The 72,089-nt window shown below is 34.7% G+C and overlaps 1 protein-coding gene across 1 annotated transcript; it reads left to right on the forward strand.

The window, feature by feature from the left end:
* Positions 1-27,321: 27,321 nt before the first annotated feature.
* Positions 27,322-38,644, forward strand: LOC140862497 (uncharacterized). Its single transcript, XM_073265527.1, has 6 exons — positions 27,322-27,742; positions 27,863-28,657; positions 28,800-28,891; positions 36,823-37,454; positions 37,561-37,842; positions 37,936-38,644. Exons 1-6 carry the CDS (start codon positions 27,322-27,324, stop codon positions 38,642-38,644), a joined length of 2,931 nt encoding a protein of 976 aa, XP_073121628.1.
* Positions 38,645-72,089: the final 33,445 nt, after the last annotated feature.

The raw sequence follows: 72,089 nt of genomic DNA on the forward strand, positions 1-72,089 counted from the left end.
CAATTTCGGACTAGACTTTAGCATATCAACTGCATAGATAAAAAATCCCTCTGCTCCCTTCTGTAACAAATCAGTCATAGCAATAACAGATATCAAAGGAATTCTGGCTCGTGATCCCTTACCATAGAACTTCCATTCATCAGTCATATCAGGTTGGAACTTCACGATCTTCTGAAAACAGTCAACTATTGTTTTGTACTTGGTTAACATATCAATACCGATTATACAATCAAAATCAGATAAACCAAGAATGATACAGTCAAGCTCAACTTCATTACCTTCGTACTGTAGTACACAGTTTCTAACAGACTTCACTGATACTATACCTTTTCCCAACGGAGAAGATATAGACACTACAGTTGCTAATGACTCAATAGGCAATGAATACAACGTAACAAATTGTTCAGATATGAAGGTATGCGACGCACCAGTATCGAATAAGACATAGGCAGGATAACCAGAAAAAAAATAGTTACCTGCAATCACATCGTCCGGTGCTTCTTGTGCTTTCTCTTCTGTAAATGCAAACACTCGTGCTTGTTGCCCTTGAAGAAGTTCTTCTTTCCACTACTGCTACCTCCAGCTTCAAATCGAGGTGGCGGTGGAATCTGTGACTGTTCTTGCGGCTGTCTCACTGGCTGTGGCACAAACTGTGCTCCTCTTTGTCTCAGTATCCCTGCTTCTGCACCCTTTGCTTGATTCAGAGCATCAGCAAAGGTATTCGGTCTTCCAGAATTCACAAGTGTAAACACATCAGGATTCAAGCCATTGATAAATTGATCGGCTTGAGCTTCATCACTAACAGCAATATGTGGAGCAAACTTCAACAAGCTAATGAACTTTGCAACATATCCCTCGATATTTAACTGTCCCTGTTGCAAACTCGTAAACTCTGCTCCTTTGTCCTTGCGATAAGACACAGGAAAAAAACGCTGATAGAAAGCAGTTCAAAGAACAGACCAGGTAATAACAGTACCTTGGTTTTCCAATGCTTTCTTCGTCGCTATCCACCAACTCTTGGCAAGGCCATGAAGTTGATGAATAACCAGTCTCACACGACGATCATCTGAATAATCAATAGATTCAAATAACTGCTCAATATCTTCCAGCCAGTTCTCACATTCTACAGCATTCTCTGTTCCTTGCAACTTCGGTGGTTTGAATGACTGAAATCGTTTCAGAAGTTTCTCCATCGGATTAGCATCACTGAACTCATCAGTAGGAGTACTACCCTGTCCATGTTCAGACACTGTCACTGGGACCTGTGCAGCATTCGTCTGTTCAGGCTGATTCGTAGCTAACATCTGTCTAACTCTCGGTGCTGGTCGGGGAGGCATATCTGATAATCAAACAGATTAGTGTACAGTTCAATCTCAATTACAACAAGTCTGTTGCAGTCCACATTGCCTTCATAAAAGATCGAGTTTCGATTCATCCTCATAATACATGCTAGTACTTCAATCAAATAACCTGATAGCATGTAATTCAAACCATTGTATAGCATATTCTTCGCAAATTATTACAGCATCATGTGGCAATTTAATATCTGTAATCAATCAATCATATACCATACAATTATGAAAGCAATAAATAAATCAGAATAGAAGACTCTATCTACCCCGCTCATCTAATCTCAGTCCAAGAAAACTTATGCTCTGATACCACCTGTTGTGGGGACCTCGGGTTGCTAATCTCATTTTAGGGCAATTAATAAACAATTAACATTCATTAAACATCAATTAAGAAACCAAGAGCCAAGTAATTTTTTTTTTAAATTCAGTGTCTCGCTCGATCGGTGAAAAACACCCGATCGAGCGAGCACAATTGCTCAACTCTCGGATGGAACACAATTTGGCCTCGCTCGATCCATCAACTTCTGCGGATCGAGCGAGCCAAAAACTAAAATCTTCTGTTTGCAAAATTACAAGGCTCGCTCGATCCATCAACTTCTGCGGATCGAGCGGCCTCCAAATTCCAGAAATTCTGCAGAACTAGTTTTGCTGTCATGGCTTGCATCTTGGCACAATTCAAAATCAATCAAAGATAATAACATGATATAACTTCTATAAACATACATATACTCATAAATCAAGTCTTGAGCATAATAAACTAGCTTTTACAACTTCAACTAGATCACAAACTACTCAAAACATAAGATTACACAACTTGTTTCAAAGTTCATCCAACATATCATGTTAAGTGTTCTATCATGATTGCCATACTTCTAAGTACATCTACAACCCGAGTCCTTACGTGCTAGACTCTCTCCCAGCTGTCAATGACGTCGATGACTAGCTCCTGCCCCATCTGTTGTCATGCACACATACAAAACAAGACAACAGCCGGATAAACTCCGGTGAGAAACAATTCTCAGTATAACCAACATATAGAAAGCGTTAAATAAATCATATCGACCCTATTAAAACTCGACTCAACAAATAGAGTAAATTAACGCTTCGAATAAGAATTGATTCATATAACTTCGTGCCATCAAGATTCGTAAACGATCTTGACATGGATATCCATCTAACGAGTTCGTAAACGACTCGCAAATAAGGTTAACCGCAACCTTGGCATAGAATCGATTCAATATAGCATCATATCAACTCGAATATAAAGATCCACTACCTGAGATGGATCGACAACATCACAATCAAATCAAAAACATAAAAAAGTATGTGGTTTTTTACGGGCCAACTCAAGATTAGTCGTTCTTGAGTTTCAAAGTCCCTACTTCGCGATGTCGTTATTATACCTTCGTTTATCTCGATTCTGAACTCTTCAAATCTGAAAGATACAATCATAACACATATATCAAACTTCATTTCAATCTATTGTATCAAAAACAAGTCGAAAACATCATAAGATCATCAATCAATCGCATTTCAAACCTCAATACACTTTCTTCGGTTCAAAGTCGTTGTCTCGAGTCGTTGGCCTTTCAAACTCAACTGAAACTGAAGAATAAAATTCTATAACATTCACATCATCAAGATAAGTGTTTCAGCTTAGCTATCGAATATCAAAAAAGTCCAAAAACTCGATTAAACGACGTAGCGATTGAAAATCGGTAACCGACGTAATCCCGAAATCATTTCTAACTTCAAAACCTATTATACGTGTATTCAATTCAACAACCAACTGATATATCATTCCAAACCTCATCTCAGTAGCCATAACAATTGATATACATGCTGGAATCAAAGTTGAATACAAATAACACAAACTCATCAATCCGGTTTCGATATAGAATCGCATAAACGTCGATAAACATAATCGAAAACTCAACATCCGATATCTGTCAACTTTCGAGCTTCAAACCATACTGAAAGATATAAACACTTACACTAGATCGAAGCCCTCTTCGTAAGGATTCCAAAACAATTTACGGAATCAAAATCGGATAACCGGTGCAAAAGTTATAAGGATTTGAAGATCGGAAAATCAAAAAAAAAGAAAGATCGCGGCTTGCTCTGTTCAACTTCCTCTCAATTTTCTGAATTGCTTAACATATCACACGTAGATATGCTGAGTAATATATTTCAAATCTGATAACTTTCAATTAAAATTGCACTTTAGTCCCTCAACTCTTCAATAATTGCAATTTGGTCCTCGACCCTTATTTTAATTCAATTTCAATCCTAAATAATTTAAGAACATTAGAATTTAAATCAAAACTCTAAATATTCCCAAATTAAATATACTCGGATTAAAATTAAATAAATTTGAATTAATATTAATTAATCCCGGGCCTTACATATGGCCACGCCGGAACGGTGGCTGGCGGTGGCAAGAAGAGAAGAAGAAGAAGAAGAAGAAGAAGAAGAAGAAGAAAGGCGATCGATAGAGGGAAAAGAGAAGGAGCCGATGGACTTAAGAGAATGGGAGAGAGAAACGTGAGTTGTGTGTGTGTGTGTGTGTGTGTGTGTGTTCTTGGGTTTAATTTGTGTGATAGATGTGTATATGTGTATGTATAGGTGGGTGTGAGTATGATTTTTTTTAAAATGCTACTACCTTTAAAAAGTGTCACTCAACTTTAGCAACTTAGGGTCATAAATTTAATTGCACCTATAAAATTCACAAGCTTGAAAATCCTAATTTAAAATATTGAATTAGATTTTGCTAGTCCGGGTTTAAAAATGCTAATTTTCGAAAAATTTTAAAAACAAGCTCTAGAATGCGGAAAAATTGATTTTCGACACCCGGAAAATTCTAAAATCACCCTACATATAATTTTCCTCAATTATTACTGAAATTTACTTTTGAAATAAAATTTTAGGAATTAACCGCCGAAGTCCACCATCGCCGACAACCGGAACTGGAAGTCATTGAATTCAAGAATTTCATGAACAATTAACTAAAAAAATATTTGAGCAACTAATTATTTAAAGAATTTAAACAATAAATTAGAAATTAGAATTAACACTTTAAATATTTTGATGTCACAGCAACAATTAAAATATGTAAATAACAAGAAGAATGATTTAAATTATTTTAAACAAACTAGACAAACGTTTAAAAGCAGTTTAAATAAAAACACAAGCGGAAGTAAAAAACTTTTAAAATGATTTGGACAATTAAAAAGGATTTAAATAAATAATCTAAGAATTTAAAATAATTTAAAATAACTAGCCGTTAAACTTAGGTTATTTAAAATAAATAAGTTGGACACTCAAAAATATTTAAACAAATAAGCTAAACAATTAAAATTATTTAAAAGAATAAACTAAAAAATTAATTAAAGTCATTTAAATATGCAATATTAAACCATTAAAATATTAAAACAATTAAGTTGTACAATAAAAACTATTTTGACAAATAAACTTAAATAATTAAAAACATTAATTAAATAGTTAGTACAATAAAAATCATTTGAATAAATAATAAAATATTTTATTAACACATAATTCACATAAAAAAATTTAAATCAATTAAACCTAAAAATAATAATCTTAATATTTATTAAATTTAATGCACGTGATTTAGTAGATTGGGTTTTAGGTACTACAATTCCTCCCCCCCATTAAATGAAATTTCGTCCTCAAAATTCAAGACTTACTAACTAGATTCTAATACCTTAGACCAGATTAACATTAAATTTTCTAACTTTGCACCCACAAGAGTTGGCCTAAATCAGCTTTCGCTGCGCATTCTGATGTTTATTGATATCTATATCATCAAAGATTTGACTAACTCTTATTGCAATATAAAACTTACAATTCTTACATATTCCCAAGTGGTCTTATCCTCAAGGAAATTCTATCACTCCTCAAATTTACTTTCGATCTAAATTTACAAACTTAAAAACGTCATCTTACCGCAACTGATAAGTTCTACAACCTACAAATTCTTAGACCTTTATGTTATTGCACAACCTACATATTGTTAACCTTATATCCTACGTCGGGATTCCAAGCAATAGAGCCCATATAACCAATAAATAATTTATGTCTACCTCGACCATAACTTAAAAACTTTCTAATAACGAAGCTATGCTTAACGTCTATTTATCAATTAAACTTAACTCATATAATATACAACTCGAGCTCTTAAGAAATTCAAAAGTCCTCAAAATTCTTAGCAACTAACACTAAATTTTTCTAAATAGGATAGTAAGGGACTCTACATTCCTACCTCATTAGACCTCAAGAAATGAGATGAGTCTAACTCATATAATATACAACTCGAGCTCTTAAGAAATTCACAAGTCCTCAAAATTCTTAGCAACTAACACTAAATTTTTCTAAATAGGATAGTAAGGGACTCTACATTCCTACCTCATTAGACCTCAAGAAATGAGATGAGTCTGACAACTATTTATTAGCAGTGCTATGCTTAATGATCCTGAACTATGCTCAATCCCTTATTAGTTACTGCAACTCACAACGCTTCTAAGGATGCTTAAAATTCTCCTACGCAATGACTCTAGTTCAGCTAACTTACAAGCAGGACAAATGACTCTCCTCAACTTAGGATTGATTGACTCATTTCTATAAATTAATCTAATCTAATCCTTGATAAGAAAATGTAACCATAATATCCGTTGTTGTTCAGTCCCAAGGTATTAACCGATGACATATAGAATCCAAATAGGTGACTAAATAGATCTCAATTATCCATTCACCAATTTATACGTTCATCTCTAGCATCTTTGATTCTATCAAAAATTCAATTCTTAATTAAAATTTTCCAACAGATTTATCCACTTTTCTCTATCTCATATGCAACGACTAAATAATCCATATTTATCCTTGAAGCCAAAACATAACACGAGTTATCATCCATTTATTGGATTAGATCGTCTCTAAGTACCAAATAGTTCTCACGTATCACCTGAAGACATATCTCAAATCTCTAGTTCAACTCGAAAGCAGGTCTGAAAATCCAAAAATTCACAAATTATGATATGTACAACCTTTATTCATATTTTTAGAACTTAATATATAATTAGACACCTCGAAGAGTTAGTAATCCGAGCGTAAATGCTTTCCCAGTGTTCCTCTAGTACCTTAGTATTTCGCTGATGACTAAATATACAACTTATCCCGAAAACTACTTGAATATTCTATTCATCATCCTATACTCATATTTGGTGCATTAGTCTTACCGGTTTACATTCAAAAAATCTTAGAATTCAAATGTAAAGTACCCAAAAGTCTCAAGGAACAACTCTATTTCCTATCTCGTAACTGTTCACCCATTCAGCTTACCAAAATCATCTGTGATCCTATTTAAAATTGAAACAACTCATTCAATTAATTTACTACCTAGCAGCCTACTCGCTAGAACTAGATAGAATTTAGTAGTCGTCATTCCCCGGATCACATCAATAACTTAGGATTTTATCTTAGTACTAATACTAAATTCCAATAGTCTAAACACTTACTATGCGGTTAAGAGTCCATTCTATACACAAGAAATAGAAATGATAATTGAAACTATGATCCACTCAAATAAATCACCATGATGGATCCTGAAGGAAACAAACATACGAGTAATGCTTCTTAATACGAAATGAAATGATACTAGCATTACAAACATACGAGCTGAAAATAAAAATATAGATAAGTGAAAACAACTCACTCATAATTAAATTCTAGGGATGGGTGAATAATAATGGAGGCTCCAAGAATAATGATTATGAGCCAACAAGATAGAAAATCTTATGATCACTCATCCATGGGTAATGAAATTATGCTCAAACAATTAAAGCACAATTAACTCAATCGGTGTGGCTTCAATCGGGAGAAGTCCACACAGGTCAATATTCAGAGAAACGACGGTCTCAAGGCATACTCAGGGGTCAACCACACAACGCAATTAGATCACCAATAAAATACCAAATGAAACTTAATCACATCAACATGTGGCTTCTAGAACCAAAGAAAAATTTAATGAAGTGTGAAATACGAACAAAGTCCTGTTAAAAGTTCAACCAATGCCAAAGTAGCAGAATACAACATTGGTTGAGGTTATACAAATCCATAAATGCACGAAGGATGCGTAAAGAGATTTTGGATATTCGAAAATATATGTTGCAATGGATATGTGCACAAAAGAGGAAAAAAAGGAAATAATATTCGAAGTAGTAGTTCATATAATCAAAAGCTTCATTAGTAACCGATTCACTATTTCCCAAAATCATATTTTCCCAAATAACAAAATAAAACTCAAACTATCCATAATAATATAAAACCAAATTCGTATCCCAAGTCTTCACACGAGTTTTGATTCATTAACTTAACAGACTAAAACATACGCCTTATCAATTTCTTAAACAAACTATTCGCTTAGTGGTATTTGGCTAAAATCCATTATGAGAAAATAAATTACAATAAGGACCCACCAATTAGTATCTCCTAATGCGCAAGTTTGATATCTTCCAACAAACTCCTACAATCTCATCAAAATTACTAACACTATCTAATAACTCAAACAACATCCACATACTACTTAAAACTGGAAGGAATATTGGTACCCCAACTCCGTTTAACTTGAAACCGCATGCTATAAAAATAAACAGTCAAATGGTACATTTTAAACTACTAAAAGAAATTTTTAAACGAAAATAAACACTAAAACACACTTCAATAAATTAAATACCTGGTTTTGAAAATATTTTTTTAAAAAAGAACGACATCAAAACATTTAAAGTATCAATTCAAGTATGACTAACATATAAAATTCCTTAAAACTTACAGACTTTGAAGCAAGATTTCTCGAGTTTCTTGAACCGGCAGTAGACACAACCCAACCAGAACCATGCTCTGATACCAATTGAAATGTCCCTTACTTCTATTTTAAATTAATTAATAATGAAAATTTGGATTTTAAAAATTTTCGGCATGACCTATCTACTTATTTTCAAACCCTCCTTTCACAGACAACAACTAAAAATACGACCAACAATACGAAATAAACTTGACTGATAAAGGAACGAGAACCAGAGAAAAAGATTCGACATTACGAACATCAAAAGATCAAGCAATTACATATTCACATGCCCACAAATAATTCTATAAATCCTTACAATAACATTTAACCAAACAACAAAATGAAAGAATTTAAACTTTTTAAAGTGAACTTCTGCGGAAGACTAGCATAGGTCGGAGGGATGTTCCGTGCTCGCATCGTAGTCCACTCGATAGTCTTGTCCCTCGATCTCAACGATAAATTAACTTGCACCAAGTAGATGTAGTGATCCTAGGGGCCCAGCAAGAATATGGAGGAATAACGAGTACTACATAAATACATGCACACGCAGAATAAAAGTAGCTGATACTAAAAATATTTTTGTTTTGTGCCCTTACTTTAAACAAAATAGACTTCTAAAAATGAGAGAACTTGAAAGTAACATATGCATGGCTAAGTCTAACATAATCACTGTATCTGCATAAACTGTACTGAAACATAAACATATAAGTTTTGGTGAACTTAGATCCTTGAGTTGTGACTCTGTGGTTTCGATCTCCATCATGGCTGCAGTGCACTATGCCGCAAGGAAGTCATGATATCTCCCAAACTCGTCTTGCCCATACTTGGTAAGGGAAGCTAGGATTTCTCCCAACTCGTCCAAACCCATACTTGGTAAGGGAAATCAGGATTTCTCCCAACTCGTCCAAACCCATAAATTTGGTAAGGGAAGTCAGAACGTCTCCCAACTCGTCCAAATTCATATTTTTCTATTGTCACTGTAACGCCCCGAATTTATCTTAATTGAGATTATTTGAGATAATCAGAGTTTCCATAGTTTAAGAGCCGGCTTGATTTTGATCAGGGTCTATTTTGCAAAATTCAGATTTTTCAGGGACTAAATGCAAAATTGGGATTTGTTAGATATTTATAGGAGCTTTGACTAATTTTTCTTCACTTCATCTTCCTCCTTCACGCCTAGACTCCATTGAAGGGCTCAAATGTGACTTTGAGCTTCCAGAATTCTTCCCGAGCTCGATCCGTCAATTGGAATTGATTTCTGAAGGCAGATTAGCGATCACGACAGCGAGAGCTCCGTTATATCGTAAGTATTTCTCCGATCATATTCGTTATATTTTTCAGATGTCGTTAGAATCAATTGAGTTGAGAGTATGTTGTTCTTGGCAGAGTTCTGATCGTTTATTATCTATCGGTTTTGAAATAGAGCGACGTTCGGATTTATTATGATTTTTGGAAGTTTATTCGAAAGTTTGAGTTTTGTGATTTGTTGGAATCCGATTGTTATGGTTGAATGTTGGTTGATTTGAGTTTATTGGATTGATATTATTCTGTCTGCGATTTCAGTTTGATTAGAATATAACCGTTATGCCGCCGGTTTGAGTTTTGGGCTATAGTTTGATTTGAGCCATTTTCAGTCATGTTTGAATGTCGATAGTGATCTCGGGCCTTTATTAATTCTTTTCCAGATTCATTTGAAGGTCGTGAGTTGCGAGATTTCAGAATTTGAATTGTTTTAGAGATTGTAGCAGGTATAGTATCAATTCTCTTATTATCGATCAAGGAAGTTTGATTGAATCTTGAATGAGTATATTGTTGTTGTTTCCAAGTTGGAGCATCGACGTTTGAAAGAGGTATAAGATGATTTAGACTGGAATGGAACGAGTGACTCGAATCTGACTTGATTCGAGTGTTCCGAAAAAATCACATACTTGCATGTTAATTGATTTACTTGAATGAGTTATGATTTTCAATGCATTCATATTGAGCCAATGGATTTATTTCATTTTGAGTTAGACGTTCTGAGAACTATAGTAGGGGGCATTGGCAGGCGATTTACTGCAATGACCGACTTAATTCTATATAGTTGCTTCAGAGTCTAGAGGATTGAAATATGCACTATCCACCTCGAGGGGAGAGTCGGTGTGATTTGTGTGATATTTAATCCTCGGGATCCCAATAGAGGAAAAGAGCAGAGAACCCTTACCTTGTGATTATCCAGACTTGATAATCCCAGATTTAAAATACATGCATTGCATTTTATGCATTTGAATTGAGTTTAGACATCCTTTTGGAATTGCTTGTCTTGTATATATATATATATATATATATATATATATATCATGTTTTGATATATTAATTGATATGCATATTTGTCTCTTTTACTGGAAATTGTATTCTCACCAGATTATCCGACTATTTTCTTGTATTTGTATGTGTTCTTGGCAACAGGTGGGGCAGGACCAAGTCAGAGATCGCATGACTAGGTGGTCGAGTGGATAGAAGTGAGGCATTGGTGTTTAGGAGTCGATTTTTGTATTCGAACTCGTTGTATTTTCGTGAGTTGTAATAGCTAGAACTGATGCATGTTCTACTTTTGAGAAATTGTATAACTCTAGAACTACCATGTATTGTATTGTGCATGTTGGACGAGCTCATGTTGAATTTGATTAGATTTGGTTTGTTGAATTGGAGTTGGGGAACCTGCTCTGTTTCTGATGCTTTTTTGGGCAGAGGGCGCGCTCGATCGCACGAGTTCGTAGGATCGAGCGCGTCCCTTAAATTTTTTGAGGCAGTGACATTGCAAGAATTGGTGCGCTCGATCCCACGAGTTTATCGGATCGATCGATCGAGCGCAGCCCCTTTTTTTTAAAAAAAAATATTTTCTTTTAATCTTGGATCTTGTATTCTTAAATTGTTGTTTTATTCCAGATTAGAATATTAGAACAGAGGTCTCACATTAAGTGATATAAATCGATAAGATCTTGGACTGAATTTAGAAGTGAGCGGGGTAGATTGAGTCCGCATGAATTGATTTCTCGCATGTGAATGAGTTATTTAAATTGATTTATTTAAATACCATGCGAGCATGCTTTATTAATTGAGAGCTATTTGAGTTACATGATTATGTAATTTAAATTTATAAAGCATGATTTACTTGAGATATAACTATTTTGTTATCAACTGGTATCCAAATTCTGAGAGGTTGCAAGGGCACCGAATTGCAGCGATTGAGATATCCTGTGTCCTAACCTTTGATTATCATATGGGTCCTTGTCGAGTTATTAACAGGAACCCGCCGCCAGTTACTCCTCCGAATGAGCAAGCTAGTACAGAATTCAATCAGTTGGATGCCACAGCGATGCCGATGTAAACCTTGCTGAAGAGGTTTCAGTCATTTAACCCTCCTTTGTTGCTGGGTACAGAGAATCCTGTTGACTGCGAGAGCTGGTTGGATGACGTTGATCAGTTGTTCGATTCCTTTGACTATTCTGATGACCGCAGAACGAGGTTGGTCATTCATCAGCTTCGTGGTGTTGCTAAAAACTGGTGGATCACGACGAAGAGATCCACGGAGAACCGAGGTACATCTATTAACTGGAATCTATTTAAGTCTGAGTTTTATAAGCGGTTTTTCTCAGTTTCATACCGAAAGGACAAAGGAGCCAAATTTGCAAATCTGAGGCAGGGGAATTTGAATATTGAGGAGTATGTGGCCAAGTTTGATAGTTTGCTGAGATTTGCACCGCACATTGCCAACAACAAAGAAGCAAAAGCTGATCAGTTCATTAATGGTTTGAACCCTGATATCTTCACGTTGGTAAACACTGCTAGGCCTGATAATTTTGCGGATGCCATGAATCATGCAAAAGGAGCTGAAGCAGGTTTGTGGAGACAGAGAGGAGGTCAGTTTATGCCGCAACAGCAGCAAGGACAGTTCCAGGCACAACCTTCTCAATACCATAACCAACCGTCCCAATACCAGAATCAATCTTTTCTGTTTCAAAATCAACCACCGAGATCTGAAGGTGGAAGCAGTGGAAGTAATAAGAAGGATTACTATCATTCGAAGGGGAAGCAGTTTAAGAAGCACAGAAGCAGTTCTTCGAGCTCTAGTGGCTCGAGGCAGTTCGGATCGGGACAGAGTTCGGGTCAATCAGGCATGTCTTGTGCCAATTGCGGAGGTCGTCACTCCAGTGATCAGTGTAGAGGTATTTTTGGAAGCTGCTATCTCTGTAATCAAGCGGGGCACTTTGCCAGAGCGTGTCCTCAGAGGGGCTTTGAGCAGGCTCAGAGTGGAAGTTTCTCGAGACAGACAACTCAGCCTCAGTAGCAAGCACCTATTGTCCACTCTTTCCAACCTCAGCAGCAGAATAGACAGGAAGGTAATCAGTATGCAAACCATCCTCCCAGACAGAAGGCACGAGTTTTTGCTCTGTCTGAGGATCTGCAGACTCAGGCTGCACCCGATAATGACAGATCAGGTAACGTTTGATTTTGGGTTTTCTATTCTTATTGGACTGTTAGATACTGGTGAGTCTCTTGCCTTCTTATTGAAGAATCTGTTAATGTTTATCGTGCCTATAAAATTTTGTTGAATCGTTCGAATTGACGAATACTCCTGTAGTGTTGTTAATTTTTCTATTAACCGGATCTTTCAGAATAGTAGTTGAAGTTAGGAATTCTTATCGATGATTTACTTGTCTTTCGGAATGAGAATTGTGCTGATCATTCAGAGCTTTTGAGAATCGTATTTAATTTTGGGTGCCGAACAGTGGTAAGTTATTTGTCGACGTCTGAATTCTGTTTGGATCAAGTTGTATTCCTCGATTTTATGATTTGGTAATGGAATTTCTGTCGATCAGCGCTCCAGTATACTGATTTTTGATACTGATGATCTTTCAGTACTTGGCATTTTTCTTATCGAGATTTTGGGATGTATTCTTATTCTGAAGAATCACGCTCTAGTCTGAGGCATCAAGGCAACTGAAGATGCTCGAGACTCAATGTCTGTTTCTGGACTTGAGCTCGCAGCGATCTTATTGATTGGGAGATTTGTTATCTATTGTCTTATGAGGAAATTTCCGCGTTCTTTTCTAATCTTAAGAGTTGGCGTATTTATTTCGCAGACGGAACCGATTATGAGGACAGAGAAGAAGATTAGATTATATGAAATTCTGACTGCGAATCTTTTATCTGAAGAATTGAATGCAACAGCTGATGTTTTGAATCGAAGGATTTGATCTTATTTTATCTACTATCTGTTTATGGTTGTTTGATTGATGAAATCTGCTACCGTATTCCGTACCGAATGACTTTTAGTCAGGATTAGAATATTGATATTTTGTCAGAGGTCGTCAGGTGTCATGTTTTGCCGAAGTCTGTCAGTTTAGACAGAGATCCTCGTTGCATTCGTTCTTTCGGCATAGACTTCGAAGAGACTTTTGTTGTTTGATTACAACTTATTTTAGTTCAATATCCTCAGAACGACGGACAGCCAGATCAGATGAGTCGACTTTTGATTGTCGGACTTGAAGGAGTAATTTGAGAGACACAGTTTGCATTGGAACCGTGTTTGATTTCGAGGACGAAATTTTTTCTTAGAAGGGAAGAATTGTAACACCCCGAATTTATCTTAATTGAGCTTATTTGAGATAATCAGAGTTTCCAGAGTTTAAGAGCCGACTTGATTTTGATCAGAGTCTATTTTGCAAAATTAAAATTTTTCAGGGACTAAATTTCAAAATTAGGATTTATTAGATATTTATAGGAGCTTTGACTTATTTTTTCTTCACTTCATCTTCCTCCTTCACGCCTAGACTCCATTGAAGGGCTCAAACGTGACTTCGAGCTTCCAGAATTCTTCCCGAGCTCGATCCGTCCGTTGGAATTTATTTCTGAAGGCAGATTAGCGATCACGACAGCAAGAACTCCGTTATATCGTAAGTATTTCTCCGATCATATTTGTTCTATTTTTCGGATGTCGTTAGAATCGATTGAGTTGCGAGTATGTTGTTCTTGGCAGAGTTCTGATCGTTTATTATCTGTCGGTTTTGAAATAGAGCGACGTTCGAAATTGTTATGATTTTCGGAAGTTTATTCGAAAGTTTGAGTTTTGTGATTTGTTGGAATCAGATTGTTATGGTTGAATTTTGGTTGATTTGAGTTTATTGGATTGATATTATGCTATCTGCGATTTTGATTAGATTAGAATATAGTCGTTATGCCGCCAGTTTGAGTTTTGGGCTATAGTTTGATTTGAATTAATTTGAGCCATTTTCAGTCATGTTTGAATGTCGATAGTGATCTCGGGCCTTTATTGCAGATTCATTTGAAGGTCGTGAGTTGCGAGATTTTAGAATTTGAACCATTTTAGAGATTGTAGCAGGTATAGTATCGATTCTCTTATTATCGATCGAGGAAGTTTGATTGAATCTTGAATGAGTATATTGTTGTTGTTTCCAGGTTGGAGCATCGATGTTTGAAAGAGGTATAAGATGATTTAGACTGGAATGGAACGAGTGACTCGAATCCGACTTGATTCGAGTGTTCCGGAAAAATAACATACTTGCATGTTAATTGATTTACTTAAATGAGTTATGATTTTCATTGCATTCATATTGAGCCAATGGATTTATTTCATTTTGAGTTAGACGTTATGAGAACTATAGTAGGGGGCATTGGCAGGCGATTTACTACAATGACCGACTTAACTCTATATAGTTGCTTCAGATTCTAGAGGATTGAAATATGCACTATCCACCTCGAGGGGAGAGTCGGTGTGATTTGTGTGATATTTCATCATCGGGATCCCAATAGAGGAAAAGAGCAGAGAACCCTTACCTTGTGATTATCCAGACTTGATAATCCCAGATTTTAAAGACATGCATTGCATTTTATGCATTTGAATTGAGTTTAGACATGCTTTTGGAATTGCTTGTCTTGTATATATATATATCATGTTTTGATATATTAATTGATATGCATGTTTGTCTCTTTTACTGAGAATTGTATTCTCACCGGATTATCCGATTGTTGTCTTGTCTTTGTATGTGTGCTTGGCAACAGGTGGGGCAGGACCAAATCAGAGATTGCATGGCTAGGTGGTCCAGTGGATAGAAGTGAGGCCTTGGTGTTTAAAATTCGATTTTTGTATTCGAACTCGTTGTATTTTTGTGAGTTGTAATAGCTAGAACTGATGCATGTTATACTTTTGAGGAATTGTATAACTCTAGAACTACCATGTATTGTATTGTGCATGTTGGACGAGCTCATGTTGAATTTTATTAGATTTGGTTTGTTGAATTGGAATTGGGGAACCTGCTCTGTTTCTGATGTTTTTCTGGGCAGATGGCACGCTCGATCGCAAGAGTTTGTAGGATCGAGCGCAGCCCTTAAATTTGTTGAGGCAGTGGCATTTCAAGAATTGGTGTGCTCGATCCCAAGAGTTTATCGGATCGTTCGCAGCTCTTGAGATGTCTCCGGCAGTACTTGAGGCTTGGATGGTGCGCTCGATCGCGCGAGTTCATGCGATCAAGCGCAGCCCCTTTTTTTAAAAAAAAAATCTTTGCTTTTAATCTTGGATCTTGTATTCTTAAATTGTTGTTTTATTATAGATTAGAATATTAGAACAGAGGTCTCACAGTCACAAACATCTCACTTTATTCAAAAAAAATATTTTTCTTTCATTCCTGATTCATGGACTTAGCATGTATATGTAGATGTAACGTGCTTGTAAATATTTAATCGATGATCATGCAAGAGACTCAAATATAGATGACCGGGATGGTGATTTAGGAGACAAAACAAAGGGTAGGAGTCTAGACTATAAATTGCGCTTAGGACAATTCGAGCGGTTCACCCGTAAAACTTAAAACTCACTCGATTCTTATCCAAAAAGGATTCCGCTTTGAAACCACGACTCCCACACCCTTAGAACTAAATCAAGAAGTCATTCTTGGGGTAAGATTCATATGCAATCATTTTATAAAAATTCATTTCCGAACAGCAACCTCATTCAAATTCCAGAATTCTGCACCTATCCAATCAAATGCCTAGAACTCGACCAATTCATAACCGAATTAATTCCCGCTTGAACCGACATATTCCTAACATTCTAAACTAATTCCAGACCTGACCCTTAACCAAATTCCACTTTTAACCCTGTCTTATTCATAAATTTCCGGACAGCCCCAACACTCTTAAAAATTATGCTCAAGTCTCAATTATAAACTCTTCCAAAAACTTAGCCATATGTCTCCCAAGTTCCAAGCCACAAAACTAGGGTCGTGACCAATACTTGGACTCATCTCAAACCCCTAAGAACTCACCCCAACCAGCTCAACTTAACTCGATATGACAGCCCTTAAAAACCCCCAAAACCGAGCCCATCTACTAGCAAATTCGAAGAGCTTCCCAACTCCAACTTACAAGACAACTTCAACCCCATCCTAAGCACTACCATGTGAGCTATATTCTCACCCATGGTAGCTTCTAACTCACCATCCAAGCACCAAGAACAACACATCAACAGTTTCGAACCAAGCCATGTAAGACATATCATTTCTGAAATTTTTGAAAAAGTTCAAGGGCATCAAGAGAGGCATATTCAAACTCCCAACTCAACTAATTTTCAACAATAACATATGACAATAAACCAACATAAGCATAAACATGGCAATATAAAAGCTGGTGTTTTCAAAATATTCACCTAAATTTTAGAAAAAATTGAAATGCATAAAAACAAGACAACCACATGACATAATAATCTACTTTGGGCCAAATGAAACCATAATATTGCCTTAGCTACAAAAAAAATCGAAGAATCAAGAGCTTGAGTGAGCTGAAAATCGGCCAAGAGGAGAGCAAGGAGTTTTGAACAACTTGCTTGGAGGTATGGCCACGCCGGAACGGTAGCTGGCAGCGGCGGCGTGCTGGACGGCGGCGGCAAGGTGAGAAGAAGAAGAAGAAGAAGAAGAAGAAGAAGAAGAAGAAGAAGAAATCCGATCTATAGAGGGAAAAGAGAAGGAGCTGATGGACTTGAGAGAATGGGAGAGAAAAACGTGAGTTTATTGTTTGTGTGTGTGTGTGTGTGTGTTCTTGGGTTTAATTTGTGTGATAGATGTGTATATGTGTATGTATAGGTGGGTGTGAGTATGATTTTTAAAAAAATGCTACTACCTTTAAAAAGTGTCATTCAACTTTAGCAACTTAGGGTAATAAATTTAATTGCACTTATAAAATTCACAAGCTTGAAAATCCTAATTTAAAATATAAATTAGATTTTACTAGTCCGGGTTTAAAAATGTTAATTTTCAAAAAAGTTTAAAAATAGTCTCTAGAATGCGGAAAAAGTGATTTTCGACACCCAAAAAATCTAAAATCACCCTACATAATTTTCCTCAATTCTTACTGAAATTTACTCTTGAAATAAAATTTTAGGAAATAACCGCCAAAGTCCACCATCGCCGACAACAGGAACTGGAATTCATTGAATTCAATAATTTCTTGAACAATTAACTAAAAAAAAATATTTGCGCAACTAATTCTTTATAGAATTTAAACAATAACTTAGAAATTAGAATTAGCACTTTAAATATTCTGATGCCACATCAACGAGTAAAATATTTAAATAACAAGCAGAATGATTAAAATTATTTTAAACAAATTAGACAAACGTTTAAAAGCAGTTTAAATAAATACACAAGCAGAACTAAAAACTTTTAAAATGATTTGGACAATTAAAAAGAATTTAAATAAATAATCTAAGTATTAAAAATAACTAGCCTCTAAACTTAGGTTACTTAAAATAAATAAGTTGGACACTCAAAAATATTTAAACAATTAATAAGTTAAACAATTAAAATCATTTAAAAGTATAAACTAAACAATTAATTAAAGTCATTTAAATATGCAAGCTTAAACCATTAAAATATTAAAACAATTAAGTTGTACAATAAAAATCATTTTGAGAAATAAACTTACACAATTAAAAACATTAATTAAATAGTTAGTAAAATAAAAATATTTGAATAAATAATAAAATATTTTATTAACACATAATTCACATAAAAAAAATTTAAATCAATTAAACCTAAAAATAATAATCTTAATTTTTATTAAATTTAATGCACGCGATTTAGTAGATTGAGTTTTAGGTACTACAGATTGTTTTCTATGTATCATTCCAACCAACTCCACTTTTGGATAGTAACGTTACCAACGAACTATAGGTTTTCTTCCACACATGAATATTAGAATTTATATGAGGATTCTCACGTAAACTAGTATCTGGTATTGCTGCCTGCATCGCATTCTCCAAAATATTCAGGTAACCAGCTCTGAATCCATTTTCACTTTCCAACCCTTCGTGATAACTTCGTTCAATGATTGTATCAACACTTCCTCTTTGTGGCCACTCCAAGATCGTCTTGTCTTGTCCTCTTTAGTGAAGCGCCCACTATTAGTCCCTGAATGTGTGGCACTATCCATGGTGGAACCAAAACTGCAAGATTTTTCCTGAAATTGAAGAAGATTAACTTTCATATATTGGTAATTCAAAAACTTTAACAAATAAATAAACACGAGTAACGCGAAAAAAAGTGCAACGCGATACAATAATACAAATAAACTTAGCTAACGGTAGTTGTTCCACATTGACATTGCGAATTCATCTCTCCAATTGTCACACTCATTCGATGACTGAAAAGTACTTATGTAATCATGTTGTGTCTCATGCATTGGGATACCAAAATTCTCCTCATTTTCCTCCAACGACTCGTCAGGCATTTGTGTATGGATAAAATTGGGTAAGAGAATACAAGCAAGGATGATACCATTATGAACGTCCAATGGATAGAACGACGAATTATAGACCATCTCTTTTTCATCAAACCAAATGCTCCCTCGATAATGTTTCTTGCTTGAGAGTTTCTCCAATTAAATAGCTCACGGTAATCTTTTGGTGCAGCTGCACGGTTGTCCCAAGCATCTCTATGATACCTTACTCATCTGTATGAAGTCAAGAATCCCTCGATATTAGCATATCCATTGTCACACCGATAGTAACAACCAAAAATTTTATTTAATTAAATGTTTTTATTGCATTAAACAAAAAATTTTGTAGAACACGTATCAGTGAAATTGGGAAAAATTAAACAACAGATTTGTTCAAACTATATTACCTCGTGGAACCTTGTAGTGATTATCTCGAGTTAATGAATCTCTTAACACTCTTGCATCAGTCACAGATCCATCCCACCCAGTAAGAGCGTAAATGAATTTCATATTGTCGTCACAAATAGCCAACACGTTAACCGTAATGTTTCCTTTTCTATTCATGTATTTAGGCTTCTTTTTAGCAGGTACATGTATACCAATATGTGTGTCATCCAATGCACCTAGGCAGCCCTTCATAGAGTAATGCAATTAAACTATTTAACAGTTAAAATTTTATGACTTTGAATTTCATTTCATTGTGTAAACAGATACAAAATGTCGAAGCCATACCTCAAACCATTTCCAAGTCTCATTGTCATAGTTTCCATCGACTAGGGTAGGCTTCACGAGAAGTATCAGGTGTAACTTCAACATGGAACAAAGTACTTCATGAAAGTGAGCACTTATTGTTTGTACACTACACATGTAATAATGACTCGTGATTCGTGACACGATTTTTCTTATGATGTGTCAATATGGACAAAGACATTGCTATCTTCTCTTCTACTCGGACGTATCTTGAATTTGTTAGTCCTACAAAGTTAACTAAAAGATTGCACAAACTTCCAAAAGCATTCTGATTCATCTCAAGTTTACCACACATTGAACGTCCCCATCTTCAATAATCATATTCAAATGGCTCAATTGAGCATTGATTCTTTTTTACATGGTGTACGACACTGATGTGATACGAGTGGAACGACGCCGCTTCACACACTTTGTCGTATGTAGGCAAACTAGAAGACACAACAACAACAGATTTTGGAACAACAATTGTTGAACCAGAACAACTAGTAGAAGTTTTCTATGTTTTGTGTCCATCGTGCCACCACACACAATAAACGACAACACATACAAATTTTTTCGGAATGTATATTACGAGTAATACATGAGCACAACCACAATTCATCCATGCATAAACATATTTCAGATAATTTTTGATCAACTTCAGTTTTTTTTATGTGAATCTCTGGTACGAGAAATGAAATCATGTGATTACATTTCGTAATCTGTATTATTGTTTATCATGCTAGTACCTCTGAAACAGAATAAGTAGAACAAAGCATTTGCATCATTAATGAGAACAAACTTATGAACAATATCGCTTTACAATTTCTTTTTGCTCATTCAGAACATGGCTACCAATGTCGTACATAAATAAAGGCCCGACGACTAATCTTGATGATCATAAAAGAAGCTTCGAAGTTCATTTTCACCTTTCTTCATTTTTATTCACCTGTGTGGAACACATTTTCAAAATTAAAACCCGCATTTTACAACACATTTTTCAGTTTCAAATAATTTATAAACCCGCACGAAATCTGCATCGCAATACTCAACAGTTCAAATGGTTCACATTCCAGAGCACAAATAGCGTGCAGATACGAGACATAGGAAAAGATTCTCAAAAAAAATCTCCTCTAAATTAATGGGTAACAAAATACTTCCTATGAATGTGGTTACAAGATTTTACCGTCAATAGTTGGATTTCAAACGAAAACAGTGGTGACATCTAGTTCTTTAATTGATTTATTAATAGACCTTATCTTTGCCTACTGAAACTCCTAACAAGCAAAACAATTAATAAATCAATAAGGATTCTGGGAAGACTCTTTCCACGGATTACAACTTCTTCATAATTTTAAAAAGAGACAACAATGAATAATGACGAAAATCAGTAGCGCAAGCAATCTTCTAGATTGAATTGGAATGAAATTTCTTGTGCATGCTGAAATTTTAAGACTTCTGATCATAATCTTTGTGTTTCTTGAGTCTTTTTGAAGATGATAAAGCTTTTCAAATTAAGGGAGGGAGAGAGATTTGTATTATCTTTGTTAGGATCGAAATATGTGTAGAGAAAAAGGGTGAATAAATGCTTAATATTTTTCAAAACTTGTCTTACAGTTAAGCTAATTTACCAGCTCGATTGTCAGAATTTTGCTTAACAAAATTTTCTTGTGAGAACTGATCTGATCGGGCGGAAATTTTTTCACATACTAATTGAACTGGATAGCTTAAGACAGACAAAATTGAAATTGTGCAGAAAATAAAAATAAAGAACACAAGATTTTATGGAAGTTCGAAGTTAAAACTTCTACGTCTCCCGTTCTTATGTTTTTATAAAGATTTTCACTAGAAGAATTTTATTTATAAAATGACTTACACAAATCCGATCCAATCAACCCTTGAGAAAAACTCCTAGTAACACACTCTCAATTAAGATCAATGATCTTAGAATCTTTGAATGCGTGAGGAGAGACTGCAACTGCATGCATCATAGAGTATTTATAGTGGTTCTTTTCCAACGTTCAAAAATTTAGACGGTTTCAAATATAGCCGATACTTAAGAACAACATGCCACGTGTCCTCGTCCTCTTTCCAAAAATAATACTAAAGGTAGTGGAACAATTTGAATGTTGTCGAGTACAAATCCTAAAGTCTTTATATCCACCAATTTAATTTGGCTTTACCTCTAACAACTTAGATTGAATTAGTTTGATGTTCAGACGACTTGATTGATCTGGTATGCTCTATCTGATCTGGTTTGGTTGTCTATGTACTGGTTTGGTATATTCATCTGGTTTGGTTATTGGAATATTGTTCTTAATAGCCAAAATAGATCTTCAATCGTCAACAAATGTTTTTCTTTGATTCAGATCAAATTGTATTCTTGATTTTGTTTAACTTGTTTAACTGATATGCTCAATGTTTGATTGTTGCATAAATATCATCACCAAAATTAATATTATACTTTATCAATCTTGATGTCATATTTAATGAGAGTTTTTAACGTTAAAAAAAAGATCTTTTTAAAAGTGTACTTATATAATAATCAGTCTTTATTATTTGTCTCATTTCAAAAATGATAACGGATAGTAAATAAATTTTTATGATCCAATAAATGAATTGTACTAAAAAAAATAAGAACGATCTCATAAACAGGGACATTCTTTGGCATATGGTACGTATGATATATGTATCGTTATCTAATGATATTTAGAAAGCTTTCTTCTGGAATCTTGCACTACAAGAAATTTGACTTTTCGCAGCGTTGCATTAACAGCGCAGAATAAAAACACGTTGCTAATATTATTATTTGTAGAATACTCATAAAAGTGTGCTGTTGATGTTATTAAATTGTATACATACGACAGCTTATATTAATTACATGCTGCCAATAATTTTAAGTTAAGATATAGAGCATCTTACATTAATTGCATGCTGCCAATAGATTTAGATTATTTTCTGCAGCGTAAAAAAACAAGCTTTTAAAAATCTACCCAAATCTCGTTAGATTTAGATTATTGTCTACAGTGTGAAAAAGCAAGCTATTAAAACCTACCCAAATTTCATTCACTCTATTCACAACTCGGTGCCTTATTTTTTCGGATTCCCTCTTCTAATTATTTTCTTTCCCTCTAAACAATATCACCACTTTGCGCCTCACTCGATCTGTCCCAGAATCAAAATTCTCTTGCGCCTCAGTCCGTCTTTGCCTAAATATGAAGTCGCGATAGTAGAAGAACCCCAAGTCCAAGAATCCGCTGAATGCCCAAATTTGCAGCCGTAAGTGATCGCTCCTCTGTCACTGTGAGTTTTGCCTTTGCCCCTTTCAATCGTTTGTGAGTTTTTTTTTTCTCTTTTTCTGCAAATCGGTTGTCAAATCGGGTGTGAGTTCCTATTTATTGGTTGTAGTATGTTGTTGTCTCCTTCGATAACCGTCAATGAGTTTTATCACTAGTGTTCAAGTTTTGGTGTAAATTTCAGTTTGTGATAGTCGGATATGTGATAGATTTCACTGGTTCATAGTGATATATGTTGTTCATGCGTAGTGTTCATGGATCGATGAGATACTGGTATAAGAATATTACTTTTATGTTATATTCAATTTTTTGTTGAAACACTTGTTCAGATCAATTAAGAATTGATACCCGGTGCAGCGGAAGTTTAAAATTTTTTATTTTTTCGATATGGAACAATTCCATATCATGGGTATCAAAACTTTACGATTAAATTATGTTGCAAGTAAAATAATAATAATCACAATTAATAATATTTTACCTCTTCAAGCAACGGCTTGATTATGGACACCAACAGAATTTAATCTGCTCTTCTTGTATATCCCGGGAACCGATGGCTTCACGATCAATCTCCGGAATAAGGTCCACGAACAGAAAACAGAAACCCTCTGATTGATTGCACTAGAAATCAATCAGAAGTTTATCGTAGAGAATAAACAGATTTGATCTGTTAATTCGGAATGTAATTTTTCACAAAAATCACAGACCGAATTTTCTCAAAAAGGGACAGAGGATTTTCGAAAATCCCCTTGAATTATTTTATGTGAATTTCGAAAATTGCTAGAATGAATTGTGTCAATTTTCGAACACTACACATGTATTTATAGATAATTTCTAGACTAGATTAAGTTATAATTGTATTAGGACTCTAACTCCTTAGGGCCCACAATCCATAACTTAAGCCCAATAAGCCAAGCCCGTTGTTATAGAAATTAATATAAAATTCATCATGACTCCGATTGATAAACAGATTTCACCAATGTGTACAGAAACCATTTCTGCACCTTTTATAGTCAAGATAATTTTTCTGAATCCGAATTCAGTGATTTCCAAAAATTCCCATCCCTATGTCATTTTAGGAAATTCCACTCCCTTTTAGTTAAGAAGTCCAACTTCTCTTTCATTAAATTTAACTCTTTAAATTTAACTATCTCAACGGGGTTTAGTAATCCATTACTTGTGTGACCCTCAATGGTTCAGGGATACAGCTAGCCGTGGGCTCACAACTCCTTGTGACTCGGAACAACAATTTCTGACTTGCCCAACGAATCATGGTAAGAGCATCTAGCAACATCGCCCCATGATTCCCTAGGTATCACTGATAGTACCTGCAAGAACCAGTAGATTTTGGTTAGCGTACAGTATGGTTTCTTCATCCATATATCCTGATCGAATCAACAAACATTGGTGCATCGAGAGTCGTTCGAGATTCGATAACTATGCATTACATCTTGGAGATCAAATAGTGACATCTCATGTGTTACTAGGAAAACCGAGTAACCTAAAACACATCATGTACTCTGGCCAGAGATTCGTCACACTAATATCTCCTTAGATCGCATAGGATATCCACACTCGCAAGTATGTGGTGAATCCTTGACAACAAAGCATCGACTCCTATATGTGTCGTAACTGTACCCAATCCCAACACATGATGACCCCAATAGAGTCGGTAAACGAGTCAAAGTACAGTACTAGCATATAGAGTCTCAATGATGTTTCAAGTAGTAAGGACTAATGGTGTACAACCAAAACCGCGGACTTTATCCACTCGATAAGTGATAACCACTTGGAAAGTCCGAATAGGGTAGTTCGATCATTCATCATATGAATATCCATTTGCATGCTTTGAACATCTCCATGTCCATTACCAATGAAACATGGTACTTGGCATCACAAATGCTAGTCTCAATCTTGAGCGATCCTTATCCTTATTAGCGGACGGCTCAATTGACTAGGAACTGTTTAGAATATACAGTGACTATAAGATGTGTTTCATAATAGTGATCTCTCTTTATTCACTATCTCATCTTACTTACACTATAGTATATTCAAGGTCTTTATCAAAACAACAATAGTATATCACAATATAACAATATAAAGAAAGACAAAGATAATGTCATTAATGAATGTAAATTATATTAAACAAAGATTGTTTATACATAGAGTCACAAAAGCCCTTAGCCATAAGTTGGCTAACCGGGCACCCACTCTTTCATTTTTTGGTTTTAATTTGACCGTGTGAGACTTGTAAGTTTATGGTGCATGCCAATTAATCTGTTTCTAATTGTTTAACTCATACTGGAAAAAGTACTTAATTCATTAATTACTACGAGATTCACACAATTTTTTAAATGATTCAAAGCTAGAAGTGTTGTGTCCAGCTTTGAGAATGACGTGTTACTCGACACAAACTTCAGCTTTCTGTACATGAAGTATGATTTAGAATCTTATGAAAAGCCATATGATGGTCATCTATCCTGCACAATGTGACTTTTGTTTCATTGCTGACAGAAGCAGCATTTCTGTCTTGTTGGCCCTCCAAAAATAGAAAATGGTTTAGTTATGTCTAACTCTACATATGAAGAAGTTTATCTTTAAAACATTGATATTGGGCATGACATGATGTATGCCAAAGATATTTTGTATTAGCTATCTAAAGAAGTTTTGGTCTAAACAGTTTCAAAAAATTGTTAGTTTACCATTGCAGCATTCAAGTTGTGCTTTGCCATAATCCTAGGGAGTTTTTTAATCTATTACATAGTGTTACAAATGCAAACTTCAGTTTTATCTATTTGGAAAAATTCATCTTTATAAACCTGTGGTTTTTAATTTTCCATCCCAGAGTATGAGGACGATTATGAATATTCATTTGTTGTGAACTTACCATGAAACAGAAATCTATACTTTGGGGTAGATCAAATCTGTGCGGCAGCTTTTGTTATCCTTTTAACACTTAGATATGATTAATCGCATGTGTCTCCTTGCTGAATACTTCATATGTATCCAATCTAAATTTTTTTTCTAGTTGAGTAAATGTTTACTGTAATTGGAAATTTGAAAAAGATGTCCGGTATTGGTTTGTATGATGGATGGTAAAATAATCAAAATTTCTGACTTTCTCTGCTAGCTTTTGATTTTAGTGTGACTTTAATTGCAAGATTCATTAGCTTACATATAGATGATTGGATAAACATCAGAGTGTGTTTCTTCTCATGGAAAGTTCTATGATGAAGTAACCATGATTAAAAACTCAAAACATTCGTAATTAATTAAGATGTTGAAGGAAAAAAAATTTAATTTGCAATTCTTTTCCTTGTTCAACCAGCTAAGGTCAGAAGTCAACGCTCACAACATTGACCCGATCTTTTTCAAAAGTATGACATTATATTATATACAGATGAGGAATATTATTTATAAATTAATATATATATATATATTAATTTGATAATTTATTGGGTGCAGGGGCTTGAGGATTCCTAGGGATTTTACAACATATCAGGTGAGGACCTTCTATTCGAAATGTTCCTTGGTGATAAATAAGTGCTATTGCATAGTTCTGAGTGTATATTTCACTTGTGCGAATACATGCTAGATTTTTTCGTGAGTAAATGCATGATTTAGTATATTCAGTTTTAATTTTATAGTGCCGTGTTCTTTCCTGATTTTTTTTGCCTTAAACATTTAGTTGCAAATGCGATGTTCAGTCCTGCTTTGTAAATCTAAGGCTCTTGCTAAATCTGGTCATTATTCATTTAGTAGTCGTGTGTTCTGTTTTTTTTTTTATATATAGAAAGATAAATCATTGTGTCACTTAAGTGTTTCTTCCCCTATTTTTTTTACTATACTTTTTGCTTGCTTTTTGTGTAGTTATTTGATATTGTTCAAATAATTTTTAAGTGAAAATTTATGGAGAGATTTAAATAATATAATTGCTTATATTTAAGCCAAATTCATTGGTAAACACTCTGCATTCTATGTTGCTCATGAGACTCAAATGGATTATTTTATGAAAAAATTTTAGAGTTATGAAACTATTTTTCTAAAAAATTGTTGCCTTTAATTTTTTACTTCCCTACACTTTTTTAACAAGTAAAACTTTGAACAGAACCACTCAATAGTCAAATTTCTTAACCATATAATATGGTGAAATCTTTCAAATTTTTTATAAATAATAATATTTTAGTGTATTGATTCAAAACTTTACACAGTGAGAATTAGGTAATTTGAATTGTTTTCAAATTTTTATTTGATTATTTATTATTTAGTTGTCCATATTTAGTCATCATCTCCGGGTTTGGGTCATTACGAAATGGATAAGGAATGGATGAATCTACCTTCAAGGCTTGTACCAGAGTATGAAGAAGGAGTTAAAAAATTTATTGCACAAGCTAGGATCTATGCCAAAACATGTGAAGTTATCTTATGTCCTTGCAAGAAATGTAAAAATAAGAAGTATATGAAATTTGACCAAGTGTATGATCATTTAATCATTAAGGGGATCGATCCTTCTTACACTACATGGGTCTTTCATGGTGAAATATATAGCTCACAACTTCAAAGGGAAGGTAGTTCAAATGGAGTTCAAGTAGAAGAAGATAAAACTAGAGATGCATATAACTTATTCAGAGATTCCTTCGTGCCGAATGAAGATGTTGGACACACTATGGCTGAGGCAGGAGATTATGAGTTTCATGATTTATTAGAAGATGCAGAAACTCCTCTTTTCCCTGGTTGTACAACTTATACAAAGTTGTCAGCAATTGTCTCACTATAAAATTACAAGTCTACTAATGGCCATACTGACCAGAGTTTCAATGAGCTCCTTAAGATCTTAGGTGACATGCTTCCAGATAAACACACGCTTCCAGAATCTGTTTACTCAACAAGAAAGTTTTTAAAACCATTTGATCTAGGATATGAGAAAATTCATGCTTGTCCAAACGATTGTTGTTTATTCAGAAATGAGCTTAAAGATTTGGACTCATGTCCAAAGTGTGGTTCCTCTAGATGGAAGGCGGACAAAGTCACCGCCAAAATTCATAAAGGAGTTCCTGAAAAAGTTCTACGATATTTTCCAGTGATACCAAGATTGAAAAGGATGTTTAAATTAAAAGAAATGGCTGAAGACTTGATTTGGCACGCTGACCACAAAAGTCAAGATCATATGATGCGACATCCAGTTGATTCAGTAGCTTGGGATACAATAAATCATAAGTGGCCAGATTTTGCATCGGATCCTAGAAATCTCCGGCTTGGTCTTGCGACAGATGGATTCAATCCTTTTGGTGACCTTAGTTCTAGATATAGTTGTTGGCCGGTTATTTTGGTAAATTACAACCTTCCTCCATTGGCGTGCATGGCGAAGGAAAATCTTATGTTGACATTACTGATTCCTGGCCCAAAGCAACCAGGAAATGATATAGATGTATACCTAGAGCCCCTTGTGGAAGATTTGAAGAAGTTGTGGGACACGGGTGTGGAGGCATATGATGCATTTAGCAAGTCAATGTTCAACTTGAAGGCTATTTTGATGTGGACAATCAATGATTTTCCAGCTTATGGAAATCTATCAGGATGTACCACAAAAGGCAGATTTTCTTGCCCAATATGTGGTGAAGATGTATGCTCTATGTGGCTTAAGTACAGTAAGAAGTTTGCATATATGGGTCATACGAGATATCTTGCTCACGGTCATCCATTTCGTCAGAAAAAAAAAGTGGTTTAATGGAAAAAAAGAGAGTAAAGAAAAACCTAAACTTTTGAATGGGTTGGAAATTCTGACGGCAGTAAAAGACATTGAAAGTGATTGGGGGAAAAAGCAGAAAATAAAGACAATTAATGATACAAGGAAAAGGAAGAAGCTAGATAGCTCAGAGAAGGTACAGAAACCAGTTCAAATGTGGAAGAAAAAATCAATCTTTTTCGATTTTTCATATTGGAGTGTAAGTTATTTTGCACCATCTTCATTATATTACATTTATAAATAGGATTAATTGTCAATCACTCCCTAAAACACTTTATAACTTATTTATATTTCCCTACATAAATAAAACTTACTTTCAACTCCCTGGAGAGAGAAACTTTTGTTTCTAAATACCAATTTTACCCTTATCTCTTAAAAAAAATAAAAAAAATAAAAAAAAATGAGAGAATGGATAATAAAAACAAAACTAATCCAAATAGTATATATATAAAAATTCAAATTAAAATCAAAGAACATAAACCATATCATATACATGCTTATGTTGATACAGGAGCAAGTATGTGTTTAGGAAGCAAGCATATACTTCCAAATCATTATTTGAAGAAATATGATAAAGGATTAAAAGTTCGAATAGGAGATGGATCAATAATCATGCTTAATACAGTAGCAGAAAAATTAAAAATAGAAATAGAAGAAACAAAATTTGTAATACCCATTATATATCAAATAGAACCAGGAATGGACATTATAATAGGAAATAACTTTTTAAGAGAATATCTTCCCTTTACACAATTTGAAGATCACATAACTTTAAACAAAGGATCATCAATGATTTACATTCCCAAAATACGAACAGCATTTCGCGTAGGAAATGAAGGATTTACAAAGAATTTTCATAAACGAAATACAAATCCAATAGAACTAAAAATAGAAAATATTTTAACGATTAATCCTGAAAAATAAATCATGAGGAAATTTCATGATATATGTTCTGAAAATCCTCAGGACAAAATTAAGAAAAGAAAACAATTCATTGCTTCAATAAAACTCAAAGACCCTAATATCACAATCCGTGAAGCACCAAGAAGATGTAACATGGATGATGCAAAAATATTTGAAAAAGAAGTTCAAGAATTATTAAAACTTAAGATAATCATCCCTAGTAAAAGTCCACACTCTTCACCAGCCTTTTATGTCAGTAAGAAAGATACTGATAAGAAAAGAATGGTAATTGATTATCGAAAGATGAATAAAGCAACAATTATGGATGGATATTATATCCCAAATAAGAATGATTTACTATCTTATATAGGAGAAATGAAATATTTTTCCAGTTTAGATTGTAAATCAGGATTCTGGCAAATTCAACTAGAACCAAAAACACAATTACTTACAGCATTCAGTTGTCCAAAAGGACAGTATCAATGGACTGTATTACCTTTTGGACTTAAACAAGCACCAGGTATCTTTCAAAGATATATGGATGAATCTTTTAAATCATATATAGATTTTTGTTGCGTTTATATAGATGACATATTAATTTATTCAAAAACACTAGATCAACATTATAAAGATCTCATGACAATTTTAGATATTTGTCATAAAGATGGAATTATAATTTCTGAAAAGAAAGCACAATTATTCAAAACAAAAATAAATTATTTAGGATTACAAATAGAAGATGGAAAACATTGTTTACAACCGCATATACTTAAGAAAATTCATGATTTTCCTAGTGAAATCAAGGATAAAGATCAATTAAGAAGATTTTTAGGATTATTAACTTATTCTGGAAATTACATTAAGAAACTTGCAGAAATCAGAAAACCTCTTCAGGTAAAACTTAAACAGGACTATAAGTGGAAATGGTCGAAAGAAGATACTAATTACATAGACACTATTAAAAAGAAAATAATTAGTAATCTTCCTGAATTATATTTTCCTTCAAATAAAGATATAATAATAATTGAGACAGACGCTTCAGATGAATACTGGGGAGCATGTTTAAAAGCTTATACTGGAGAAAAAAATTTAGAAGAACTTACTAAAACAGCTACTAGAAATAATGAAGAATTATGCAACTATACATCAGGAACTTTTCAAGGTGCACAATTAAATTATCATTCGAATGAAAAAGAATTATTAGCTTTAATATTCACAATTAGAACTTATGAAATTTATCTTATTTCTAAACCGTTTTTAGTAAGAACAGATAATATGAATTTAACATATTTCAAAACAAGGAAAATATCAAGAAATGCAGGGAGAAATGCGGCAAGGCTAATTAGATGGCAATTGGAATTGAACCATTATCAGTTCGAGATCCAACATGTCAAAGGAACGGATAATTCATTACCCGACGCATTAACCAGAGAACTTCATCCAAACTATACTATCCGTAGTAACGGAATAATAAAGGAGATCCTAAGTGATCCAGAAAATGACTGTGAGTCATCCGAACATGCCTCAGAAAGCATGGGGAATATAAATTGATGAAATGAGATTTATATTCAGAAACATGAATTATTTTATGACTTTCAGTCATCTGAACATGCCTCAGAAAGCATGGGGAATATAAATTGATGAAATGAGATTTATATTCTGAAACATAAATTACTCTTTGAGTAAAATAATCAATTTAATATTGATTCAATTCTTGCAAAAGAATTTATAAATGCAATTATACGCATAATAAAATTATCCGAATTACTCACGAAAAGAGTTATTTTACTAACCATTATATATATAAATATGTTTTCTTGTGCAGAGTATAATCAAGATGGAGCAACTAAGTCAATTAAAAGAACAATTGATTGAATTGCAGGAAGAAATTCAAATTCTTCAACTAAAAGAAAGGAATTTGAGTAGAAAAATTCAAAGGACAGAAGAAAAGATGATAACTTCATCATCATCATCCTCACCAAGAACACCAATCAAAATGGCAACTCCATTTGACAAAATAATGGAGATAAAAGAGAAACAGTCAGTGGTCACAGCCAACACTGACAAAGAAAAAGAAAAGAAAAAAGAACCGGTGGACACAGCCAGCACCGAGAAAAATAAAAAAGAAGAAAGGATGTTTAAAAGTGCCCTTGAAAAGAAAGAAATAAAGATGGTCAATCTGCGACCACAAAAACCAATTTTTGAGAAAACAAATTTTTCAGAAAAACTCAAGACTGAATTCTTAGAAACACTAAACGATTTGAGAATAGCCAAACCATCTGCAGAATCTTGGCTACAAACTTGTGACACACAGAGCATATCAAGAGCAAGAACACTGCAAGGTGCTCCAGCGCATGAAGTCGCAAGATTCTTTTCAAATGGATTATTAAGTGGATTGGAAGTCAGTCCCAACAATCAAGAAATAGAACTATTTTCATATCAGTTGAGAAATAGTATCATCCAGTTCAAGAAAGAAGTCTTTAAGGACGATCCAGTATTAACATTGAGTATTCACTCAACCCTTCCAGATTGGGATGATAACAAATTCTATCAACCAATGGTATATATTCAATGTCGAAAACAAAAGGACAAGTTCTTATTCGAAGGATCAAATGAAGAGAAACCAGTAATGAATATCTCAACACTTCCTGAGATAAGAATAAAGACATTGATTGATATGATCTCAAAGACAGGAAAGATTGATGGAAACTCAAAGGTTAAAATAAATTTTGCAACCAGTAAAATTTTATTAACCACTGGACACAAGGAGACAATCCAAAAGAAAGAACAAGCCATGTTAGCTCAATTCGAAGCTCCAATCTATGAAGCAAGAGTTGACATGATCCGAGAAACCCAACAAATGTTATGTCAAAAACTAAGAACAATGATATCCACTCACAAATGTGGACATTGCCAACCCATTCAGACAGAAGAAGCAGATGTCAAAGAGGACAAACCAGCTGTCAAAGAAGACAAACCAATAAAGAAATGGTCCGAATGCACCAGTGATTCAGAGAGTGACACAATGTAAAAACAAATGAAATCGTGGACCACACCACATGTTAAAGGCATCCACTCAGATGTAAAATGAGCTGTTTCCATTATGTAGTGTCGGGTGGTCCCCCTCTTTTCTTTTATTTTTAATTATGTATGCGTTTCTCCACGCCTATAAAAGAAGATATTTTGTGCTGTAAAATAATAAGTGAAGTTTGAGTATCTCTCTCTTCTTAAAATTTCTTACAATCTGGTTCATACAAGACGTGTGAAAACTATCAGAAACTAAGAAACATAAAATCAAAAACAAAATAAGCCTTATGGCTAATAACTAAACAAGCAGGGCGTAAGGAGGATAAGGTTGGAAACCAATCATTGAATATTCATGGTTAAGAGTAAACCTGGAGATCCATAGAGCAAGTACCAGTTGATCAAGTGATCGTTAAGGGAAAGCAAGGATTTGGCCTCTGCTCAAAACCAAGATTCATTCAAACAAGGTAACCTTCCTAAACCTCCTGCAGCCCTTAATTCAAAGAAATAGTCAAAATACATTAATCATGTCATCATCCTTTATAAGAAATGGAAGATTAATAATAAAAAACTGGTTCGAAATAGAAGATGATCATGAATATGATACATTTCGTGAATATCGTTTAAATACTTCTGATTTAACCATATTTGAATCAATTTATCAACTAAAATTTTTATTAATAATCCATGAATGGAACCAAACTAATATGAAAACATTTATCTGTTATAAATGAATCAGATCTGAAAATCCATGAATCAGATCTGTGAATCCATGAATAAGAAAATTCATAAGAATTTGAAGAATTCCGCAACCTGGTATCAGAGCTTAAATAAAGCAAATTATTAATGTCTGGATTAACTTTAGATATTGAGATTAAAAATTTATTTGATAAAATAATCTTACTAAAAGATTTACGTCAAATAGATCAATTATGGAATAAAATAAAAGATCTCCAAACCTTTTATTTAAAAAATCATAAAAAAGAACATTTTTCAAGCAACTGGAAAATGATAATTCAAATTTCTGAAAATGATGAAATTGAAGACATAACAATATGTTATGAATAAGAACAAACTTTGTTATCGAAATCCGATCAACAAAAACAAAATAATAAAAGTAACAATTTTTACTAAATGGAAAATGTATGATAATACAAAAATGAATATATTTAATTTATATTCTCAAAATATAAATTTTGATATAGAAAATTGTGAAAACAATTTGAAACATCTTAAAAATTGTCAATCTTCAATTGATAGTTTCGAAGATTTTCAGAATTTATTAGAACAGATAGATTCCACAAAAATACTTTTAATAGCCTTAAGAAAATTAAGAAGTTCTATCATCTGTTAAAATGACAGAAGTAACAATTCCAAATCAAAACAACCTGGTCGATGAATCTGAAAAATCTGAAGAAAACCAAGAGTATAATTTGAATATTATATTCAATCAAAGCAAGTTTGCTGAAATACAGAAAACAGGGTTTTCTAATTCAAAAACAAATCTAATAGACCAACCAAGAATACTAAGTAAGATTTCAAATTTTATTAATCCCAAGAAAAATTTAATTTATTATTCGATTCGTACAAAAAAACGATCTTGTAAAATAAATAACAAATCAAGGTCTAATACTCTGAAGTTATTAACAACTCAAGATATTAATACCATCATGGAAAAAGCCAGTGAAAAAGAACGATCTGAACTGAAATATGTTCATATCGGAGGAACTGAAATAATAATATCAGCTCACTACCGAGAAGGAATAGATACACCAATTGAAATAACAGTTCATGACAAAAGAATACGTAATTTCGAGGATTCTATCCTTGGAAAAATTGAAGGAAATTTATGTTACAAAAAGATGAAATTTTGTATTTATCCACAATACAATATATCTTTTTTTGATAAAAACATAAATGACGTTTTAACATTAGATTATTACTTTTATAGAAATAATTTTATGTTAACAGGAAACCATCCGATCAATATAAACTATGTTGTCAGTTTAGCAATAAGTAATAATTCTCAAACAGGAATAATTTCAACAAAACCAACTATTTCTGTTGAAAGAATGTTTGAAAATATTACAAGAATTGAACACCCTCGAAAAGCATTTATTGAAGAAATAAATCCCTATAAAAGATGGTGTTCAGATGACCTCCAAATCACAAAACAGTCTGTACCAAGAAGATCATTATCATTTGCTAGAAATGATGAAGATATTCTTGATAAGATTGGAACCATGAATCAAAATATTCTTAAAATTAAACAAGCTATTGTTAATGAGTCAACCTCATCGCAATGACGTCCTTAATAAAATTAGAAAAAGATCTAGGAGATTTAGAAAATAATATTAATAAGATCAATCTATCAATACAAGAATTAGAGAAGAATTTCAAAGAATATATTGATTTAGCAACGACTAGATTAATAATTGAAAAAGAAAGACATAGTAATGAAATATTAAACTATCTTAAGAAAGTTCTTCCAATAGATAAAGGAAAAAGAAAAATGGAAGAAGAACCACCATTCAAAATTGAATCATGGTATAGAAATCCCCTTAGTTATGGCAAACATAAATATGGAGATGTTTAGTGAAACCGACTCATCTGATTTTGAACAAATAGGAGTAAATACAGAAGAATTATATCATTCACATCAGGACTCAGAACAATACAGAGATATGGATATTTCAGAATCAGAATCTGAAGATGATTCTAGACCACGATTAAATCTACGAACGAATGTAGAAGGTAGTCATGGAAGAGATGATGAAGAATTTAAATATAACAGAGACCAATACTCTGGATCTTATAAAGATGTTAGAGATATTCTTAGAGAATCAAAAACATCAGGATTTGTGAAACAAAATATCTTAGATTTAGGATATTCAACAGCCAAAGAAAGAAAATCAAAGATAGATCATTGGGCAAATGAACTATCAGTACAAATTCAACTAACACCATTATTAGACAAAAGTGAGAATATTCAAGTTTTAACTCATGGGAGATAAAAATGACACTGGTAGGAGCATTAAGAACTTGGGCTGAAAACCTAGTAATTACTAATCTACCACAAGGAATGACAGGACATCGATATTTCGAACTATTTGTTGATGCCTTGTACCAAGAATTTTTAGGAGTTTCTAATAATGATGCTAATTTGGTAGCTAAGAATATAGAACAAAATAGAGCAATCTTTATATTAGATAATATTAAATTATGCAATTTATGTTACTTAGAAGAATTTATTTGTGATTATGAAACAAACTATTATCAATTAATAGATGCTGATAAAAAGGAACATTATAAACTAAGTATCTTTAATAAGATACCTAATATACCTATACACAGTAAAGATGAATTCTTAACTAGTCCTTATGCTAAAAATTTAGGATGAGCTATTAAATTCATCAAAGACATAATAACAAAGAAATGTCATGAATAATACTAAATAAAAGAATCTCTAAATCCTACAAACAAAACAATAAACTTTGTTGTGACAAAATGGAATTCACAGTAAAAGAATAAGGTTGCAAAACAAACATGTTACACAAATATTTAAAACGACAGAAACAGAATAAATTTAACAAACCTTATAAATCTTTTAATAAGAAATTTATTCCCTATAAGAAAAAGAAATTTAAAAAGAATTTCTTCAGAAAACCTTATAAAAGAAAATTTTATAAAAAGTTTGATAACAAAAAACCACCTTGCCCAAAGGGTAAAGGAAAGAATTGCACATGTTGGTTGTGCAACAAAGAAGAACATTATGCAAATGAATGTACAAAACGAAACGAAAAGAAAAATAAAATTAAACTTTTTGAAAAAATATATACTATTGAATTCTATCCCGTAGAAACAATTGAATTTTCATCTGATGATGAAAATATTTATTATCTTGATGAATCAAGTGAATCAGATTTTGAATCCGATTCCACATTTGATAATTCAAGAAATAATAATGATTAAAATAACGACAAGGGCATTTTCGGAAAGACAAATATAGGGAGTAAATTGAAAGTTATGTTTGATTTAGGGAGTTATCTACAAGTTGCCCTTATAAATATGTTATTTCTTTTCATGAATTGTTATTAATCTTGAACTAAGAGGATGAAATGTGTTTATGGTTACTTGCAGGGGCTGATGCTACATCATAACTTAGATGTCATGCATGTTGAAAAGAACGTCTGCGAGAATATCATAGGAACATTGTTAAACGTGAAGAAAAAATCAAAAGATGGTATTAATGCTCGCAAAGACTTGATGGACTTACAAATTAGAAAAGAATTACATCCTCAAGAAAAAGGAGAAAATACATATCACTTGCCTGCTGCACCGTACACATTGTCAAAAAAAGAGATGGATGTATTTTGCTCGAGGTTGAAGAAAATAAAGTTACCAGATGGATACAGTTCAAATATTGGTAATTGTGTTTCTTTAGCAGACCATAAGCTTATTGGGCTGAAATCTCATGATTGTCATGTTCTAATGCAACAATTGCTATCTGTAGCATTAAGAAATATTTTACCAAAAGGTCCACGTAATACTCTACTTATGCTGAGTGCATTTTACAATGAATTATGTCAAAGAGTGTTAGACAAGAACCGTTTAGAGCAACTCGAGGAGAGTATTGCTGAAACTCTATGCATGTTGGAAAGGTACTTTCCACCAGCTTTCTTTACCATATCGGTTCATTTGACAATTCATTTAGCAAGAGAGGCTCGCTTGTGTGGGCCAGTTCACTTCCGTTGGATGTATCCATTTGAAAGGTAATAAAAATAAATATTAATTTATCTTTTTGACAAACTTTATATTATGAAACGAATTAGATTTTTCTATCAGTACTTGTTTAATGGTAATTTTTTTGTGGTTTAGATTTATGAAAACACTTAAAGGGTATGTGAAGAACCGAGCAAGGCCAGAGGGTTGCATAGCTGAGTGTTACCTCGCAGATGAACGAATGCGCTTTTGTAGTGCTTATATAAAAAACGCTGCTAGTATTGGTGTCCGTTCTAATCGGAATGAGGATTTGGAAAATGGATTAGTCGAAGGTCGCCCAATTTCTCAGGGAAAAGAAAAGATTTTAGAAGACAATGTGTTGCAAGCTGCACATCGATATGTGTTGTTTAATACTGCAGAAGTTGAATCTTACTTACAGTGAGTATAGTTAATTTCATACTCTATTACACTTGATATATTACATAATTTGTATATTCTAACATCTCCTTTTAAAATATTTAAATTAAATAGGATGCACATTGAGGAGCTTAAACAAACAGATCATCGTCTTGTAAACAATGAAACTTTGTTACAGAAGCAGCATATGGAAACATTTGCTCACTGGTTATCAAAACATGTTTGTGGTAACTCCTCAGGCCGAATTCAATGGCTAGACAATGGTCCAAGAAAGCATGTTACATCTTATACAGGTTATATTATAAATGGACATCGGTTCCACACAATTGATATTGAAAGGTCGACACAAGACAGTGGTGTTTCAATTGTAGCCGACACTATTTGTCAATCTGGTGGTAATGATTCTTCGCACACAATAGGAAGACTATCCTACTATGGGGTTATAAGAGATATTATTTTACTGGACTACTATTCTTTTCAAGTGCCTGTTTTTAGGTGTGATTGGGCCAATCCCAGCACTGGTATAAAAATGGAGGATGGTTTTACACTGGTCAACTTACACCAAGGAATAAGAACTTTTGAAAGTGATCCTTTCATTCTAGCATCACAAGCAAAGCAAGTATTCTATTCTAGGGACAATGATGAATCAAATTGGTATGTGTTGTTAAAAGCACCGCCTCGAGGTACTAACATGGATGTGTTGGAAGAGGATGCATATACGTCATCAACACCTCTTGATGTGTCTCAACTTGAGATTAACATTACTGAGAAAGAACCTTACTCAAGGAATGAGTGTGAGGGAATTGATGTGACTGAGACATGATTGGGATTTTTAGTTTTAGAAATTTTATTTAATTATTTGGATTGATAAATGTTCTTCTCAAGTTTTTTTTTTGCAATATATTTTTTTGCATGTTTTATTTTCAGCGATGTTTCTTGTCATATTACATGTTTGATCAGGTTTTTACATAGCATTCAAAAGATGAGAAAAATTGGGAAAAAACGCAACAAAGCATCTGTAGATCAAATTCAGGTGACATTGTATTTTATTTTAAATCTTTGTTTATTTTAATAAATTAAACTTGCATATTTCAACATCTTCTTTTGCTATTTTACAGGAAAATATAGCTGATAGTTTATCAAAAAGGAACTCGGACACTCCGCCTAATTTATCACATGATTTAAATGGTAAAGAACCAATTGAGGAAACAATAAAGAAAAAGGGACGAGGTCCATCAAAGTTGAAAGTGGGTATTGGCCAACAGAAATGCAAAGAGCTAAAGCGTAATGAGTTCGGACAACCGGTTGGAGATAATTCAGTTAAGTACGCTTCTTTTCTAGGTTGCATGATAAAAGAATTTGTGCCTTACACATTAGATGGATGGAATAATATAGAAGAAGAAGTGAAGAAAAAGATGTGGAGTTGTCTTCAGGTAATATCTTCAATAAATGAATTTTTCACTTTTAATTCTATAAGCAAATCTAGACATATTTTCTTTACTTTTTTTTATGTACAGATGCATTTTAAAGTTGAGGATTGGGAAAAAAAAGTAGTATTTCAAAAGTTAGCCAAATTGTTGTGTGATAGAAAGTCTAAGCTTCAAATACTTGTACGAGAGGTTGATGCAGGTCGAGGGGCTTCAAGAGATCTCAGTATTTTGAAGCCTGAATATATGGACCAAAATCAATGGGAATTATTTATAAAGAAGACACTGTCACCTACCTTTCAAGTAAGCATTTATTTTTTATAAAAAGAACTAGAAGAATTGTCTTGTTTTTTTTTTTTTTTGGATTCTTGCTACTGCTAGAATTTCTGATGTATAAACTACAACTTGATGGTCTTCTACACATTTGATGTATTCAACCCAAATATTTGAGAATAAGTCTTAGATGGTGATGATGATGGGCATGTTGGTATTTGTGATCAGAATATGTGCGCATGGAAAAAAATATCGTACAGGTATCATGGCATTTTTAGCTATGCAAATTTTTTTTAACTAATTGATATGTTGTATTATGAACCGTAGGTCTGTAGCATGTTTTTCTCATTTTTTTCATTGTTAAAGTTTGTAAATCTTGAACATGGATAGTTGGTACTTCAACTCTCTGCTCTGCGCATTTTGTGCAGTCAACCTATAAGCTTTTGAAAATATTTTAATTAACTAAATCATAAAAATTGTTGATGTTTTGTATTAATGTAAATCTATGTTTTTAAAGCATAATCTCTTTAATTATCCTTGTTGCTTGTCAATTTTTTTTATTGAATCATGCATATTCAGTTTTGTGCATTTTTTTATATAGGATTTGATGTGTGATAATAATTTACTACATTTGTGGTAGAATTCTCTTTCTTTGTAAATGGACTTTTGTTAAATGATATGAAGTAGCTGCTGAAAAATATTACCTAAAGCTGCTGGAACAGGGGCAGATCTCTGTATTGTGAGTTATGACTGAATTTGATGGTTGACCGGACATCTAATGTCTGTATTTTGTTGTGGTGATGTTTCAACATTAATATTTAAGGGAAGGGATTGTCACTTGATATTAAGAAGCTGATTTTGCATAGATAAGGATGGATCAGGAGCAGCAAGATTTTATATATCCGTCTAGTAGTTCTCTAGTTGTGTGTTTGTTAACTTTTCTTGTGTTTGTTGTTGTTTTGGTGGAGAAATTATTATCTGATATGGACTTTAAATAAATTTGGTATGTACCTCCATTTAACTACTTTCTGCATTATTTGCATTTTTCATTGAGAAGCATCTACTTTCTTTGTGCAGTGTCTTATCTTTTGTTTCAGAACTTATTTCTTTGTCTAGCTTCATATACTATGCAATTTTCAGATTTCAATTTAATTGTATGTTTTTCTAATCTTTATATTAATGTCTTGGTTTCTTTGTTTGTTAAATATCAGGAAAAGAGTGCCAAATTTAGAGCAATGAGAGTAAAAAAAGATCACATTCACACAATGAGCCGAAGAGGTTATGCTCGTCTGGCTCACATCATGGTAAATATTATTTAATTTTATTATGTAATTAATGATAAATATTTTGAATTTTGTGTATGATGATTATATATATATATTTCTATATTTAAGGAAAAAGAAAGTTCAACAGATACAAAAATTACAAGATCTCGAGTATGGATTGAAGGTCACAAGAAAAAAAATGGAGAACCTTGTAGTCAAGCTGCTGGAGAGAAAATGGTAAAAAAAATTACTTTTTTCGCATAATGTCAAAATAAAATATGAAAAACCTGAATTTTTTGTTTTCTCATAAATTATCTTTGTTATTTGCAGAAAGAAATAGAACAATGCCCACTAGAATCTCAAAACACGTCAAACATTGCTAAAGATGCAATTAGCATCGTGTTTGGTAAGGAAGCTCGAGGTCGGGTGCGAGGAATGGGCTTTGGAGTTACACCATCTTTGGTTGGAGCTTCTATACAATAAAATGGAAATGTCAAACAACTTCAAGGTATGGTGAATAATCTTCAACATGAGATGCAAGAAATGAGGCAAGGAATGAAAGAAGAAATGATGCAAGAAATGAGGTCCATGTTTTTACAAAACATGGGCCAACTAAATCATCAAGAACAGGTTAGTAATCAAACAACATATATAATATATATGGTATATACACTTAAATTCTTGGATTATCATGATGACATTGTTTGAAATTTTTTTTTTTGTAAAATTAGGTTTCTAGTGGCGGCGTTGTTAGCGGTGTTGGGAATGAATTTGGTAGCAGTAGTGATATCAACAATATTGGTGCAAAAAAAAATGGTGATTTTGATGATGTTAACAAACATCTAGCTACTGTTCAGGTAACAAACATCTAAACCACTAAGTTGTTGCGATATATTAATATTAGGCATGGTAAAATTAATAAATTTTTATTTTTTTATTTATAGTCAAATTTGAAAAATGCGAGTCGTGGAGAAATTCGTGATAATACTAAATGTAAGCTACTGCATTGGTGTGTTGAAGGATTAACTGTTGCAGAAGGTATAATTGCATCTACAGATCCAAATGCAAAAGTGCATCATGTTGCTCTTGGTGGATCTTGTTGGAAAGTTTGGGTTGATAGAGTTTTTGAGGAGAAGGTGGACTTGATTCGACCAAACGACGAAATGCGTTTTCTTGAGGATGCAATAGGAAGTACAGTAGCATGGCTATCAAAATTTATTGTCTTGTGTGATTGATATACATTTATGAGGGATTTTGTGTCTTGTTTTTTATGTTAAGACTTCTATATATGTTGGTAGGATGGACAAATAAGTTAGTTTTAGCAACTTTATATATATTAGTGCTAAGTTTGCACATAATTTGTGCAAAAGTCTTATTTTTATGGTTTTCATGAATGAAATATGAATATTTTTATTTAGTTTTTATTTTTATCGGTTGAATTTTTTGTTACATTTGAATCATAGAACGATATTAATGATCAATATGCTTGCACAATTATTTTTTCATTGTTGCTGTAAAAAATAAATCACAGCGCACATTGTAGGCTGTGGAAAGCTATGGATATGTTTTCGAAGCGTGCGCTTGCACGCTGTCCATAATTTTTTTACGACATGCATTGCGAGCTGTTAATACTTCTTTCCGCAGCATGCAATATGTGTTGTTGATATTTTACTTTCCGAAGCTTGCATAGAACGCTGTGGCTGTTACATCCGCAGCGCATAATACACGCTGCGATTTGTCATTTTTGCAGCGCGTAATGTACGCTGCGGATGTAATTATCTGCAGCGTACATTTTGCGCTGCGAAAATGACAAATCGCAGCGTGTATTATGCGCTGCGGATGTAACTATCGGCAGCGTACATTCTGCGCTGCCAATAAACGTCTATTATCAACAGCTTTGATTTGTGAAGCATGCATTGTGCGCTGCGGAAAGCAATTTTTGTTGTAGTGTTGGGATAATTGTCAAAAGACTAAGAAACATGTAATGCTGTTGTTACTAAAGTTGGCTATCTTGAACCACTAAGAAACATGTAATGCTGTTTTTCAAGAGTCGACTGATTTACTTCCTATATTCAACATAGTTTTACGAGCATGACTTTTCTACTGATTTTTTTATGTGTAAAATCTCGATACTGATTTTCTCATGAGTAAAAGTCTACTGATTATCTTAAAGGGAAGTCTATCACCAAAAATTGATTAATTCGACATAGTTTAAAATGCTTAGAGATTAATTTATATCAAATTAAAGAAACTATCATTCAGACGTAACTTGGTTCAATCTAACTGTTGAAATTAAATAAATTTATATATCCTACCAAAATTCAAATTATATTTACTAAAGAATAATTTAATTATTATTCCATAATATAGAAATTGTGATTATATGTTAAAAATATAATTATTATAATAGTTAGTTAATATTACTATATTATTACAGTATATATAGACCATCTAATTTTTAATTATTGATGAAATTTGATTTGAAATTATCATTATATCTTAGCTTAATTTTCAACACAACCAAAATTATTAGGCAAATTAGTCATTTTATATGGCTTTTTATTTTTTAGAAATATTTTGTTATTTACCAAAATGATACTCACTTGTGCCATTTAATTTTTTTTATTAACAAAAATGTCATCCACTTTATAACAATTGATATATCTATTGAGTTTTTATGAATATTTGTTTAGAAAAACACTATATATTTTGTATTTTTTAAATTTTATAATTTATTTTGTTTTGTTTTCATTAAAAAAATACACTGCACAAATACGTCACGCATGCATCGGAAGACTAGTGTTAAGAAAAGTGTAAGGTACGTTTTGAAAATTAATTAGAATTTAAGAGGGTAATCTTGACAATTATTTAGATTTTGTTTTTTGAAAAAAAAAAGAAGTAAAGAAAGTAAGTTGGAATGTGATTAAAAAATTATGAAGTGTAAATGACACCCTTTTAAATTTAAATGTTTTAATCAATCGATCATTTAATCAACATTCATAAATATTTTGTCTGTATAACTATTGTTTAATTTTTTCTAATCTTATTGATAATTAAATTTTGATTTTTAACTTAATTTTAATTTATCAGTAATTATCATATCTTATTGGTTTTTAATTTTTTAATTACCAAGTATTTTTTTCTTTAATTCAAACTTTTGAACATTTAATTTATCACGTTAGTCCTGAAAATAACATACAAATTAAATTACACAACTCCTGTGAGACGATATCACATGTCAATTTTGTAAGACGCATTTATGTTTAACCTGACTATGAAAAATATTATTTTTATGCTAATATTTTACTTTTCATTGTATATATGAATTGATCTGTCTTACAAAAAACCTGATTAGCATGAAACAATATTCATGCATATGTACGCATCGTGTGCAGGAATGTGTATGGTTAGATATTAATTTTGAATTTTTTTAGAAAAAAATAAGTTATAAATAAGTTCAGCAAATATAACCACTCAATTTCGGATTATTCTACGCTACAGATGTCGTATTAATCCCCATATGATGTGGTCAAATATTATCCATTGAAATTGAATTATTAACACATATGTCAACTTCTATAAAAATATGAATGACCTACATGATCTAATCAGGGTCGTTTCCAGAAAATTGGAGGTCCTATGCTAATTTAAGTTCTATATAAAATTTTTATTAAATATAAAAATATTGTATACGAACTAGTAAAAAAATGAACATAATGATCACCAATTAATTTATAATTTAATAAATCTAGCATTGCAATTCTTTATTTTTCTCTTTGAACTTCTAGATTAAAATTTTATTTTTTTCGTCATAATTCACAATAAAATCTAACAGGACAAATACAAAAAATAATTTAAATAATAACAAAAATTGATTGTTGATATGAGATTTAATATAAACACAATATAAAACGTATTTTAGATCGTAATAAAATATTAAAAATTGATTTTATTTACTGTCAAATTTATTAAGAAATAATAAATACAATAATTTCATATAATAATCAAAATTTCAAATTCTTCCTACTAAAAATAATGATATATATAAACAATTGTATTGAAAGATAAAAAAAAATAAAACTAAAAAAAATGTATAATACAAAAATAGTAAGAATGATCAAACTAAGTAAACATAAATAATATATTTTTGTTACAAAAATATATAACAAAAAAAAATACAAATTATAATTTAAATACTAAAATATGTAAGAAATTAAAATCCCGAAGACCAAAGTCCAAAAAAAAAATAATTAAAAATCAAATAAAAACACAAACCGCGACATACAAACATACAAGAAAAAATCAAATTCAATAACAACGACACGATCGACCCACTTTGAGTAATCTTACTCACTTGAAAGAAGAAATTTAACGAAAAAGAGATTTGTATCGTAAAAATAGAGGTTTTTTTTTGTTAGCAAATAAAATAAATGACCAAAATCACAAAAATTAGCAAATTTTCATATTTTCTACAAAATATTTAAAGGCACATGATCTATAAAAAATTTAAAATAGAAAAAATAAATTATACATATATAGTTTTTTAAAAAAAAAAATTGAGGCCTCACCCTAGGGAAGACCCTGGACAGTTTGCCTAGGTGGCCTCCCCCTAGAGCCGGCACTGGATCTAATAATATTGAAATAGAGAAAAAAATACTCTAAATATATATAGACTAACCCCTCAATTTTTTAATTTTTTTATTTTTATGATACTAACCCCTCAATTTCTGACTCAAGCTAACCGTGTGATTATAGGATTAAAATATTAATGTCGTGATTAATGCCTAATCCATTGTCTCAAGAAAGATGTGGAGACCGAGTTTTGTCTTTTTCTAGGACAAAATTGTATAATACGATCTAAATTTTTAAGAGAAGTTGATAGATAATAATTATTATTATTATTATATCTTTGAACGCATAGTGTGTTTTGAATAAATATTTAAATATTATAATTTTTTTTGAGAGTACAAGTATAATCTTAGATCCAGATGACAACCATTATAGAATGAAATTATCCGTACCAACGACGAGACTTGAACAATATATAATGAAATTGCCCGCAGAACCGACGAGACTTGAGCAAGGATTCGAGACTTGCTTATCTCGAGCAAAGAAATTACAAAAAAAACTTACAGAATCTACCTAAATAAATTAAGACAACTACCCGCAGTCAGCGGGAATCGAACCCGAGACCAAATGATCTAGGGGCCTCAACTTTAGCCATTAGGCTAAGTCCTCATCGCAATACCATAATTTTATTAGTTTTAAATTAATATTTTTTAAAAATAAATATGCATATTTAGATAGGATTGAATTTATAAAATATAAATAAAAGAATTGAAAGATTTTTAAAGAAATGTTATTTAAAAAAATAAAAAGTTTCGTTGATAAAGTTATATAATAGGTTTATTAATTATATATTTACAAGTTAATATTTTTCATATTTTATTAGTTTAAATATTATAAAGATTATTATAAAATTATTTTTTTAAAAAAATTGATTTCGTTAATAACTTTTATGTTATGTATGATATTTTAAAAAGGTAAAAGATATAGATAAATATAAAAAAAAATTATTTGGATGTGATACTTATGGATTCGACACAAATTTAATTCGATAAACTTTGAGATAAAGTAGAAAAAATTTATAGAAAAAATCAGAAGATGTTGGAGAGATGTTCAATTTTGGTGTCATATTGACACATCAAATGTGATGTCCTGGGCTCAATCCCGCACAAATACATCATTTTTTAAAAAAATAACAAACTCAAGTTGTTATAAAAGTACAGTGTAATATTTTATTAATTAATTCAAATCCTTCTCATAATCCGATGTGAAAATAGAGTTAAAATCATCTTTACTTCATAAAACAAAGTATTCTTCGCGGCTCGACCTATCGTTCCACCAATTTCAGGAATCTATAGGTGGTTCCTACGTACAGGTTCAAGAGAGACTCTACACACGTAACATTTTGCTCCATGTGACACTTATTTTCTAACATTCCAGTTGTACATTCATGATATCATTCTATCATGTCCCGTCGGACAGATCCATGAAAAAGAGAATGATGACTGATTCTTATAAAATAAACTACTTTGTATTCTTACTCGATTTACTAACATGGTTAACTAAAGTTATTATAGATTATATCATATTTACAAACAATTTTAAATTAAAAGGTCATTTTCTAACCAATGCCGGATGGAATACTATACTAAATGAGTTAGTATGAGTAAAATAATAATAATAATAATAATAATAATAATAATAATAATAATAATAATAATAATAATAATTTATTAGTTTTTAAAATATTGTCCTATGATTAGAGCTATCAATTTATATGTTCTACTCAATTTTCAACATTATTCTAGCTATGCATAGTACTGCTAGACATTTTTAACAAATGAAACACTCATTTGTTATAATCAAAATGAAATAAAAGAATATAATAAATGACAAGAAAATTACAATATTCGTCTTTTGTGTTTACTTTATATAATATTCTATTTTGACGAGCTATAATGTCAAATTGGTGAGCCTTACTCCATATTTTTCTTCTCCTCTTAATTTTTAAAAATCTTTTATAGTCTTTTTGTACGTTAACGGTTAATGTCACAACAAAAGCACGATTTTACATGAAAAAAATAAGATTGAATTAAACAAAAGAAAGATTGATATTTGATTATTTAAATGACCAAAATCATAAAACTATAAACATACATAACCAAATTGTATTTTTTTAAAAAATAATAATAATTCATCCGTGTCATATATGTAACTAACTCTAGGCGATCGGATATATATTTTATATATTTTTTACTCATTAATTACATTATATATCAATTTGATATAATCAAATAATATGTGATGGTGTGTCTAGATCAATAAGTCACGTCGCCCTTTTTTTTCTAATTGCAATTATTAACGTAAAGATATGACAATCTGATGGACAGATAACTATTCGTGTATAATATAAGACAAATGGGCAACTTGGTTTAATTACAATATGTTAATTATTCCATTAAGCTGACTTATTAATGCGGCTCAATGCTATTCATAATGCAATAATTAGGAAGATGAAATTTTTTTTAATAAGCGTAAGTCTTCTGGGACATGGTTTTACGGATCTATGTCTGTGAGATGGGTCGATCCGATTCACATATACAATGAAAAATAATATTTTAGCTTAAAATTCATATTTTTTATGTGTCGAGTCAAATAAGAGATTCGTCTCACAAAATTGACTGATAAGACTATTTCATAAGGGTGTTTGTGATTAGATGAATTAGTGCATAAAGTCATTAAGTTTGAAACTATTATATAATTCATAAAACTTGGATTTTAAATATAAAATAAATAAATTATATACCTAATCCTTAATAACTAGGACGATATTTGTATGGAAATGATACAAAAAAATCGCATATATTGCTATATATAAGTAAAAATTAGATGGAAGTCTTCTTCTTCTTGTAAGTCTTGTAAGTGACACAAATCAAGGATGGATTTATCATTTTTAAATAGACTTCCGAATTATTTCAAGTTCACTTCAAGTCTTTTTTTTTTTTTTTGAATTAGAGAAATTGAATGTTAAGCTTGTATGTTAATTTATTTGGTATATAAACAGAAACGGAAATTTTTTTAATGCTATGCAAGTTAACCTATATATATATATATATATATATATATATATATATATAATTTAGTTCACACAAAAAATATGAGTAAAGGTTCATGTAATCATGTTATCTCAATATTTCGACGCAAATCAGATTAAATAAGTAAAAAAAAATTCTTTTATATTAAAACCAAATTTTGATTAATTTGAAGATCAAAATCCTATTTAAGGATCAATATTTATAGATAGTTTTTAAAATTCCCCTTACACAAATATTATAGACGTAGTTCCGACTAATGATAACTTGATACTTAATTAATGTTATTGTTTTTTCATAATAATTACATATTAAATTGCCGAAAACACGAAGTATTTTGTTAAAAAAACATGAAGTATTAGGTTAGAATTAAAACCATGTCAAAGACATATAATATTTAATTACTTCATTTGTTTTATTTGAAAGTACGTTATCATGACATCACATCCTCAATTTTAAATATTGTTATTATTATTTATTAAATTAAAATAACTCAGTTTTTTCACGTGCACAATTCCATTATTGGGTACACAGTCAAAAGGTGTTGATTGGTTTATATTACTGACATGCATGATGATGACAGAGGGACATAATTTTACATTAAATTGATGATATAATATTTTATTTTGTTTTGAGTAAATTGATCATATATTATAATGTAACTGTTATGGGGAATTTGAATGGGTATCCTACGCCCATGTGATGTTACGAAAAATATGATTTTTGATTAGAATTTCGAGCACTCGTGTGTATAAATCGATACAGCAATAAAATTGAGCCGTCCAAAATTTCTCGAAGGGGTATGAGGGCTCGGGCTATGCTATACCGGGTGATTTTCACCCGGTGCAGCATCTGCCCTTGATTGGGCACCCGGGCCCATAATAAAATGGGTCCGGTTGCCCAATCAAGGGTAGATGATAGCATCTCTCGGGTATGAGGATGACTTTGACCAAATGTCATTTCGACACTCAAATCATCATTTTGTGTAAATAATGGTTTCAAAATATGAAATTTGGGGCTAATTTCGAATGGAAATTTGAATCTTGTCCTTAAATAAAGGTAAAAAGGAATTGCGATTTTCGATTGTAAATAAAAATCTAGTTAGTTTATATATACTTACTATTATGAATATATAAGATTATGTAGGTAAAATGAGTTCGAACTTGTAGCTTAATTGATCTCACATATCCGTCAATTAATTGAGACTCAAGTTCAAGTCATGTCTCTCCCTTACAGAATAATTTTGTTTTCTTAATTTCTCTTCTGTGAAAAAAGTATTGTCAATAATCTCATCTTTTCGAATATTTTTATATATAACCTTACATGTTTAAATCAATTTTGTACCTTTAGATTTAACACTAAGATTCATATATAATTGAACACCACAATAGTAATCTTGTGCTAAACTAGCTCGATAAATACAGTCTAGTGCATGGAGGGAACAAATCTGTTTTAAGAGGCTTTTATTTTTATATGCGATGTTTCGATCAATCAATTATTACTGTTTTGTAATTGATACAAATTCGGTGCTTAATTCCAACTGGAAAGGCAACCACATATAGGGGTGGAATAGGGTTGAGACTCGTCCCGTAAACCCCCTACCCAACTCTCGTCCCGAAAAGAATTGAAAAACTTTTTTTTCTCCCGATCCCGTACCCGAAACATTTCGAAACCCGACTATTCGGGATCCCAAATATCGGGATCCCGTCGGGTAGAGAGATAAAACGCCGAATTTTTTTTTTTCATATTCAAAATTTCGTTCAAACAAATAAAAAATGTGATTATGTTATTAAATATACTATATAGAAACTTATATTCATAAATAAAAATAAATATTAAACTTAAAACTTATAATATTAAAATATTCTGGATAATGTTTTTATGTTTTGTTAAGAAAAAAATGTATCGGATAATTATAGTAAAATGTTCGGATACAATTACTAAATAAATTTAGTTAAATACATTGTTAAATTAATCTCTTGAGTCTTGTTCTACATATTTGTTCTAATTAGATAATTATAAATATGAATTAATTAAATTATTAATTTTAAAAAAATACACAAAAATAAAATGTCATTTCGTGATTTTACAATTTGATCGTTCCAACAATAAAAATTATGCGAATTAAGTTTACAATTAAGTGTTATATGAGATAAAACCTAAGAATATTTAGCTTATTAAATTAACAAAGTTATTAATAAAATATATTATTATATTATTTCGGGACGGATCGAAAATCCCGTAGGAATAAGATTTTATTCCCGATCCCTCTCCCGATATTAATCGGGATGGAAAAAATCGCGAAAAATTGGGTCGGAAAAATTTCGGGTTGGGATTTTTTCGGGACGGGAATGAGATGAGATTCGGGAAGAGTCGGGATTTCAGGAATTTTTGCCACCCTAACCACATATCAACCGGAACAATATTAACTAGGTTTTCAATCGATTAATCACCTAATCCCCAAACAATCGATGGCTAGTTTTGCTACCACACCAGTCTATTGGCACGCGATTGAAGCTTTATTCATTTCATTTCGTTGCTGCTTTCTTTTGTTTTGTAATTTTAATCTATATATATTTCATTTATTTCGAGTCTTCGACAAACACCTTGATCCTATTAATAGGTGTAGAATATGAATCAACAAAAAATATTCGTAGGGATTAGAATCGTCAAAACGGGCCGTCACACTTTGCATATTGGCGGAGCTAAGAGTTGAAGTCTACTTGGGATATAAGTATTTACGAAGACAAAGATAATGCGTAATAACTAATAATATGCAATATTCGTTGTAATGAATCTCAAAATCTTCTTATTAACAATATTTTGTCTCATGGGGAAGTTTTGAACCCACTCTGTTAGGTGGTGAGGTATCCCGAGACTTTATTTTGTCATCTTGACCTCTTATAGCATCGTGGCCGCTTAGATAGTCCTTCAGGGCTGGCCAAGCGTCAGATGGATTGCATGGGTCGTGACGTATGAGTTAAACATTCGTTGATGGAGCTGTGTTTCTGTTTATATAATTAAATAAAAAAATAAACATATATATATAAACGTAAGTTTATTATTAAACTTAAAATAAAGTAGAAATAAATAAAAAAATTTGATCTACAGAGCAAATAAAGTAGTAGCATGCAATTTATTTTAGCTTTCACGTGTTTGCCCTCTGCGTGTAGAGTTTTTTTAGATTGGCACGACTCAAAGTCTTGCGTTATATTTTGTTGTGTTTTTCTTCTCGCTTTATTTTTCACGAGGAGCGCAACTCATCAGTTTCTTCCATGCGTATGTATTTTTCGGCTCTATGCAATAGCTCCTCCAAGGTGTTTGGGGATTTTCCTGCTATTGATTCCTTGAACCTTCCATGGTGCAAGTTTTGTTGCATTATCCGAGACAACAAATCGTGGTTCACGTGTAGGACTTCATGAACTGCGTGAGTAAAACGTTGAAAATATTCTCTCAAGCTTTCTCCTTCTTTTTGAATGATTGTGAATAGGTATGCTGTTGTTTTCGGGTATTTCTTGTTAATCGAGAATTGTTGGATGAAGCAGCTGCTCCAGGTTGGTGATGGATCCGGATGGTAGCTTATTGAACCATGTGAGTGCTCGCCCTGATAAAGTTGCTATGAATATCTTGCAGTAAGCAGCATCTGTGATGTCATACAAATCTGCTTTTGCGTAGAACTTGTCAATATAATCTTGAGGATCACTAGTTCCATCGAACTCAGGTAGACTAGGTATTTTGACTCCCTAAGGTACAACTTCAGACAGAATGATGCTGGTGAAAGGGCTCCGACGTGCAGACAGAATTGCTGATGAATTTTCTCTATTGATATATGTGTGAGACCCATATTCGTGGGTTGGATTAGTGGTTGTGTCTTCTTTGGAGTGGTCGCGAATTGTATGGCTACTTGCTTCGCATTCTTTGCGAGTCGTATTTTTCTTAGTTTCCTTGGGATATTTGCTATTCATTTTTGACGTTGTTTTCTTCGGGTCTTTGTTATCTGGGTCATGAGATGAGGAACCTCCACTTTGAGCTCTCTTGTCGGTGCCTCGATGTCGATGGGACGCCACTAACTGATAGACCACTTCATTTGCTGCGCGTGTGGTTGTTCCTTCCATTAAGGCTATTCACGTTTCCTGGGTAAAATTAAATCCAGACGATGGTTCGGATATGGGAGGTGGGCCTCCATTGCAATTTTTTCCTTGAAATATTTGTGATGGAATATGTATTTTCAATGATGCAATGAACAAGTTTTCACAGACGACACCAAGATGATGTAGCAAAAAATTGATATTACCCGATTGGAGAGAATATGTGTAATTTGTGGAGACCTGGATAGCCGGATTAATACTTGAACTGTTCCAAAGACCGAACTTCGTGGGTTGTTACCTGCATCACAAAACAAAGTAAGTCGCGTCGGGGGTTGCCCGTCGAAGACACTCCAACACTCAAGTCAGTATTTTCCCAATAAAAGTCGAGAACTAGAGTGTGTGACTATAGAGAGCGTACCTTAATAATGAGAGAACTTGAGCTATTTATAGATAGTCGGAGAATTTCATGGGTTTGAGCCTCTTATGGGCTTTTAAAAATTTATGGGCCTTGATAAAGTGTCCAAATAAATAACTAAATTATATGAGATCCAAATGGATTGAGTCACTGGGCTTGAGCCCGAGAGAAAGTCAAATTGGCTAATAACCCATATATATATATATATATAAAATTTTATATAACACATGCATCGTTGTGTCAAGTAGACTAGTATTTCATAAAATAATAGTATGTTGTAGGTTTACTATGAGACGGTATCATAAATTTGTATCCGTGAAATGGGCCGCTTCAGTCCATACGTTCAATGAAAAATAATATTTTTGACATAAAAATAATAATTTTCATATAACTGACCAGTTAAATATCCGTCTTACAAAATTAACTCATCTCACAATCTCGCGTGAGTTTTTCTCTAAATTTTATATATACTAGTAAAAAAATGCACACGTTTCGCGTGTATTATAAAAAATGAGTTTTTTTTTTCCATGTGAAAGGTGGGGTGAGTGGGAGATTTTTAGTGGGGTTGTGGGTAGGAAGAGTAATTATGAAATAATATGTAGAAGTAAAGAAGAGAGACAAAAGTGGAAACAAAATATGACGTTCACACATAAACGATTTCTCTAGGTCTCTCAAATATTATAATATAGTAGAGATATATATATATATATATGAGTTTTGATCATATGAGCAACCACTATGGGCAACTACATGAGCAACATCTGATGTGACACCTTGTACATCCAATGAGTGATTGCCACATCAGTTGTTGCTCACGTAGTTGCCCATGTGATCAAAACTTATATATATATATATATATATATATATATATATATATATATATATATATATATACATACATCCAGTGGCATCGATTATCCATTACAATTAAATTTGCGCATCTTATTAAAACTCTTAGGTTCGTTGCAGATGAATATGCCAAAATTATGTCTTTTATTGATGGGATATTTCATCCAAAAATTTGCCATAAAAATTATATGTAGCAAAGGCCCAATTTTATTTTTTTCTTGTATCAAGGCACAGTGGACTAGTTGTTGAATTAATTCAGCCCAAATCAAGCCGAGCCTACTCTTTAAATGCCATTGGGTAACAAAGGTGGAAATATTTTTTTTTGAACAACAAAGGTTAATATTTTTAAAATTAAACTATTAGATAGATATTTTGATGTAACCGTGACCTTTATCTCCTTGCCACATATTCGAATATAGGAATTATAATACAATGAAATCAAATCTTATTTATTTATTTATTTTGGGATAATCTGTAGATGGATCGATAAAAGATGTGATCAGAACTTGCACCTCAAAAAATAGGGAAAATAACTTTCAACGCCCTTATGAAATTTCTATATATTATTATAAAACCTCATATAAAAAATAAATTAGTTATGAAGTTCTTTACCTTTTAAAAATAAGCTAAAAATCACTTGCGCCAGAAATTTTAGCAACACGTGCCTATAATGCAGTTGGTCATACTTGTTGACTTTTTATTAAACAAAATGACTAAAATACATTAAAATTTTTAAAATAATATATTTTTTGATGGATTTTTCCTTATATTTTTATTAACTCAAATGACAAATGTTTTAACAAATGCAATTGGTCATATATTTTTTTGATAATAAAGTGGAAAAATACCACTATTTGATACACGGTAAAAAATTGATTAAAAGAATAAAATTTGTATACTATTTAACAACAAATATATGATTGATTTTGAAAAACTAAAGTGAGAGATATAGAAAATAAATTACTATTTTTTACTTGGTTAAAAATTTGAATACAGAATAAGGGTGTTTAAAAAAAATCAACAACAAATTCTTGTTAGTTAGATGACCAAAAACTTATTTAGGTTAATTTACGCCATGGTCTTTGGAATTTCCTCTACCTACTCCGAGTGTTGCGCTAATGATGTGAAAGTCTCATGTTCTAGTTAGAGGAGTTCAATCTTTTGAGGAAGATTAATACTATGAAAATATTTGTTTTGTTTTGTTTTGTTTTTGTTTATGTGAGGAAGATTAATATCGGTGCTAATTAATATTAGCCAGTGAATTCGGTATTTTAAAATATAGCGCTGCCATTACTTTTAAAATTTTTCTCTCCTTGTTGAGAGGGTTGGTAATCATGGAAGCACAAATGGATGGTCTAGCTATCTCTGGTTGACGACGAAGGGGATGAAATTACTTTCGCTCCTGATATCCTAAGGTAGTGTTTGATAGAGCTTCTAAAAAGCACTTCTCAACCTTTTTTTTTTCACAAAATTTCATAAAATTTTATAATTTTGTGAAAGAAAAGCCGAGAAGTACTTCCTAGAAGCTTTGTCAAACACTGCTTAAATACGACAGAGACGGTTGCTAGGTCTTGACTTGACTGATAAACAAATCAACCTGAATATTATTAGGCAACGACTATCTACCATCTGGAGTCACTATTCGAGAGATTGGATCCAAAAGATATATTTATATACCAGTTTAGGAGAAAACGAGAAGATGAACCTAACCGAACTTCGGCTTCTTCCATAGGAGGTAAACGACCAGAAGAGGGAAATCAAGACCAACAATGATGCGATCATGGATGGCTCGCAAGATGATCAAACTGCTAAGCATATTAGGGATCCGTTGGAGCTTTCAGAAGGGCCAATAACAAGGGGGCGAAGCAAGCGATTCAAGGAAGCGCTCCAAGGAATGTTCACAAGGGTGGTAACGAGTCTTGAAGGATTTGAGAAACATATTAATCAAGTTGGAGGATATTTTAACATGATTCGAGTGCAAGAAGATCAGTGAGACAAGACACGCACGGAACCCCGCCCGGATCAACTCCAGCACATGACACTAACCCAGGCCCAGGGTCTGTGCCACATCCGTGCCTAGGCATGGGCCCAGGCACAGACCATGCATGGAGTCCATGCCCCCCCCTCATTCAGAAATTTTTATGGACGTATTTTACACGGACCCCTTTCCAGACCTAGCACGGGGCCCGTGCATTGCCACACACAGTTCGACGAGTTAGTGTGTGTCGCATGAATCTTTGATATCTTTGATATTTTTGTAGTATTTTACTTATTTTGAGAGTTTTGGAACCATTAGGAAACTTAGAGTTACGTATTTTTGTTAACTTTTACCTATTTAAGTTGTAACGCAAGCCACCAAATACAATTACATTATTCATATTCAAATTATTGATTGTTATCAATTTATTGAAGCTTTTGCTTTGTTCAAATTGAAACTTATTAAGCTCTTGCTTTGTGGCATTTATGAGTTGATTTTCATCGTGATTGTCAAATACGAGTTCTTTGAAAAGTTTATTTGAATTCAATTATTTTTATCGCGATTATTTGTTACTAGTTTTCATAAACTAGAGGTGAATATCACACACTTGTTACTTGTTTCAAAGATCGGGAAAAACACTTGGATCTTTTGTTTGTTGAATTGAGGGCGCATTTTCATCAAGATTCGTATTTGCTTTTCTTGTGCAACAAGATTCATACCATTTGGTATCAAGAGCAAAAGTTTTGAGACAAATAAGTTACAGTTTCAATATCTTTGATTCTTCTTTGTTTTTCATTCTTCTTTTAACTCTATTTCTTGATTTATTGTCTACGTTCATTTCTCTCTTCGTCTTGTCGTCCAAGTTTCGTTGTTACTTGTGCTACAAGCTATAAAAAAAAGAGCAAATCGGTAAAAAAACGGGGACCAAAAATTCAAAAAAAAAGAAAAAGAGAAAAGAGTTATATACATATAGTGTTAGAAATTTTGTTACTCAGTTAGCATTAAACTTTTTCCTTGTTGCTTTCAATTGTTGTGTCATACTTGAATCTTCCGAGTTACTCGTTTTCGTGCGGTCTACGTGATTCAATTTACAAGTGTCTGCACGTTTGGATTTGTGAGTTTGATACACATAAACCACAAAACATAAACGTATTCTATAGTGTGATTTCTCAATTTGAGTGGAGCTTTTTTTTTTTTGGAGTGATTGTGAGTATTTGTGACGAGGAAAAAAAGAATGTGAGTGATTTTCTTTGGAGTGACTAGTGAGAATTTGGGTGAGGAATATTTTATTACTAATATTTTCTTGCAGGTACAATGGATGATAGAAAATCTGATAAAGAAGTGAGAGATGGTTCGAACCAAGAAATTTTCAAGGTTCAAATGGATGCATTGCTTGGATATGACTAGTATGATGAGGGCGGAGTTGGAGCAACTACATGAGAAGATGAGTAAGTTGAAAGTGAGTACTAGTAGTGAGAGTAAAAATAAGAATAGGACGATGGAGGATGATTTTCACAACGGAGGTGATGATGAAAGTCATGATGAAAATTGGGGAAGGAGTAGGCGAGATCAATAGATAGGGAGAGGTAAAAGAGAAGCGGTACGTGAGAGATATAATGAAGGGGGTAGAGAAGATGAGAACATGGGTAGTATTAAGATGAAGATAACGTCGTTCCATGGAAAATTGGATCCGGAGGCATATCTAGAGTGGGAGAAAAGGGTAGAATTTGTGTTCGATTTCCACCTCTATTCCAAACTAAAAAATGTTAGATTTGCGGTGCTTAAATTTATGGATTATGCTCTTATTTGGTGGGATCAACATGTGATCACTAGGCGAAGGTATAATGAGAGGCCTATTGAATCTTGGGATGAGATGAAGCGTGTCATGAGAAAGAGATTCATACCAAACCACTACTATCATGAGATGTTCAAGAGATTGCAAAGTTTGAGGCAAGGTACGAAAAGATTCGAAGATTATTACAAGGAGTTGGAGATAGCCATGATTAGAACCAACATAGAGGAGGATGGTGAGGCTACAATGACTCGTTTCTTATGTGGTTTGAATAGAGAAATTCAAGATCAAGTGGAGCTTAGACACTACATCGACTTGGAAGATATAGTGAAAATGGCTATCAAAGTAGAACAACAACTCAAGAGGAGGAGAATTGCTCGTACCAATCCGGTGGGAATTTCAACAAATTCTTGGCATCCAAGCGTTGGAAAACGTGAGGATGGCAAGACGGTGGTCAAGCCTAAATTTGAAGCCAAGCAAGAGACGCCTAAACAAGGAAAGTTAAATATGAAACTTCTAATAATTGTTCTTGAGATATTAAATGTTTTAGGTGTCAAGGGGTTGTCCATATTGTTAGTCAATGCCCAAACACAAGGGTGATGATTGTGAATGTTCATGGGGGGTTTGAATCTGAAAGTGAGGATGATATTGATGATGAGATGCCTGAGTTGGAGGATCCGGATGAAGGATGTAGGGCGGTTGTAGGTAAAGTGTTAGTAACTAGAGGGATGATGAGTGCCCAACATAAGTATGAGGAGAATAATCAAAGGGAGAGCTTGTTCCATACTAGGTGTTTTGTGAATGATAAATTGTTCAATCTTATTATAGATGGAGAGGAGTTGCACCAATGTAGCTAGTTGTGAACTAGTGGAGAAATTGAATTTGTCTACATTAAAGCATCCTCAACCATATAGGTTGCAATGGTTGAATGATTGTGCGGAGGTGAAGGTGAGCAATCAGGTTTTGGTGTTTTTTTTCGATTGGGAAGTATGTGGATGAGGTGTTGTGAGACGTGGTGCTCATGCATGCTTGTAATATTTTATTGAGAAGACCGTGACAATGATATGAATGTGATACATGATAGCTTCAAAAATTTTTACTCCTTGAATTTGAAAAAAAGAACCAATTGATTACTTCCTTTGTCTTTAAAAAATTGTTGAAAGATCAATTAAAGAAAAAGAAAAGAGAAGAGGATGAAAAAAAGAGTGAAAAAAATGAGATGGCCTTAGAGGTAAAAAAAGAGGCACAAAGAAATTGAGAGAAAAGAGGCCAAGAAAAAAACATATATGACCCAAAAAAGTGAGTTGAAAGAAATTTTACACACACATGTTCCACCTGTGTTAATTGTTTACAAGGAGTTTTTTTAAAACACAAGTGATATAGCCGGATCTCTTTCGAGCATTGTTGTTTCACTTTTGGAGGATTTTGAAGATTTTTTTTCGGAGGAGTTGCCTCTAGAACTACCACTTTTGAGAGGGATTGAGCACCAAATTGATTTGGTACTCGAAAGTGCATTGCCAAACCGTACGACATATAGGAGAAATCCGGAGAAATCTAAAGAGCTTCAAAAGCAAGTAAGTGGACATTTAGATAGAGTATTTGTGCGTGAGTTCATGTCACTATGTGTGGTACCGGTGATATTAGTTCCTAAGAAAGATGGATCATGGCGCATGTGTGTTGATTGTAGAGCTATTAATAACATTACCATCAAGTATATGCATCCCATTCCTAGAATAGATGATATTTTAGATGAATTGCATGACTCTAGAATCTTTAGAAAAATTGATCTTAAAAGTGGTTATCATCAAATTAGGATGAGAGAAGGTAATGAGTGGAAAATCGCGTTTGAAACTAAATATGGATTGTATGAGTGGTTGATCATGCCTTTTGGATTAACTAATGCAACTAGTACTTTCATGAGATTGACGAACCATGTTTTTCATGCACATATTGGTAAATTTATTGTGGTATAATTTGATGATATTCTAGTGTATAACATGAGTTTAGATGAGCATGTTGAACACTTGAGACTTGTGCTAATTACACTTAGGGCTGAAAAATTATATGCTAACCTAAAAAAATGTGTATTTTGTACAAGCGAACTTGTGTTTCTTGGTTTGTTGTGAGTTCTCAAGGTGTGCGAATTGATGAAAAATGTGAGTACACTTACTACTATTGGTTAAGTTCAAAGTTTTCATGAGCTTGCAAGCTTCTATAGGAGGTTGTAAAGGATTTCAGCACATTGGCGGCACCAATGACGGAGGTGATCAAGAAGAATGTCCCATTTCATTGGGACAAGGAGCAAGATAAGTCTTTTAATGATATTAAGCAAAAGTTGATTAATGCTCCTTTACTTGTTTTATCTGATTTTTCTAACATTTTTGAAATTGAAATGTGATGCATTAGGTGTAGATATTGGAGAAGTCTTGATGCAAGAAGGATGACTCGTTGCATACTTTAGTGAGAAGCTCAATGTGGCATCATTGAACTACTTGACATATGATAAAGAGTTCTACGCATTGGTGAGAACTCTTGAGATGTGACAACACTATCTTAGGCTTAAGGAATTAATGATTCACACGGATCATGAATCTCTAAAACACCTCAAGGGGCCACAAAAGTTGAACAAAAAAATACATGCCAAGTTGGTAGCGTTCGTCAAGACTTTTTCCTATGCGATCAAGTACAATCAAGGCAAGGAAAACGTGGTAGCAAATGCACTTTCACGAAGGTATGTACTTCTATCCACTTTAGATTCCAAGTTCTTGTGTTTTGAGCATGTTAAGGATTTTTATGTGTCGGATGGTGATTTTGGGGAATTTTTTGCATCATTTTTGCATGGTTCTAATCTCATGATAAATTATTTGTGAGTGATGGATATTTTTTTAAATAAAATAGATTGTGCATTCCTAAATCTTCCATTCAAGCATTACTTGTTAGAAAAGAACATGGGGGAGGTTTTATGGGACACTTTGGTGTGACAAAAACTTTGCAAATATTGCATGAATATTTTTATTGACTTCACATGAAACATGATATTCAGAGAATGTGTGAAAGATTTATTACATGTAAAAAAGCTAAGTCTAGACAACAACCACATGGTCTTTATATCCACTTTCTGTTCTTAGTGAACCGTGGGTAGATATTTCAATGGATTTTATTCTAGGACTACCGAGATCTAAGAAGGGGATAGATTCTGTGTTTGTGGTGGTTGATAGGCTTTCAAATATGACTCACTTTATTGCGTTTCATAAATCTGATGATGCTTTTCATGTCGCTGAATTTTTCTTTCGTGAAATTGTTAGATTGCATGGAATGCCTAGGAGTATTGTTTTTGATAGGGATACCCGTTTTTTAGCTATTTTTGGAAAACGCTGTGGTATAAATTTGTACTAAATTGCTATTTTCTACTACTTGTCATCCTCAAACGGATGGTCAAACTGAAATCGTTAATAGAACTTTAGGAACTTTGTTGCGTGCTATAATCAAGAAAAATTTAAAGAGTTGGGAAGAGTGTTTGCCATTTGATGAATTTACTTATAATCGTAGTGCACATTCTACTACGAATTTTCTGCTTTTGAAATTGTGTATGATTTTAACCCACTAACCCCTTTGGATTTATTATCTTTACCTATGAGTGAAAGAGTGAATATGGATGGTAAGAAAAATGTGGAGTTTTTTTAGGAGTTTTCATGAAAATGTGGAAACGAACAACGAGAAGAAAAAATTGCAATACACAAAGTAAGCCAATAAGGGGAAGAAGAAGGTAGTTTTGAACCCGGAGATTGGGTGTGGTTATATTTGATGAAGGAAAGGTTTTCGGAAAAGAGGCGATCAAAACGCCTACCTAGAGGTGATGGACCGTTCCAAGCTCTTGAGAGGATTAATCACAACACCTAAAAGTTGGATTTGCCAGGTTAGTATAATGTAAGTTCTAGTTTTAATGTTTCTGATCTTTCTTTGTTTGATGTAGATGATGATCAAGATTTGAATGTAGTAACCCGTAACCAAATAAGGTGATTAAGGAGTTAAATACATTTAATTAATTTAAATTTGGTTAAACGTAATTAAGGAATTTTCCAAGGTTCGGACGATCCGAAGTAGGGGATCGGAAGGTCCGAAGTGTTGGGGAGTTCGGAAGCTGCGATCAGAGGATCGGAAGCTCCGATGGAGATCAGACGGTGATCCGATCGGAGTTCGGAGGCTTTGAACTCTGGCAGCCAGCTGTGCATGTGATGTCAGCTAGATGACGTGAGGGATGACATCACTGATGGGAGATCGAACGATCCGAAGTCCCGATCAGAGGCTCTGATGTGCTGGCAGGACGCAATGCAGCCATGCAGAGATCGGATGCTCCGATCTCGCTCTATATAAGGCAGATCTGAGAGCCATTTGGAGTTCACCTCTTCCATTCCTCTCCTCTTGCTTCTTAGTATATTTAGGCTATTTCTAGTCTTCTAGGAGTCCTATTGGAAATCCGGAAGTGGCTAGGTACTAAGGGGATAGTAGCGGAGCTGTGTCCAAGTTTTGGAAAATATCGCCATCAGTGGACTGACGACGGACGCAGGTATAGATTTGGATTCCTAAAAATATTTGGGAGTATTCAATAGCTTAGTTAAGGTTTTAGAGCTTAAATAGTGATGCATGGGTATTTGCATTGTAGACGCAGTAGCGTGGACTTGTAGGCGTGAGATCTAGACCTGTGTACTAGGATTTGGCTTGCAGTGTTAGAGGTACGTAAGTACTGACCGAGATAGCCGGCATGATATATATGCTTATATGTTGCATTTGCATGTGCTTTGTATTCCATGTTTTACTGCTTTAGCACCTGCACGTTTTTACACTGGACTACATCTCGTACGATGTGAGTCATGAAAGTTTCCATCGGCAATGAGTTTTTCCTTATGGATTTCGTGTCTGGTTTTGAGGAGGATCAGCCCCAGGTTTTGCTATCACTAGGAGCATCGTGACGGAGGAGTAGACGCTATAGTGATAGGTAAATATACGAGTACCCCACGGAGTCGCTCTCCAGCACGGTATTGTGTATTCATGGCGCCTCTGAGCAGAATGTTTTACCAGGGGTTTTAAAGACATATATATGCTCATATTTGTTTATATATCATTGCTTCCGCATTAAGCGTAGTCGCTCACACCCCTATGTTTAATGTTTGGAATACCTTGTGGAGGGCAAGGCTGAGGTTTGACGGTCCAGGACGTTCGCACCAGGGGTGAGGCCGGTGGCTGCTGCAGAGTGATTTTAGGGGTAGGGCTTTGGGAACCTTAAAACTTCGATTGGGTTGTATAACATAGTTTATGCACAACTTTTAATCATCGGTTGTATTCTGCCGATTAGATTTGTTGTATTTTAATTCTCCGCTTTTACGCTTTAGTTAATTATATTTGCATGCACTATTAATACTCTGATTAGGTAGTGGATCCGGGTTGGATAACTACATGGACAAATCCTTTTCAAGAAGGGGAGTACGATGCGATCATGGATGACTTGCAAGATGATCAAACTTCCAAGCATATTAGGGGTCCATTGGAGCTGCCAGAAGGGCCAATAACAAGGAGGCAAAGCAAGCGATTCAAGGAAGCTGTAGTAGCCCGTACCCTAATTGAGTAATTAAAGGATTAATGCTAATTAATTGAACTGGGTATTGGACGGATCGGAAGCTCCGAAGGCACGATCGGAAGCTCCGAACAGGATCGGAAGCTCCGATGAGCGATCGGAGGCACCGATGTTATTACGTCAGGCATGACGTGTGGTTGGATCGGAAGCTCCGATCAGGACCGGAAGCTCCGATCACCCCTATCCGGAGTCGTCAAGTGATATTTTGACACGTGACAGATCAGGATCTTCGGAAGCTCCGATGGCAGGATCGGACGTTCCGATCGAGGTTCGGACGTTCCGATCAAGGATCGGAAGTTCCGATCGTTGTCTATAAATAGGAGGCCGAGACTTCACTTTCATTTGCCAATTCCGAGTTCTCCTTTCTTTCTAGTCCTTTTGGAGCTGTTCTAGTCTTCTTAGGCTTGGTCCGGAGGTCGGAGAGGCGTTCGGTAGTTGTAGCGGAGTTGTGCCCAAGTTCTGGAGGCATCGACATCAAAGGGCTAACGACGGACGAAGGTATAGCTTTGCTCCCTATAAATATTTAGGAGTATGCAATAGCTTAGTTAAGGCTTTTAGAGCACTTTAATGATAGTAGTATCATTTGGCAGTGTAGAGCAGACTATAGGCGTGGACCTAGAGTTGGTAGAGCTTGCACTGTTTTGAGGTACGAAAGTACTGTTCGAGATATCCTGATTGAGTATGCATGTATTATATGACTGCATGATTTATATGCCATGATATTATGCTGCATTCATTTGCATCTTGCTGTATCTCCTTCGAGATGTCTGTATTAGGGTTGTACCCTATCCTGTTAGTGGATGGACTTCCATCGATTTGGGTCCGGCGTTTCCACGGTTATCTCGGTATGGGAGCCACCTCCTGAAGCGACGGCACAGCGTGCTACATACCAGGGCCCGGTCTGTCTCTGTTATCTGATCCTTGACCTCGAGTCTATAGGGAGTTCACTTTGCATGCATTTATACTCATACTCTCGCACTGAGCGTTTTATGCTCACGTCTCGTACTCTGTATTTTCTGGACACCCTATTCCATGGGGCAGGTTTGCGATTGGACGAGGAGGGTGGATCCAGGAGGGGCTAGTCAGCGGTTGGCCGGCTGGAGCTTCGCTTAGGTTTTATTACTGTTGTTTGGGTTTATACAGCTATTCGATTTGGTTGTATATTGGATAATTACAGATTCCTTTACTTGAGATTGTATATTGTTATTGGATTCCGCAGTTTTATTCTGATATCTGTTTAATTAAGTAAATTGCATGCATAAGTTCTGTTTAGTAGGTGATCCGGGTAAGGGTCACTACATTTATGGTATCAAAGCATGCAAAAGATTTCTTGGGATTTAGTCTCATCTTGAGGTATTTTTGTAGATGTCAAATCGTGACGACCAGAGTTCTCATGGCAGTGTTCGTGGGCGTTGGGGTGATGCCGACGGGAGCCTCGTCGAGAACGGCGTCATCGTCATCATGACGACGAGCGTTTCACTGTGCGTCGATTCTTAGCTATGGGTCCTAAGCCCTTAGTTGGAGGTGAGTCTCCGGAGGATGTGGAGAACTGGTTAGACCGCATGGAGACGACTTTTCAGACTTTCCAATGCACCGATGAGCAGAAGGTGGAGACCCTTGGCTATCTTCTGGATGGGCGTGCGCGCAGGTGGTGGAGGTTTACTTCTGCACCTTTTGTTGCGGCGAGAGGAGTGGCCACCTGGGCCGAGTTTCACACAGCTTTCCAAAAGCGGTATTTTCCTCCTGCACTCCGACAGTCGAAGGCAGGCGAGCTACTGAGTCTGCGACAGGGAATCATGTCTATCGATGAGTATCAGCAGAGGTTCTTTGATCTGCTATCCTATTGCCCCGAGATTGCTGATAGCTCAGAGATGAAGTATAATCTGTTTCTTCAGGGCCTTAACCCTGAGATCCATGACCGTGTGGCGGTTGGCGATGACATGTCCTACGAGGGTTTGGTGAGCCGTTGTCATCAGGCAGAGGACATCATTCGGCGGAACAGGTCTTTCCCTCAGTCGAGGCCTGCTAGTTCTTTGGGTCCCCGTGCCCAAACTTTCAAGAAGTCTGGATCTTCTTCTTCCTCTGGTTCTGGAGGTATTGTCCGTTATGGTAAGAAGGACAAGTGTGATCACTGTGGGAAGAACCATCCATCCAACAAGTGCCGTAGAGCTTCTGGAGCTTGTTTCCATTGTGGAGATACTGGTCATATCCGGAGGGATTGTCCACTGTCTGGGGGAGGCGGTTCTGGTTCTGGTTCAGGATCGGGTTCTCAGGCCACCGTTCAGCAGAGGTCGCAGGGACAGTCTGCTGGGAGTTCTCATTTGAGGCCACGAGCTTCTGGCCAGGTGTTTGCCCTGAGACATGATCAGGCTGTGGAGGAGAATGAGAAAGTCATCGCAGGTACATTTCTGCTTTATGGTATACCTGCTCTTGTACTTATTGACACTGGTGCATCTCATTCCTTCATTTCTGCACGTTTTGTTAAGAGGCATAAGTTACCATGCATTGCACTAGACGTAGTGATGTCTGTTTCTACTCCGACGGGCCAATCTGCTTTGGCTAAGCGTCTAGTGATGGGTTGCCCTTTAGAGTTCGAAGGGAACGTTCTGTTGGCGAATCTCATGGTCCTGGTTATGGACGACTTTGATTGCATTCTGGGAATAGATGTGCTGACTACCTATCGAGCTTCAGTGGACTGCTATCAGAGATTAGTACGCTTTCATCCGGAAGGGAGTGAGAGTTGGTTTTTCTATGGTGAGGGAGCGCGACCCCCGATGCCTTTGGTATCCGCTTTGAGATCCTGTCGAGCTCCAGAGTCTGGCGGGGAATGCTTCCTTATCTATGCAGTTGATTCGTCCGCTGAGAGTATTGAGATAGATAGCATTCCTGTTGTAGATGAATTTCCAGATGTGTTTCCTGATGAGATTCCGGGTTTTTCCTCCTGCTAGGGAAGTCGAGTTTGGCATAGAGTTGATGCCGGGTACTTCGCCTATTTCTAGAGCACCGTATCGTCTGGCTCCGTCAGAGATGCGTGAGTTAAAGAATCAGCTACAGGATCTTTTGGACAAGGGGTACATTCGTCCTAGTGTATCTACTTGGGGAGCTCCTGTTCTCTTCGTGAAGAAGAAGGATGGGTCGATGCGGCTATGCATTGACTATCGGCAGCTGAATCGAGTGACTGTGAAGAACAAGTATCCGTTGCCTCGTGTTGATGACTTGTTTGACCAGCTGCAGGGCACATCAATTTACTCCAAGATTGACTTGAGATCTGGGTATCATCAGTTGAGAGTCCATGATCAGGACGTAGCCAAGACTGCATTCCGTAGTCGCTATGGGCATTACGAGTTTCTAGTGATGCCATTTGGTTTGACTAATGCGCCGGCTATATTAATGGATCTGATGAACCGTGTCTTCAGGGAGTATTTGGACAAGTTTGTCGTGGTCTTCATTGACGACATCCTGGTTTATTCGCGTAATATGGAAGAGCATGTTTCTCACATGCGGTTGGTACTACAGACTCTTCGAGATGAGCAATTGTACGCCAAGCTGAGCAAGTGTGAGTTCTGGATGGATAGAGTGGTTTTTTTTGGCCATATCATATCCAGGGAGGGGATTTCTGTTGATCCAAGCAAGATTGAAGCGGTACTTAATTGGTCGCGTCCGACGACAGTTGCTGAGATCCGTAGTTTTCTGGGTCTAGCAGGGTATTATCGTCGCTTCATTCTGAACTTCTCTCAGTTAGCTCGACCGTTGACGCAGCTTACCCGCAAGGGTGTGGATTTTGAGTGGTCCTCCGAGTGTGAGGAGAATTTCCGTGAGCTTCGACGGCGGTTGACTTCTGCGCCGGTGTTAGCATTACCGTCAAGATCTGGAGGGTATGTAGTTTACACGGATGCTTCTCTTCAGGGGTTAGGTTGTGTCCTGACTCAGAATGGGCATGTGATCGCATACGCTTCTAGACAGCTGAAGCTTCACGAGGACAACTACCCAGTCCATGATTTGGAATTGGCAGCCATTGTGTTCGCTTTGAAGATCTGGCGTCATTATCTTTATGGCGAGAAATTTGAGATCTTCACCGACCATAAGAGTCTCAAGTATTTGTTTACTCAGGCGGAGTTGAACATGAGGCAGAGACGTTGGATGGACTTGCTTAAGGACTATGATTGCGAGATTAAGTACCATCCGGGAGCTGCTAATCTCACCGCTGATGCTTTGAGTCGCAAGGTGCGACTATCCGCACTTCAGACTTATTCGATGTCTAGTGCGATCAGTGACTGTTGTACTTCAGGTTTTACCTTCAAGCATAAGAAAGGTATGCAGAGTATCCAGATGTTTGCGATATTATCTGAACCAGCCTTGTATTCGCGGATCCGAGATGCTCAGATGTCTGATTCAAAGACCCAGCGTTTAGCTCGTCTAGCTAACGAGGGTAGCTCGTCTGGATTTCATTATCAGTCAGATGGCTTTCTGTGTTTGTCTGGTAGGCTTGTGATTCCACAGGATGAAGAGTTGCGAGAGGAGATTTTATCTCAGGCACATCGCACTAAGTTGAGTATTCATCCTGGGAGCAACAAGATGTACAAGGATCTACGTACTCGTTTCTGGTGGAAGGGAATGAAACGCAGTGTTTATCAGTTTGTTTCGAGATGTTTGGTGTGTCAACAGGTCAAGGCAGAGCACCGACGACCTGGAGGATTGCTTCACAGTCTGCCTATTCCTGAATGGAAATGGGAGTTTATCACTATGGACTTTGTGACCCATTTGCCGGTATCCCCGAGGAACTGTGATGCTATCTGGGTGGTGGTGGACCGACTCACCAAGTCAGCGCATTTCATTGCCTATAGCCGAGAGTACTCTGTGGATCGCATGGCACGGATGTTCATTCAGGAGATTGTCCGACTTCATGGAGTGCCTGTGAGCATTGTCAGTGATCGAGACCCCAGGTTTACTTCTAGATTCTGGGGGAGTGTTCAGCGTGCGATGGGTACTACTCTAAGTTTGAGTACAGCCTATCATCCGGAGACTGATGGTCAGTCAGAGCGCACTATCCGTACCCTAGAGGATATGCTTAGAGCGTGCGTCATGGATTTTGGTTCAGCCTGGCAGGATCATTTGCCGTTGATCGAGTTCGCTTACAACAACAGCTATCACAGTATTGGGATGGCACCTTTTGAGGCGTTGTATGGGCGACGTTGTCGTACTCCACTCTTTTGGGAAGAAGTGGGGGAGAGACAGGCTGAGGGACCGGAATTTATCCAGCAGGCGATAGACATTGTTGATCAGATCAAGAAACGGATTAAGACTGCACAGGATCGTCAGGCCAGTTATGCTAATATCAAGCGTAGGCCTTTGCAGTTCGAGGTCGGGGAGAAAGTGTTTCTGAGAGTGTCACCTTTCGGCAAGATTCTCAGATTTGGTCTTAAGGGCAAGTTGTCTCCTAGATTTATCGGTCCGTTTGAGATCTTGGAGAGCATTGGCGATTTGGCTTATCGACTAGCTTTGCCACCGCATCTATCCAGTATTCACGACGTGTTCCATGTATCTCTGTTGAGAAGGTATGTGGCGGATGAATCTCATATTCTGCAGCGGTCTGAGGTTCAGGTAGACAAGGATTTGACTTATGTTGAGAAACCTCTTCGCATCCTTGATTATAAGGATAAGGTTTTACGGAACAAAGTCATTCCTTTGGTTTTAGTTCAGTGGCAGCGCCGAGGCACTGAGGAAGCTACTTGGGAGCTTGAGGACAGGATGCGTAAAGACCATCCTGAGTTGTTTTGATTTCATTCTTTAAGTTGTATTCAGTTGCAAACTCTGTAAACGTTTGATTTGAATAAAGAATGTTTCTGATTTCTGTATTTGCATTCGGTACTTAAGATCTGTTTTCGAGGACGAAACATCTTAAGTGGGGGAGAATGTAGTAGCCCGTACCCTAATTGAGTAATTAAAGGATTAATGCTAATTAATTGAACTGGGTATTGGACGGATCGGAAGCTCCGAAGGCACGATCGGAAGCTCCGAACAGGATCGGAAGCTCCGATGAGCGATCGGAGGCACCGATGTTATTACGTCAGGCATGACGTGTGGTTGGATCGGAAGCTCCAATCAGGACCGGAAGCTCCGATCACCCCATCCGGAGTCGTCAAGTGATATTTTGACACGTGGCAGATCAGGATCTTCGGAAGCTCCGATGGCAGGATCGGACGTTCCGATCGAGGTTCGGACGTTCCGATCAAGGATCGGAAGTTCCGATCGTTGTCTATAAATAGGAGGCCGAGACTTCACTTTCATTTGCCAATTCCGAGTTCTCCTTTCTTTCTAGTCCTTTTGGAGCTGTTCTAGTCTTCTTAGGCTTGGTCCGGAGGTCGGAGAGGCGTTCGGTAGTTGTAGCGGAGTTGTGCCCAAGTTCTGGAGGCATCGACATCAAAGGGCTAACGACGGACGAATGTATAGCTTTGCTCCCTATAAATATTTAGGAGTATGCAATAGCTTAGTTAAGGCTTTTAGAGCACTTTAATGATAGTAGTATCATTTGGCAGTGTAGAGCAGACTATAGGCGTGGACCTAGAGTTGGTAGAACTTGCACTGTTTTGAGGTACGAAAGTACTGTTCGAGATATCCTGACTGAGTATGCATGTATTATATGACTGCATGATTTATATGCCATGATATTATGCTGCATTCATTTGCATCTTGCTGTATCTCCTTCGAGATGTCTGTATTAGGGTTGTACCCTATCCTGTTAGTGGATGGACTTCCATCGATTTGGGTCCGGCGTTTCCACGGTTATCTCGGTATGGGAGCCACGTCCTGAAGCGACGGCACAGCGTGCTACATACCAGGGCCCGGTCTGTCTCTGTTATCTGATCCTTGACCTCGAGTCTATAGGGAGTTCACTTTGCATGCATGTATACTCATACTCTCGCACTGAGCGTTTAATGCTCACGTCTCGTACTCTGTATTTTCTGGACACCCTATTCCATGGGGCAGGTTTGCGATTGGACGAAGAGGGTGGATCCAGGAGGGGCTAGTCAGCGGTTGGCCGGCTGGAGCTTCGCTTAGGTTTTATTACTGTTGTTTGGGTTTATACAGCTATTCGATTTGGTTGTATATTGGATAATTACAGATTCCTTTACTTGGGATTGTATATTGTTATTGGATTCCGCAGTTTTATTCTGATATCTGTTTAATTAAGTAAATTGCATGCATAAGTTCTGTTTAGTAGGTGATCCGGGTAAGGGTCACTACAGAAGCGCTCCAATGAATGTTCACAAGGGTGATAACAAGTCTTGAAGGATTTGAGAAACATGGTAATCAAGTTCAAGGACATTCTAACTTGATTCGAGTGCAAGAAGATCAAGGAGACTAGACACGCTTAGAACCCCGCCCGGATTAGCTCCTGCAAAGGACACGGACCAGGACCGTACCAGGGTCCGTGCCAACGTGCGGACCTAGGCACGGACCATGCACGGGGTCTGTGCCCCCCTCATTTCTGAAATTTTCAAAGGCGTATTTTACACGGACCCCCTTCCAAACCTAGCATGGAGTCCGTTCATAGCCACAAACAGTTCGGCATGTTAGTGTGTGTCGCATGAATCTTTGATGTTGTTGTATTATTTTTGCCTATTTTGGGAGTTTGGAACCATTAGGAAACTTAGGGTTGTGTATTTTTGTTAACTTTTACCTATTTAAGTTGTAACGCAAGCCACCAGATATAATTACATTATTCATATTCAGATTATTGATTGTTATCAATTTATTGAAACTTTTGCTTTGTTCAAAATGAAATTATCAAAGTTCTTAATTTGTGATGTTGGTTGGTTGATTTTCATCGAGAATTGTCAAAGACGAGTTCTTTGAAGATTTCTTTGAATTTAATTGTTTTTATCGTGATTATTTGTTACTAGTTTTCATAAAATAGGGATGAATATCACACACTTGTTACTTATTTCAAAGATTGGGAAAAAAACTTGGATCTTTAGTTCGTTGAATTGAGGGCGCGTTTTCATCAAGGTTCGTATTTGCTTTTCATGTGCAACATGATGCAGATATCGGAAAGGGTAAGGGAGTTAAATCTCTCACTTTCTATTAACGAGGCAGATTCTTGGGAATAATCTATTGGGATACACCACCCAACCAAGCCAACTACGATGGAGAGGATGAGGGGAATGAGCTGGAATTTTTTAATAATAGAAAACGCTCATGAGCAAATCATAAAACAGAGGCCGAAGCCAACTCTTGTGGCATGATTGTGGAAAAGAAATCCCATCAAAAGACCAGTGAGAACATAAACCCAAATCAACATTTTTTTATTGGCAGGTCCTGGGGGAACCATGATGACCCTATGTTGGAACTGCCGATAAAAAAAATTGCTGATTATGGGTTTTCCTGATAGACGATGTAGAAGGGACTCATGGAATCTCTTAAAAAAACTACATAGCATAGCAATCTAATATACCTTGGTGCTGCATAAGGGACTCTAATTAACCACATGCTATGTCCGGAAGATAAAATAGGAAGCACCCTCCGTTTGGATTGATTGATTTACCATTATACTTTGGCCAAGAGTAAAGATCGAAGAAAGAATTGATAGGGCCCTTTTCAATACAAGCTGGTCCACTTTATTCCCTCATGTCAAACTTTCTAATTGCACCGCACCATTATCAGATCATACTCCAATCCTCTTTGCTACTGAAATTAAAAATCACAATGGGAGATGCAGAGGATTCCAATTCGAAAACAAATGGATTCGTGAACCAGGGCTAGTGCAAGAAACTTGGGAGAATTCCTCAACCATGCTCTAGATTTCCAGATCACTTGAATGACACTCACATAACTCTTATCCCTAATTGTGCGAAGCCAAGTAGCATGAAGGATTTGCGACCCATCTCTCT

This window comes from Henckelia pumila, chromosome 4, assembly GCF_033568475.1.
Source record: "Henckelia pumila isolate YLH828 chromosome 4, ASM3356847v2, whole genome shotgun sequence".
Taxonomy (NCBI): Eukaryota; Viridiplantae; Streptophyta; class Magnoliopsida; order Lamiales; family Gesneriaceae; genus Henckelia; species Henckelia pumila.

What these genes read in the sequence shown, in the direction of transcription:
- LOC140862497 (XM_073265527.1), top strand. Translation starts at nt 27,322, where the DNA reads ATGGATAAGGAATGGATGAATCTACCTTCAAGGCTTGTACCAGAGTAT. An exon ending in AGCTAGATAGCTCAGAGAAG is followed by an intron (nt 28,892 to 36,822) that starts GTACAGAAACCA and finishes GGTTACTTGCAG; the next exon opens with GGGCTGATGCTACATCATAA. An exon ending in TGGATGTATCCATTTGAAAG is followed by an intron (nt 37,455 to 37,560) that starts GTAATAAAAATA and finishes TTTGTGGTTTAG; the next exon opens with ATTTATGAAAACACTTAAAG.